Source organism: Bos mutus, unplaced genomic scaffold (genome assembly GCF_027580195.1).
Source record: "Bos mutus isolate GX-2022 unplaced genomic scaffold, NWIPB_WYAK_1.1 CTG574, whole genome shotgun sequence".
Lineage (NCBI taxonomy): Eukaryota > Metazoa > Chordata > Mammalia > Artiodactyla > Bovidae > Bos > Bos mutus.
The window spans coordinates 4,437-76,525 of NW_027220055.1; the positions used below are offsets into that span (position 1 = coordinate 4,437).

Here is a 72,089-nt window from a genome sequence, read left to right on the forward strand (position 1 = left end):
ATTTCATGGCTGCAAGTCACCATCTGCAGTGATTTTGGAGCCCAAAAAAGTAAAGTCTGACACTGTTTCCACTGTTTCCCCATCTATTTCCCATGAAGTGATGGGACCAGAAGCCATGATCTTCATTTTCTGAATGTTGAGCTTTAAGTCAACTTTTTCACTCTCATCTTTCACTCTCATCAAGAGGCTTTTTATTTCCTCTAGAAGCAGAATCAGGAGAGCCTTGAAAGGCAGACGAAATGGCTCGAGTGGTCCAGTATAGGACTTCCACATAGGAGTCACTAGTAACAGGGAGATCTAAAAACTGGGGTATGTTTCTTACATATTCATGAATTTTGCATCTTTTATTTTACACATGGACATTCCCACTCATTTCCTGTTCTCGTACAGTATAATAGCTGCAATCCTGTGTCTAATGCATTGGTTGAACTAAACTTGTCTGCATGGACAACTTATAGATCTGTTATTTATATTGCTACTACAAGATTTTTAGTCATCCCTTGATTTCGCTCATGCTTCATCAACTGCATAATATAATTTCTCTTCAATTGTTTACAGGCCTCAACCTTTTCCTGCATGTACAGTTACCATTACCTCTAATAATCTAAAGCCTGATAACCTGCATACTGTCTCATTTGATCTGGAAAAAAAACCCAGGTAAAAGACTCACGTGCATGTGTTGGATGTATTCTTTATCTTCAGGGGTATGGAGAGAATTGGTGTGGCACTAGTTGGAGGCATTGATATGGTAAAATTTGCCCTGGGCATACTGTTCATCCTGAAAGTGATCAGACAATTAGTTATGGTTGTTGAGCATTCAGCAGATGAGCCCATCACCAGAACATTAACATGTTGATAGGTGTATAATTTTTTTATTGGGGGAGGCATCACAATATTTGAAAGTATTTCCTTTCCTATTTTTTCTATACATTGTCTCTATCAAATTTATTTAACATCTAACTTTTCTAAGTTTAACCTTTTCCTTCTCTGTTATATATTTTTTTTTTTTTTTTTAGTACTTGACCCAAATATAGCACATATGTACCAATATTTGGTGCTTCCCAGGTGATGGTAGTGATAAAGAACATTCCTGCCAATGCAGGAGATATAAGAGGACTCAGGTTTGATCCCTAGCTGAGGAGCATCCCTTGCAAGGGGGTACGGCAGCATACTGAAGTATTCTTGCCTGGTGAATGCGATAGAGGAGTGAAGCCTGTTGGGCTACAGTCAATAGGGTTGCAAAGAGTTGGACACAACTGAAGTGACTTAGAATGCATGCATGCACCTATATTTAACCATTTAATCTCTTGTTTACTGTGGGTTAGAGCCAATTATTTCCTTATAAGGTGTTATACGGTTATGACGTTGACTTATCCCTGATCCGCACACAAAAAAGCTTAGTGTTCATCCCAGGTGCAGAATACAATGTTGTTTATGGTGACAAAATGGTACAGCAGAAAAACATGGCATAAAGTTATAGGAAATACTAAGCATGGACTGAGAATAATAAGAGTAGAGAAATCTAGCTAACACATTGATAGAGAAAAACCAATCTTTTGCAAAAGTTATGGACACTTAAAGAGATTACTTGGAAGATTTGGGAAAAATGGGTAGTCAAAAATGGAGGTTGAAACAAAAACTAGTGAGTAAAAAGAACAACGTGAATTTAATAGAAACTTTTAGCACCGCTTTTTATTAGCTGTCTGCTCTACTGTGTGCTCCTTCACTGACCTAAAAAAATTAACATACAACTTTCAAATACCTTCATCAGAAAGAGAATAATTGTTTCCAATTGTAAACTCCCATTCTACTGTAGCTCTATGGTCTATAGCCCACCAAAATCCTGTGTCCATGGGATTTCTCAGGCAAAAATAATGGAGTGGCTTGCCATTTTCTTCTCCAGGGAATCTTCCAGACCCAGGGATAGAACCCAGGTCTCTCACATTGCTGGCAGATTCTTTATCATCTTAGCCACCAGCAAAGCCCATTAAGGTTAAATGAGCTCCTAGGGTGGAACATCGATCCAATAGGTTTAGTGTCTTCATGAAGCAAAACACCAGAGAATTACCTCTGTGTCTCTGTGTCTTTACTTCTATCCCTCTTCCCAACCCCCCACGCTGTGTGAGGATAAATGGAGAATGCAGCCTGGGAGGAAAGAATTCTTAGCAGAACCTCACCCTGCTGGCACCCTGATCTGAGACTTCTAGCCCCCAGAACTGTGAGGAAATAAATTTCTGTTGTTTATTCCACTGAGTCTATTGTATTCTTTTATGGCATTCTTGGATGACAAATACAAAATCATTTATTTTGGAGATTTAAAAAGAAAATGAATGAAAAAAAATTGAAAAACTTATTGACCTTCTTAGGAATCTTAGGGATTTCACAACACTGATCCTTTCTTTGATTTCCACATCTTATGAGCTGATGGCATCTTTGACCTAGAGACTGTGTTATTTGAAGTTTGGCTGATGCAGCCTTCTGTTGAAAGGACAGTATAGCCCAGTCACTTACGCAAAGTTTCCATCCAGAAGCCTAGCCGGCTACAGTCCATGGGGTTGTAATAGCCAGATATGACTTACGAACTAAACCACCACAACCACAGTACTTACAAACTCGGTGAACATTATCCAGGAAAGGCCAAAAATGTCATGGGACAGCCTGGTGGCATTGAGAAACAGGCCTGTAAGGGATTCCAGGGGGGTGTCAAACACATCAGGACAGCAGGACAGGCATGAATTGCCTTGGCACAGGAGCAGATTTGACATGACCAGCAGCAGCAGCAGGCAGGACCCTGTTTAAATAAAAACATGAGCCATTCTGAGATGATCTAGTCACCTGAGGTTATCAAATCTATCCCTGTGGAGGGAAGCCTTTTCTTTCCCTGTTGCTCTGAGCAGTTGTTGCTGTAGTATCTGTGGTGAGGAAGAATGAGCACCTTCTGTGAAAATTTAAATGGATGATGATATTTGCACAAATAGATAGTTGGAGAAGTAGTTACTCCCTGCGTTTTTCTATTGCTCCCAGAAGAACTTCTGTGCTCTATAAACATTTGGAACTTAATTCTGAGCCAGAGTGCTTAGGCCATTTTTTTAAGACAGTTTAATGTTGGGACTGGAATGGATGAATTTAACTCAGATGACCATTATATCTACTTCTGCGGGCAGGAATCCCTTAGAAGAAATGGAGTAGCCATCATGGTCAACAAAAGAGTCCGAAATGCAGTACTTGGATGCAATCTCAAAAACAACAGAATGATCTCTTTTCATTTCCAAGGCAAACCATTAAATATCACAGTAATCCATGTCTATGCCCCAACCAGTAACACTGAAGAAGCTGAAGTTGAACGGTTCTATGAAGACCTACAAGACCTTTTAGAACTAACACCCAAAAGAGATGTCCTTTTCATTATAGGGGACTCGAATGCAAAAGTAGGAAGTCAAGAAACACCTGGAGTAACAGGCAAATTTGGCCTTGGAATACGGAATGAAGCAGGGCAAAGACTAATAGAGTTTTGCCAAGAAAATGCACTGGTCATAACAAACACCCTCTTTCAACAACACAAGAGAAGACTCTATACATGGACATCACCAGATGGGCAACACCAAAATCAGACTGATTATATTCTTTGCAGCCAAAGATGGAGAAGCTCTATACAGTCAGCAAAAACAAGACCAGGAGCTTACTGTGGCTCAGACCATGAACTCCTTATTGCCAAATTCAGACTTAAATGGAAGAAGGTAGGGAAAACCACTAGACCATTCAGGTATGACCTAAATCAAATCCCTTATGATTATACAGTGGAAGTGAGAAATAGATTTAAGGGCCTAGATCTGATAGACAGAGTGCCTGATGAACTATGGAATGAGGTTCATGACATTGTACAGGAGACAGGGATCAAGACCATTCCCTTAGAAAAGAAATGCAAAAAAGCAAAATGGCTGTCTGGGGAGGGCTTACAAATAGCTGTGAAAAGAAGAGAAGTGAAAAGCAAAGGAGAAAAGGAAAGATATAAACATCTGAATGCAGAGTTCCAAAGAATAGCAAAAAGAGATAAGAAAGCCTTCTTCAGCGATCAATGCAAAGAAATAGAGGAAAACAACAGAATGGGAAAGACTAGGGACTCTTCAAGAAAATCAGAGATACCAAAGGAACATTTCATGCAAAGATGAGCTCGATAAAGGACAGAAATGGTATGGACCTAACAGAAGCAGAAGATATTAAGAAGAGATGGCAAGAATACACAGAACTGTACAAAAAAGATCTTCACGACCCAGATAATCACAATGGTGTGATCACTGACCTAGAGCCAGACATCCTGGAATGTGAAGTCAAGTAGGCCTTAGAAAGCATCACTACAAACAAAGCTAGTGGAGGTGATGGAATTCCAGTTGAGCTATTCCAAATCCTGAAAGATGATGCTGTGAAAGTGCTGCACTCAATATGCCAGCAAATTTGGAAAGCTCAGCAGTGGCCACAGGACTGGAAAAGGTCAGTTTTCATTCCAATCCCAAAGAAAGGCAATGCCAAAGAATGTTCTAACTACCGCACAATTGCACTCATCTCACAGGCTAGTAAAGTAATGCTCAAAATTCTCCAAGCCAGGCTTCAGCAATATGTGAACCGTGAACTTCCAGATGTTCGAGCTGGTTTTAGAAAAGGCAAAGGAACCACAGATCAAATTGCCAACATCTGCTGGATGATGGAAAAAGCAACTCCGGGAGTGGTGATGGACAGGGAGGCCTGGCGTGCTGCGATTCATGGGGTCGCAAATAGTCAGACACCACTGAGCGACTGATCTGATGTGATCTGAATGTTGGGACTCTGCAGACTCGGACAGGGTGGCCCTCAAGGAGTTTGTAATTTTTTCACTCTACATTGACTAATGCTTGAATTTTAGACACTGAAATGACAAGCAAAGTCCAGTTGATCTGTGTGGTTTACCGTCACACTGGGGTAAGAGTAAACACATGACTGACTGATTGCTATTGTTGAGTATAGAGAGAATACTAAGAGAAAAAGATACTGTACCTTGGATCTGCTCACTCTCCTTAGTAACCCCATGCATGTCTCTGATACTTTCCCAGAAGCTTTAAAACATCTTAAAATTTGTGTTTCACAGGAACCCTGTGAGATAGCCTTAATTTTCACCAAGATCATCAAGTTATGGTAATAAAGACGCAATGACTTGGAGAGGGCAAGTAATTTTCCCCAGGTCCCATTATTAGCAAATACAGGTCACTGGGCACCAAAACAGTCATCTGTTCACTTCCTGATGTCACATCACACATGCCTGTGGCCCTCGGTCTGCATGTGTGTAACCAGGACCACATCAGGAGCTGTGATGACTCTGCTTAAAGAGAAAAATATTTTGTCTTTGACTGCAAAACAGCAGTGACCCTGGAACATTGTTTTTATATGCACTTGTTCTGCTCTGTCTATAAAACACTCACTGTTAAAGTCTTTGACAATTATCAGTGTGGGGGCCTGGTTCTCCTGGCAACTTTTCTTCTAGGCACCTTGACAACTCATCTACTTTTATGCATCTTTAATCCTCTGGTTACATTTTTTTTTGATAAAATAGCAAATAAATATCCAAATGGTAATACAAGAATATTACTTGGTCAGCTCCCAAGACAATGTCATCAGCTCTGCGAACAAGGCCTGCCTTTTCCTGAATTTGACTTTTTAGGGACCAAATTTACCTGTGTGGTTCGGAGTACCTCCTGACATCCCATCAGTTCAGTTCAGTCGCTCAGTCGTGTCCGACTCTTTGTGACCCCATGAATTGCAGCATGCCAGGCCTCCCTGTCCATCACCATCTCCTGGAGTCCACTCAAACTCAAGTCCATCGAGTCAGTGATGCCATCCAGCCATCTCATCCTCTGTCGTCCCCTTCTCCTCTTGCCCCCAATCCCTCCCAGCATCAGAGTCTTTTCCAATCAATCAACTCTTTGCATGAGGTGGCCAAAGTACTGGAGTTTCAGCTTTAGTATCATTCCTTCCAAAGAAATCCCAGGGCTGATCTCCTTCAGAATGGACTGGTTGGATCTCCTTGCAGTCCAAGGGACTCTCAAGAGTCTTCTCCAACAACACAGTTCAAAAGCATCAATTCCTCGGTGTTCAGCCTTCTTCACAGTCCAACTCTCACATCCATACATGACCACTGGAAAAACCATAGCCTTGACTAGACGGACCTTTGTTGGCAAAGTAATGTCTCTGCTTTTGAATATGCTATCTAGGTTGGTCATAAATTTTCTTCTGAGGAGTAAGTGTCTTTTAATTTCATGGCTGCAGTCACCATCCACAGTGATTTTGGAGCCCCAAAAATGAAATCTGACACTGTTTCCACTGTTTCCTCATCTTTTTCCCATGAAGTGATGGGACCAGATGCCATGATCTTTGTTTTCTGAATTTTGAGTTTTAAGCCCACTTTTTCACTCTCCTCTTTCACCTTCATCAAGAGGCTTTTTAGTTCCTCTTCACTTTCTGCCATAAGGGTGGTGTCATCTGCATATCTGAGGTTATTGATATTACTCCCAGCAATCTTGATTCCAGCTTGTGCTTCATCCAGCCCAGATTTTCTCATGATGTACTCTGCATATAAATTAAATAAGCAGGGTGACAATATACAGCCTTGACGTCCTCCTTTTCCTATTTGGAACCAGTCTGTTCCATGTCCAGTTCTAACTGTTGCTTCCTGACCTGGATACAAATTTCTCAAGAGGCAGGTCAGGTGGTCTGGTATTTCCAACTCTTTCAGAATTTTCCACAGTTTATTGTGATCCACACAGTCAAAGACTTTGGCATAATCAGTAAACTAGAAATAGATGTTTTTATGGAACTTTCTTGCTTTTTCAATGATCCAGCAGATGTTGGCAATTTGGTCTCTGGTTCCTCTGCCTTTTCTAAAACCAGCTAAAACATCTGGAAGTTCATGATCCAGGGAAGATGCCTTCTTGATCTGCTGGCTCTTCGAATAAAGTTAATATTAAGAATAAATATTCCTTGCCTCAACATCTTGTCTTGGATTCATTGGCCTGTCATGCAACGAGTACAGTGAGCTTGGAGGGTAAAAGAAGTGATGGCTACGCAGGTGCAGGAGGGCCTAGAGGAGCTATTCCATGTTCAAGGTCAGAGGGGGCAGCAGTGAGGAAATACCCCATGTCCAAGGTAAGGAGCAGCAACTGCAGTTTGCTGGAGCATTCGTGAAGAGATACCCCATGTCCAAGGTAAGAGAAACCCAAGTAAGATGGTAGGTGTTGCAAGAGGGCATCAGAGGGCAGATACACTGAAACCATACTCACAGAAAACTGGTCAATCTAATCACACTAGGACCACAGCCTTGTCTAACTCAATGAAACTAAGCCATGCCCGTGGGGCAACCCAAGACGGGTGGGTCATCTTGGAGAGGTCTGACAGAATGTGGTCCACTGGAGGAGGGAATGGCAAACCACTTCAGTATTCTTGCCTTGAGAACCCCATGAACAGTTTGAAAAGGCAAAATGATAGGATACTGAAAGAGGAACTCCCCATGTCAGTAGGGGCCCAATATGCTACTGGAGATCAGTGGAGAAATAACTCCAGAAAGAAGGAAGGGATGGAGCCAAAGCAAAAACAATACCCAGTTGTGGACGTGACTGGTGATAGAAGCAAGGTCCGATGCTGTAAAGAGCAATATTGCATAGGAACCTGGAATGTCAGGTCCGTGAATCAAAGCAAATTGGATATGGTTAAACAGGAGACGGCAAGAGTGAATGTTGATATTCTACGAATCAGCGAACTAAAATGGACTGGAATGGGTGAATTTAACTCAGATGACATCCCATGGAGCTTAGTTTTTGAACCATCTCCAAACATCTCCTCTTTGATACTAGAACTAGACCTTCATGCTTCCATGATGTATTGTAATATTTCAGAAATTATTCCTGGCCCTACCTTTGGCCAACAGAAGCATAATAGACCCTTGCAAGCGTGATTTTAATATTACTTTTCCTGTGCATTCTTTGTAAGTAAGCAGATTTTAAGACTGAAGTTAGCAAGACTTGAGTTTGGACAACAGAACTGATAAAATAGAGATTTTATCCTAGTGAATGAGATCTGAACATGATTCTTTTTCCAATTTACCAGAAGAGTGCTAATTTAATTAAGGATAAGATATAAGCCTTTACTAGGTTTTCTCTGCTCTTAGTTAGTTTAAAGGGGCATGGTATCTAAGAATAAAATGGTTAATTAAAATTAGGTGATGGAAATACACTTTTTAACACCATACAAAAAATAAATTCAAAATGGACTAACGATCTAAACGTAAGACCAGAAACTATAAAACTCCTAGAGGAGAACATAGGCAAAACATTCTCCGACATAAATCACAGCAGAATCCTCTATGACCCACCTCCCAGAATATTGGAAATAAAAGCAAAAATAAACAAATGGGACCTAATCAAAATTAAAAGCTTCTGCACAACAAATGAAATATAAGCAACATGAAAAGACAGTCTTCAAAATGGGAGAAAATAATAGCAAATGAAGCAACTGACAAAAAATTAATCTCAAAAATATACAAGCAATTTCTGCAGCTCGATTCCAGAAAAATAAATGACCCAATAAAAAAATGGACCAAAGAACTAAACAGACATTTCTCCAAAAAAGACATACGTATGGCTAACAAACACATGAAAAGATGTTCAACATTACTCATTATCAGAGAAATGCAAATCAAAACCACAATGAGGTACCATTTCACACCAGTCAGAATGGCTGCTATCCAAAAGTCTACAAGCAATAAATGCTGGAGAGTGTGTGGAGAAAAGGGAACCCTCTTACACTGTTGGTGAGAATGCAAACTATTACAGCCACTATGGAGAACAGTGTGGAGATTCCTTAAAAAACTGGAAATAGAACTGCCATATGACCCAGCAATCCCACTGTGGGTATACACACTGAGGAAACCAGAATTGAAAGAAACACATGTACCCCAATGTTCATCGCAGCACTGTTTATAATAGCCAGGACATGGAAGCAACCTAGATGTCCATCAGCAGATGAGTGGACAAGAAAGCAGTGGTACATATACACAATGGAGTATTACTCAGCAATTAAAAAGGATACATTTGAATCAGTTCTAATGAGGTGGATGAAACTGGATCCTATTATACAGAGTGAAGTAAGCCAGAAAGAAAAACACCAATACAGTATCCTAATGCATACATATGGAATTTAGAAAGATGGTAACGATAACCCTGTATGTGAGACAGCAAAAGACACAGATGTATAGAACAGTCTTTTGGACTCTATGGGAGAGGGTGAGGGTGGGATGATTTGGGAGAATGGCATTGAAACATGTATAATATCATATGTGAAATGAATCGCTGGTCCAGGTTCCATGCATGATGCAGGATGCTTGGGGCTGGTGCACTGGGATGACCTAGAGGGATGGGATGGTGAGGGAGGTGGGAGAGGGGTTCAGGATAGGAAACACATGTACACCTGTGGCAGATTCATGTTGATGTATGGCAAAACTAATACAATATTGTAAAGTAATTAGCCTCCAATTAAAATAAATAAATTTATATTAAAAAGTAAAAATAAATAAATTGATACAGCCAAAAAAACAACAACAACAACAACGATGCAGGAAGGAAATGGTGTCTCTATTAAGTGGTAAATATTAATAAATAGTTACATATAAACAACAAAAAAAAAGAAGATGTGGTACATGTATACAGCAGAATACTACTCATTCATTGAAAAGAATGAAATAATGCCATTTGCAGCAACATAGATTTCTGCATATGCTAGAACCATAGATGGACCTAGAGAGTCATGCTGAGTAGACTAAGTCAGACAGAGAAGGAGAAATATCATACAATATTCCTTACAGGTGGTAGTTCAGTTGAAAAGAAATGATACAAATGAACTTAGGCCTCCCTGTCCATCACCAAAGCAGAAGGTCAGTGATGACATCCAGCCATCTCAGAGTCCTCCTGCCCCCAATCCTCCCAGCTGCAGAGTCTTTTCCAATGAGCTGCTTGAGGGAAGGGATAGTTAGGTCAGTTTGGGATGGTCATTTAGAATGGACTGTTACATTTAAAATGGATAACAACAAAAGGACCAATTTTCGATGCTCATAGCACATCCAACTCTGTTACTGGAAACACCATTATTTGCACTGGAAACACCATAGCCTTGACTAGATGGAACTTTGTTGGCAAAGTAATGTCCTGGCTATCTAGGTTGGTCATAACTTTCCTTCCAAGGAGTAGCGTCTTTTAATTTCATGCCTGCAATCACCATTTGCAGTGATTTTGGAGCCCGAAAAAATAAAGTCTAACACTGTTTCCACTGGAATTTGTGGAAGAATGGATGAGACCAGATGCCATGATCTTAGTTTTCTGAATGTTGATCTTCCACCCTTTTCACCATTTACACTGACATTTAAAATGTATAACATCAAGGACCTATTGTATAATATTGTTAATCTGTTCAATTATGTGGCTGCCTGGATGGGAGGGAATTTGTGGGAGAATGGATACATAAATGTAATAAGTCCCTTCAACATTCACCTGAAAGTATGAAAATATTGTTAAAAGATACAAAATAATAAAAAATAAAATAAAATTTATATGAAAAAAAGAGAAAATAAAAGTCTTTTGGACTCTCTGGGAGAGGGGAAGGTGGGATGATTTGGGAGAATGGCATTGAAATTGTATAAAATCTTCCCTGGTGGCTCAGATGGTCGATGCGATACTGCTTGGGGCTGGTGCACTGGGGAGACCCAGGATGGCATGGGAGGGGTTCCTCGATCAGGAAGATCAGGATGGAGAACACAAATGCCAACCGGATCCAGTATTCTTGCCTGGAAAATACAATATTCATGGATGGAAAATAAAATAAAGAAATAAATAAAAAAAAATAAATGGTTCTCAAAGAGAAGGATACGAGTTGGAGAAATTCACTTCATTATTCTCATCAGCTAAAGAGCTTGTTGTGACAGGAAAGGAGAATAATACCTTGAATAACATAGACGTATTTGTGTGCATATATTTCTCTGCATGTATACATGTGTTTTGCATAAATATATGCTTAATTCCTTCATGGAACTTTGGACATTATAAAATTCAATTTTATAAGAGCCAGTAAATATAGCAGAATACCTAATTTCTAATGTAATTGATCATTTATTGGTAGATGACTAACTATATGATTTTTTTTCTGTTAAATTGTTATTCATGTGTTTTCTTTGGTAGCATATATATTAAAAAATTGGAATAATACTGAGAAGATTAGCATGGCCTCTGCCCAAGGATGACACACAAATTTGTGAAGCCTTCCATATTTTTCTGTAACTTCAAGAGGTGAGACTGGAGGGATGGTGGGGAGGAGGTTCAAGAGCGAGGGGATATAGTTATACCTATGGCTGATTCATGTTGATGTTTGGCCGAAAGCAGTACAGTATTGTAAAGCAATTACCCTTCAATTAAACATCAATAAATTCAATTATAAAAACTGTTATTGGGGATCATATAACAGGTTCAGATATCCACTGTATGATTAAAGAGGATCTGACTGGAAACTGATGGTGTCAATTATCATTGGTTAGTGATTCATTAACTTTATAGTTGAATGAGAAAAGCAAACTAACAAACACTACTGTCTGTGATTCAGTGTCATAGCAAGCTATAATCCTTGTCTGCGTTCACTAGACAGCAGCCAATCAGGCTCCACTTTGTCCCTGGGATTCTCCAGGCAAGAACACTGGAGCAGTTTTGCCATTTCCTTTTCCTGGAGGCTTCTGTGAAAGGTTGAGGCTGAAATTTTTCTGACTCTCTGGGCGACCCCATGGACACAAGTCTTTATATTTGATGGTTTTCTCCTTGATTCTCCATCCATGAGGGATTTTCCAGCCTTTTGTAGTTGAATCTTTCTGATGCTCATTAGCGCCATTTGCTTCCTGTCTCCGACTCAGTGTTTTCAGCAAGCTATAATCCTTGTCTACTGTCTGGATTTTAGGTGGTGTAGTATTCCAAACTTTGAAACTGAGGCTGTTTCCAGACACAGCTTAAGCTGGTTGTCATCTGCAGTCCTGCCCAGGGTTTTTGTTCCTGATGCTGGAGGCTTCTGTTTCTGGTCACTATCAGGCTAGTAAATTTTCTCTGCTGAGCATTCTCTGGGTCTATCACGTGCACAAGTCTTTATATTTTGACTTTTTTAATTTTCATTTTTCTCTTATTCTTTTTGACCAGACTGTTGAAAAGTCTCTTTCATTCTGAAAATCACCTTGGATTTTATTTATTTTCAGACCCTTTTGTGCTTTGTTTTTTTCTGATGCTCTTTAGTGTATTTGCTTCCATGTCTACCTCTCTGAGTAGTATTCAGCATCTACATAAACCCTACCCTTTTTTCTTACTGTCTGAATTTTGTCAATTTAGCATCAGCATCTTTTTTTATGAACTTCATTTTCCTTCAGTGCAGTTTCTGATTTTTCAACAGCTTAAGCTGGTTGGCTCACATCTAGCTTGTTTGTGTTGTCTCCAAAAAATTAGAGAACTCTGCTTTCTTTCTAGGATAAGGCCCCTTGTTTTGATACCATTGCTAATTTTCTGTGATTTCCCTTCCTGCCTCATAAGCTTTGTCTTTCTCAATCTACTTTAACTTGAGTACCATGTGCCTCTATGTTGGTATTACTATTTTAAATCAACATCAACCTAGTATAACATAGAATTAAAGGGAATAAAATTACAATAGTATTAGGAATAATACAGTCCCCCAAATTATAATCCAGTAATGCTCCCAGTTTTAAATGACACATACAGACTGAAAGTGGGAGGATAGAAAAAGATATTCCATGCAAATGCAAATCAAAAGAAAGCCAGATTGGCAATTCTCATATCAGAGAAAATAGACCTTAATTGAAAACTATTATAAGAGTTAAAGAAGGACACTAACAAATGATTAAGGGATTGATGCAAGAAAAGACATAGCAATTTTAAATATTATTTACCCACAATAGAGCACCTCAATACATAAGGTAAACACTTACTGACATAAAAGGGGAAATTGACAGTAACACAATAATAGTAGGCATGTTTTCACTGCACCTATACCAATGGACAGATAATCAAAACAGAAAATTAATAAGGAAACATAAGCCTAAAAGGAAATATTAGAGCCAACAGACCTAATTGATATCTCAGCACATTCCATCCAAATGCAGAAGAATACACTTTCTTTTCAAGTGCACATGGAACATTTTCCTCATCTTGGGTCACAAATCAAACCTCAGTAAATTTAAGGAAATTGAAATTATATTAACCATTTTCTCTGACCACAACACTATGAGACCAGATATCAATTATATGGGAAAAAAAACTGCAAAGAACACAAACACATGGACATTAAGCAAAACATTTCCAAATAATGAACAGGTTACTGAAGAAATAAGGGAAATCAAAACATACCTAGAAACAAGGAACAATGAAAACATGATGATCTAAAACCTAGAGGATGCAACAAAAGCAGTTCTAAGAGGGAGGTTTATAGAAATACAAATCCTACCTCAAGAAACACATTGAATTGACAATCTAACTTTACATATCTTTAACTCTTTTTAAAATTTCTCTTATCAATGTCTTAAAGGTTTTGCATAAAATCTTTCAACACCTTGCTTAAGTTTATTTCTAAGTGTTTTATCTTTTTTTGATGCAATAGTAAATGGGATTGTTTTCTTTATTCCACTTTCTGATAGTTCATTGTTGATATATAGGTCAACAACTGAGTTATGTATATTGGAATATAGTAAACATAATGTATGCTCCATCTTTAAAGAATAGACATTTTCCCACAAATAAGACATATAGATGATCAAGAGGTATATGACAAGATGCTCAGCATCACTAGTAATCAAAGGAAATGCAGATCAAAAGCACAACAGATATCACCTCATACCTGTTTGAAAGGCTAGTACCAAAATGTAAGAAATGACAAATGTTATTGAGGCTGAGGAGAAAAAGGAGTGCTTATGCACTGTTGGTAGGGATGTATACTGGTGCAACTCCCATGGAAACATAGTGTGGAGGTTCCTCAAGAAATTTAAGAGAACTGTTATGTGATGCATTATCCCACTTCTGGATATATAGTCAAAGGAAATGAAATAATTGTCTCAAAGAGAGATCTGTATTCCCATGTTCATTGCAGCATTATTCACAGTAGCCTTGTTATAGAAACAACAATCTTTCAACAGGTGAATGGATTAAAACACTGTGATATGACATATATAGATAAATATTATTTAGCCATTAGAAAAAGAAAGAAATCCTCACATTTGTGCAACATGGATGAAACTGGAGGGCATTATGCTAAGTGGACTAAGTCAGAGAAAGACAAATACCATATGATCTCAATTATAAGGAATCTCAAAAAAAAGAAAAAAAGATGGAACTCAGAGTAGAAAATGATTGCCAAAGTCTGGAGGGTAGGGCAAATAGGGAGAGAATTTTAAAGGTTACACACTTCCATATATAAAAAATTAATAATGTCTGAAGATCTAAATTTTAGCTTCATGATCTAATCATGAGATCTAATCATGAGTTTGAAATCTCTAGGATTTTTAGTGATTGAAACTGGCAATTCATGGGGTAAACTAAGTCAGAGAAAGAGCAACTGATCTGATCTGATCTCAGGGGTTTCCACAAAAAAAGGGGGGTCACAAGGGTAGACAAATGAATGAACAACTGAACTGAACTGAGGATCTGATGTATAGCATGGTTACTGTAACTAATAAGATTGTGTTGTATTTTTAAATTGTCTGAGAGAGTGGATATTATCAAGTGGTATCACGGACTGGATTGACATGAGTTTGAATAAGCTCTGGGAGTCGGGGATGGACAGGGAAGCCTGGCATGTTGCAGTCCATGGGGTCTCAAAGAGTCGGCCACGACTGGATGACTGACTCAACTGAAGAGAGTGGAACTTACCTGTGTTCTCTTCAAAAAAGCAAAGTTAAACATGTGTGGTGATGGCAATGTTATTTAATAGAAAGGGAAACTCGTTTCTAATCCATGCACAAATGGGGTGGACAAGATGACGGAGGGGTAGGTGGAAGTGGGGTACACCTCTCTCCACTGATGCATCAAGAACGTCTAAAGACACAGCAGTTCTCACAGAAGACCAGGAATATCTGGATCCATACAGAACTCAGTAGGACAAAGGAAAGAAGGGACAAGGAGGAAGGGGAAAGAAGGAGGAGAGCAAGTGGGACCAGCCTGCACCTGGGGGAGAGGGAGCTGAAGCGCAGGGGAGAGATCCCCACATCCATGGCCATCCACTGGGACGGGGGAGGCATTTGAAGCAGTTGGGGAGTGAGCTAACTAATCTGTGACAGTCTGAACGGAGTGAGAACCACATAGACAAGCCATGCTGCAGCCTTTCATACCTCAGACAGGGTTGTAAGTCCACTGGTGTCCACGGAAGCTGGGAGCTGGAGCCATGGGGATTGTGGAATGATCCCAGGGTGAGGACTCCTGTTGACCGTGGGGAGTCAGCCTGATGGGATGGGGTGGAGAAAATGTGCTGCATGGAATGCTTCTTAAGGAAAGCCATGAGGCCATAAAAGTAGGGTTCAACTGCCTGTGGAGTAGAGCTATCTCTTTCTTCATGCTGGTACCTGTAGGGTGAGCAACAGAGAAAGACTTCAGTGAGGGTGGTCTTTGAGTGCCTGATGCACTAAGCAATGGAGAATTTTGAATATCTACCCTATTCTCTGTCTAAATTTTGGGTTTTAGCATCATAATATTTTTATGAACTTAAATTTCTTCTGGTAGAGTTTCTGGTTTACAAATTAAGCTAGTTCCTCACATCTGACTCTTTGTTGGTGTTTCAAGAAACTTTCAGAATCTTCCTTCCTCTCAAGGCCATACTGACCTTTACTTTACTGCCAATGTTGACTTCCCATACTTTCACTTCTTGCCTAATATATTCATTCTTTCTCTACTCACTATAACTTTAGTAGTATGTTTCCTGTCCCTGTGTTGGTATTAATATTTATGCATGAAAATAAATTATTAATGGATGCAGTAGAGATCAAAAGGAATAGAGTTACAGCAATAGTAATAAATTACCCCCAAATTATAATCCATTAATGCTCCCATTTAAAACTGATTTTCTATCTATATATTATTGAGGTCTCTTAACTCATTTTCCTTACTAGGTGGCTCAACTTTGAAATGAAATATAGAAAACAATGAAGTGGTAAACTCTGGAAATTACTTTCCTTTTGATATGCCTCATTAGTAAGGATACAAATATTAGGGTTTTTTTTTTTCCCAGTGGGGCTGTTCTTAGTACATATTATAGCTCACTGTGTGGTGATTGCTATTGACTGAAGAATGTACACTGTGAACTGTAATTGTCAAACAAGTGAGTGGAGATGAGGAAAGTAATGCCAGGAATGCACAGGCTTTTGTTGATCTAGAAGGAAAACCTTGCTGTGTCTCTCATCTACAGTCTAATCTTCAGATTTATTGAAACTCTTACTTTTATTATGCTCCATTAAATTTTTGGATTATTTGGGGTTTTTTGCCCTTGAGTTGAATGTCTCATGTATTTTTGGATGTTAAGCCCTTATCAAATATATGATTTGGAATATCTTCTGTCAATCTGTAAGTTGCCATTTGATTTTGCTGATGTTCCTTTGTTTGGAGTTTGATGTGGTCCCACTAGTTTGTTTTTGCAGTTGTTGCCTTTGCTTTTGGTGTGAAACCCAAAAAACAGTTGCAAAGACTGATGGCAAGAAGATTTCCTCAATGTCTTCTTCTAAGAGTTTAATCACTTAAAGTCTTATGTTCAAATTTTTAATCCATTTTTATTTTATTTTTGTGCATGGTAAAAGACAGGGGTACAGTTCCATTTTTTCATAGGACTATCCAGTTTTCCCAGTGCCATTTTTGACAAGCTTGTCCTTTCCCCACTGGATAGTCTTAGCTCCTTTTTCATAAGCTAACCGACAATATACGGGTGTGCGTTTCTTTCCGGCTTTGCTGTTCTGCTCTGTTGATCTATGTGTCTGTGTTTGTGCCAGAAGCAAATCATTCTGTTTTGATTACTATAGCTTTCTAATACAATTTGAAATCAACAACCCTAGTCTTGAACTTTGTTCTTCTTTCTCAAGATCACTTTTATCTTTGGTGCTTTGTGACTTAATACAGCAGAATAGACCAAGAAGAGATGGAAAAAGTACACAGAAGAACTATACAAAAAAATATCTTAATGACCCAGATAATCACAATGGTGTAGTTTCTCACTCAGAGCCAGAAATTCTGGAATGTGAACTCCAGTGGGTCTTAAAAAGCACTGCTGCCAACAAAGCTAGTGGAGGTGATAGAATTCCAACAAAGCTATTTAAAATCCTGAAAGATGGTGCTATTAAAGTGGTCCACTTAATATCTCAGAAAATTTGGAAGAGCCAGCAGTGACCAGAGGACTGGAAAAGGTCAATCCTCATCCCAGTTCCCAAGAAGGACAGTGTTAAAGAATGTTCAAGCCACTGAACAGGTGCACTCATCTCCAGTGCTAGTAAGGTTATGATCAAAATCTTCCAGGCTAGGCTTCAGCATTATGTGAACCTAGAACTTCCAGATGTTCAAGCTGGGTTTAGAAAAGGGAGACGAACCAGAGATCAAATTGGCAACATTTGCTGGAACATAGAGAAGCAAAGGGAATTCCAGAAAATCATCTGCTTCATTGATCTCACCAAACTGTGTGGATCATAACACAGTGGAAAATTCTTAATGAGATGGGAATACCAGATGAACCTTACCTGTCTTCTGAGAAACTTGTATGCAGTTCAAAAAGCAACAGTTAGAAGCAGACAAGGAAAAATAAACTGGTTCAAAATTGGTGAAGGAGTCCGTCAAGGCTGAATATTGTCACCCTGCTGATTTAACTTATATGCAGAGCATGTCATGTGAAATGTTGGACTGGATGAGTCCTAAAGGCTGGAATCAAGATTGCTGGGAGAAATATCAACAACCTCAGATATGTGAATGATACCACGTTAATGGCAGAAAGCAAAGAGGAACTAAAGAGCCTCCAATGAGGGTGAAAGAGGAGAGTGAAAAAGCTGGCTTAAAACTCAATATCAAAAAAGCTAAGATCATGGCATCTGGTCCCATCATTTACATGCAAATAGAAGGGGAAAAGGTGGAAGCAGTGACAGATTTCTCTTCCTGGGCTCTAAAATCACTGTGGATGGTGACTGCAGCCACGAAATTAGAAGACGATTGCTTCTTGGCAGGAAAGCTGTGACAAACCTAGACAGTGTGTTAAAAGCAAAAACATCACTTTGCTGACAGAGGTCTGTATAGTCAAGGCTATGCTCTTTCCATTAGTCATGTACACATGTAAGAGCTGGACAGACAATAAAGAAGGCAGAGTGCTGAAGAACTGATGTTTTCGAACTGTGCTGGTGTAGAAGACTCTTGAGAGTCCCTGGGGCACCAAGGAGTTCAAAACCAGTCAACCTTAAAGGAAATCAACCCCATATACTCTTCGGAAGGACTGATGCTGAAGCTGAAGCTCCAATACATTGGCCACCTAATGTGAATAGCTGACTTATTGGAAAAGACCCTGATGCTGGGAAAGATTGAAGGCAGAAGAAAAAGAGGCTGACAGAGGATGAGATGGTTGAATGGCATCACCAATTCAATGGGCATGGACTTGGGCAAATTCTAGGAGATGGTAAGGGACAGGGAAGTCTGGCACTCTGCAGTCTATGGTGTCAGTAAGAGTCAGACATGACCTGGCAACTGAACAACAACAGTTTTATACAAGTTGTAGAATTTTTTTGTTTGTTTTGTGAAAAGTTTTGAAATTTTGAAAGAGACTGCAGTGAATATGTAGATAGCTGTGGGTAGAATGGATGTATTAACAATATTAATTCTTCCAGTCAATAAATATGAAATATGTTCCTTTTGTCTGTTTTAAACATTTCCTTCATGAGTTTCTTGAATGTTTTCATACATAGATCTTTCAACACCTTGCTTTAATTTATTTAAGTATTTTATTTTTTGATGCAATTGTAAATGTGATTATTTGTATTTCTGTAATGTGTTTGATGTGTGGATAGGTAACTGAGTTTTATATATTCAAATACAGTATACAAAATGCATGCTATTTTTTCCAGAATAGACAATTTTTCCCCTAAATAAAACAATTTTTAATCTGGGCAGTTTTTTATCTGTATCTTTCAAAACTCTGCAATCCCCTGGGTATATACTAGGAGAAATCTATAATTCCTTAGTCCTTGGCTTCATATCAGCACCACAGAGCATTCAGTATGGATGAGGCTTTGGGTTACCTTAGACAAGTCAGTCTCCTGGTTGGGTGCCATGGTCTAATGCTTGTGTTCTCCCAAAATTCATATGTTGAAAACCTAATCCCCAAAGTGACGATTTTAGATGGTGGGACCATTTGAAAATAATTAGGTCATGAGTTCAGAACCCACATGAAGGCAGAGCCCACATGAATGGGATTAGGGCTCTTGTGAAAGAGGCCTGAAATACTTGCTCATCCCTTCTATTTAGGGATATGTCCTGGAAGAGGCCCTCACTCACTCAACCATGCTGGCTTCCTGATCTTGGACTTCTAGCCTCCAGAACTGTGATAAATAATGGGTTTATAAACCACCCAGCCTCTGGCATTTTGTAATAGCATCCTGCATGCACTAAAACACTGGACATGATTAAGTGGGAAAAAAAATAAAATGTTGTCAATCTTGTTTTCCCTTCCTAGGTCATAAATGTGGAACAGGTAGCATAGATATTCAATTCCAGTGTCACGTGTAACATACTCCATAGAATTGTACATTTTTTCAAATTGTAGTTCTTTGACATGCTCATCTGGGAAGATATTTTCTTAGATGTAATTAACATTTAAACCAATAGATTTTTGGATTTTATGGGATCAGTTGAGGGTGTTAAGAGCAAAGATAGAGGTTTCCCAAAGTAAAAGCAATTAAGCCTGAAGACTGCACCATTACTGGTACCCCAATCACCAGCCAGTCTGCCTAAAGATGAAGCAACTGCACCCTAAGGCCTGTCACTGAACTGTCATCAGAATCCTAATTTAATTGCTCTTTGACTTGGAAAACTTATCTTCAATTCTCTAGGCCTTGGTTTTCTCAACTAAACAAGGAAATTAGAGTAGAAATTTTCTTACATTTCAAAAGAGTATGCATATCTCTGTATAAAACATGATCCCAAACTGAGGTTTTATCCTTTTTCGTGAAAAGAAAATTATCGATTGGTCATGAAGCTTCCATGTTTGGATCTCTTCTACTTCACATTATCTGCTCCATCTCACGGTGTATTTCTCTAGCTAGCCTTAAGGAAAATTCCTTGATAGAAATAATTACTTGATTGTTATGATATATTACTTTTATCTTTGGTTTTTCATTGAAAAGCTGGACTTGTAGTTAAGCACACTAGTGAGAGAAATTGTTTCTAAATGTCAGTATGTCACCTTGAGGAATTTTTCTATGTGGAGTTGCTCAGTCAAGTCCAGCACTTTACGACTCCATGGTCTGATGACCCACCAGGCTCCTCAGTCCATAGGGATTCTCTAGGCAAGAATACTAGAGTGGTTTGACGTGCCTTCTTCCAGGAATCTTCCTGACTAGGGATGAAATCCAGGTCTCCTGTACTGCAGGGGGACTCTACTGTGTGAGCCAACAGCTCCCAATAAAATGAGTCTGGACATATACAGAAGATGCGTGATTTGTCTACTTTTGTTTATTGCAACAGGGTTTTTTTTTTCCAGTTAACATATCAGTCCCGTTTCTATTCACCTGAAAGCAATCTAGAATCCAAGTTCTTTCTGAAACAAACAAACAAAAAATAACACAAAAGGAGCTTTTATCTGAAAGAGCAGTTAAGATTCTGTCCTTTTCAACCTTTTTGTCAGTGGTAGATTATCACATTATCTTAGGACATGAAACAGTGAGGGCTAGTGTATGTGGAATAAAAGACCGAACAGGTTTTAGTTCACTGTATGCTGTGAGACTAGCATCAAAAATTCATTGAAATTTTATTCTGCATGAATAAAAGTGTTTCATTGAGCAAACACATAACAAAGGCCTGATGGATCCAAAGAATGGACAGCAGTGAAGAGCACACATGTGGACTTTATGAATTAGGATTTAAATTTTAACAGAAAAACAGAAATGAGGTGAATTTCAAAGTTAAATGTTGCACCACAACTGGGACACGTGTCCAGAGGGAAAAGCACAGAATGCCCTATGTCCACATAACAAGGAGACCTGAGCTGTGTCAGAGTCAGGAAACGCTGTTTGGAGGAACTGGTTTTTACTGAGATCTGAAAGATGTCGAGGAGGTAATCATGTAAAAGAGAGAGGGTGTTCCAGGGAGAAGAAGGCATTTATAAAGAGCTTTAGCCATATGTGAGAATATAGAGTGAGAAGAACCGACATGCCAGGACTGAACCTTCAAGGAATTTAATTTGCTTGGTAAAACTTATGCTAACTGGACAATGAATACAAGGTGGAATATGATCAGTTCTGTGAAAGAGATAAGAATCAAGTTTTGCAGAGCATAGGAGATATTTCCATGTGGGGTAATTCCGTAAAGATTCACTTAAACCTAGGAAACCTGGTTTCTATTGCTACTTTTGCATCGAGTTTCATAAGTTTAGATAAGTGACATAATCATTCTTGGATTTACTTATATATTCTTAATATGGGAGGATTGCCTAGATAATTTCCAAGGTTTCTTACTTTTCTGAATATCCAATAAATCCCACTGGTTATTATCTGGGAAAAAAAAAAAAAAAACCCTTTACATACCAAGTGTAATATTTGAAATAAATTATATAAAAAGCATTGAAAATCTTGCTATTTTTCTTTTATTTTTTTTGTTTTTTTTTTATTAAATTTAAATTTATTTATTTTAATTGGAGGCTAATTACTTTAAAAATATATTTTCCAGATAAAATGGCAAGTATTTAAAGAATACATGACAATTTAAATAGGTATACATTATTAATGGATTCCCTCATTGATTTAATTAACATATCTATTAATATCACCTCACATATTTACCTTTCAAGATCTTTTTGGTGAGGACTTTTAAGTTTTACTCTCTTACATGTGTGCTAAGTGACTTCAGTCATGTCCAACTCTTTGTGACCCCATGGACTATATAGCCTGCCAGGCTCCTCTGTCCATGGGGATTCTCCAGGGAAGAATGTTAAGGTGGGTTGCCATGCCCTCCTCCAGGAGATCTTCCTGACCCAGGGGTTCAACTCTGTATTCTTTATGTAATGTCCTTATATTCCTTTGTCTTTGGAAATTTTCTTTGCTCTCAACTCTACTTTATCTAATATTAACATATGCTTTTATCCTTTTATTTTCCAAATATCCATGCCATTATTGAGTTTCTTGGGCTTTCCTGGTGGCTCAGACAGTAAGGAATCCACTTGCCTTGTGAAGACCTGGATTCAACCCCTGGGTTGGGAAGATCCCCTGGAGGAGGACATGGGAATCTGTATTCTTGCCTGGAGAATTCAGTGGACAGTCCAACCTGATGGGCTACTGTCCATGGGGTCACACAGAGTCAGGCACAGCTTAGCAACTAAACCACCACCTGGTGTTCCTTCACATTTATTCCTTGGGAAGAACAGCCCTACTCAGGCTGCCTTCTGACACTAGGCTGGAGGTAGGAATGCTGGGCCTGGCTTGTCCTCTCTTAGGTGCTGCTGTGTTGCTCTTCCATTCTTCAGGCCCTAATCTAGTTCACCTTCTTCTTGCCAAATACACAAGGTCTCCTTTGGTGGTCTCTTTTTCCAGAACTGACAGAGGAGTGGGCACAAAGGGATCAATGTCATCTTGTCTGAACCAGAAGCCCAAGGTGTGTTTTATAACCTAGGGAAGAGATTTCATGGAGGGAAGTGGAGGAGGAAAATGGAAAGGAGTCCACAGTAGGCTGGAGATGAAAGTCATGGGGTCCCTTTCTTTAGAAGTCATCAAAGCTGAGAAAGTATTTTTTCTAGGTGATATGTATATTCAGCTCTGAGTGAGTACACTTTCTGTTTCAGCAAACTGTAAGTCTGTATTTTTTCATTAATTGTCTTTACAAATGCATATATATGATGATATCCATAAGACATTTTATTCATTCTAGGCCATTGTTCTGCTTTTATTATGACTTGAGATTTAAACCCTGAAAATGAGATATCTATTGTAGAGTTTGGATTATTTACCAGTAGATGAATTGATGGAATAACAAAAGAACTAAAGATGATTACTTAATTGAGCTCACACAATTTTATATATGCATATGAAGAGAGTTATTCACATACAATTGTATTCCTGGCCCCTTGTGGTATTCTGAGAACTTTGATTGAAACTATATGTAAAAGAAATTACTTTATCATGATAGTTAAATAACTGATATAATTATGTGTGTACATTCATAATCCATTAGTCCAGTGGCCATAAAAATGAGTGTCCTCATCCCCTGGGGAAGAAAATGTTACTATTTCCATTTTTATTTCTATTTATCTCAGTGTCATTTAGTTTATATTTTGTGTATATTTTTTAAATGTCATAATATATTAGAATACCAATGCATATATAATACTTTTACATAATATAATTAGGTCACTGACAGTGTGTTGAAAAATGGAAATACTTTGGAGATTAGTTCTTCAGGAATCAGAAAATTATCAAAATTTGCTGCATAAAATGTTACTTAATTTGGGGGAGTTTACCAACAATTTTTTATGAAACCAGTTCAACTGAAGAGAGGCAGAATGTTCAGAACATGCATATTTGCATGAGTTTGCAAAAAGCCTCAAAGACGGAAACATTTTTGAAGTTGGGTAGTCTATGGGGTCGCTAAGAGTTGGACACAACTGAGTGACTTCAGTTTCACTTTTCACTGTCAAGCATTGGAGAAGGAAATGGCAACCAACTCCAGTGTTCTTGCCTGGAGAATCCCAGGGATGGGGGAGCCTGGTGAGCTGCCATCTATTGGGTCACACAGAGTCAGACATGACTGAAGCGACTTAGCAGCAGCAGCAGCAGAGGAAGACCAAGAGACCTGACTGGACAGGGGAAAACCTGAATCTTGAATGCAAGAGAGCATGTTTGCTCCCCTCAGTGTGGTCTAAGTTGTTTTTCTTTAAATCACCTCCCTTTCTTCACCTTTATTCCCTAAACCCCATCCTCTGCTTTACTAGTTCTTTTCCAATAGTACAGATCACCTGTTAACATACCATAAAATGTACTTGGATTCATGTTTATTGCAGATTATCTGTCTTCCCCCAGCTAGAATATCAGTTCCATGAGGATAAGTGTCTGCCTGCTTTGTGTATTGATGTAAACAAAGCACCTATAAGAGTTTCTGAGTCAAGGAGGAATTAAGTCAATAATAAATTGGTTAAATGACCAATAGCAGAGTACTGGGCAGGCGTATAGGTTTCAAAATTTTGTGACTTTAATTAGCTATTGTAAATAAGCTGTTCTACAGTTAATGTTACAAGGTTAAGACATGTTTCTGTATCTATTATCAGCATAAACATAAACTACATTTAAAGAGAAGGTTTTAAACCAAACATGATAGCCAAAATGCACATTTGAAAAAAAAAAATTTAGACTAGTTTATTTGTTTTCTTTATCCAAAATATAATTATATTCCTTTTCAAAACCTTTTCCTTACATAGGTGTGTGTACCTATATGTTTATATATATAAATACAATTCCATCTAGTCAAAGCTATGGTTTTCCCAGTAGTCAGTATGGATGTGAGAGCTGGACCATAAGGAAACTGAGCACCAAGGAATTGATGCTTTTGAACTGCAGTGTTGGAGAAGACTCTTGAGAGTCCCTAGGACTGCAGGGAGATCAAACCGGTCCATACTAAAGGAAATCAGCCTTGAATATTCATTGAAAGGACTGATACTGAAGCTGAAGCTCCAATACTTTGGCCACCTGATGCAAAGAATTGACTCATTGGAAAAGACCCTGTACTGGGAAAGATTGATGGCAGAAAGAGAAGGTGATGGCAGAGGATGAGATGGTTGGATGGCATCACTGACTCGATGGGCATGAGTTTGAGCAAGCTCCAGGAGATGGTGGAGGACAGGGGAGCCTGATGTGCTACAGTCCGTGGGGTCTCAAACAGTTGGATATGACTGAGTGACTGAAGTAAATTGAAGGTATGATATGTGCTATGTCCATATTATAATGATTATATGATCATTATATTATAGAAATCATTATATAAGTCACATTGACAAATATGCTATTTCAGTTTCAGGTATCATTATACATAGATAATATTGACATATAATGTTATTTTGGTTTCAGGTGTACAACCTAATAATTTGATATATATTGCAAAATGATCACCACAATAAATCTGGTGAACATCCCTCATTAGAAATAGTTACAATTTTCTCCTTGTGATGAAAACTTTATGATCTCTTAGCAGTGTTCAAATAGGCAATAAGTATATTCACTTTTTGACTTAGTGCAGTTAAATGAGACAAGTGGAGCTAAGTCTTAGAATCAAAGAATCATGTAGAAACAGTTGAGTAGTGCCAACTCAGTGCCAACTCATATAGAGCTGTCTTGAAAAATCCATCCCTGATTAGGCCCACCTGGCTCCCATCACACATGGTATGGTGTGCAGGCACAGATCAGTGTTTAAGGCTTATGGTGTCTTTTCCACTTGCCCATGCATTTCTTTCTCGACATCTTTCGGTGCTTCATCTGTCTCCTGTCTTCATTATCCAAAGAGGTTATAATTATGGCAGTAGACGTCCAAGTAGTTAGACTCGCAATTGCTGCCCACTGGGCATTTTGGAAAGAGGCTGGGAAGGAGTCCTTCCAGGATTAGCGTTTTACTTTCAAGGGATTAAAAGAGTCCATCAATACAAATATGTCTCAGGAGTAAACACTGTTTAATTATTTATTTGATTAGGGATTAGCTGACCGTCAGCTGAGAGTAAGGCAATGAAGGGTTAATAAACAAGGGAGGATTCAGGCAAAAGGAATGAGAAACTCTTGGAGAGAGTGGGCACATGATTAAGGAGACCATTACTTCCATTAGGTTTAGGTTTCAGGTTCTGTTTAGGCTGGCTCTCTGAGAAGGCAATGGCACCCACTCCAGTACTCTTGCCTGGAAAATCCCATGGACGGAGGACCCTGGAAGGCTGCAATACATGGGGTCACTGAGGGTCGGACACGACTGCGTGATTTCACTTTCACTTTTCACTTTTATGCATTGGAGAAGGAAATGGCACCCCACTCCAGTGTTCTTGCCTGGAGAATCCCAGGGATGGAGAGCCTGGTGAGCTGCCGTCTATGGGATCACACAGAGTTGGACACGACTGAAGTGACTTAGCAGGAGCAGCAGCAGGCTGGGTCTGTAAAGGTATGTGTTGTTTCCATTTGATTTCCATTCATCCTCTATGCTTTACAATGTATGTCTTATTTAAGTGTTGAACATGATTAGTGACTTACTGCTTGTTATCACTGGGTAGTCCTGCTTTGGTTCTGGTATTCCATAGGGTCTAGCAGAGGCACCTTAGAGTACTTATTTCTATCATTTGCTGCAGAACCTTAACATTTTTTGGTGATTTCTGGTACTAAGTTGATGAAATACAGGAAAATAGAGCTCAGGTGCTTTTGGATAAAACCTTAATTTATCTCCCCCCTTTTCTCTGACTTTTCAGTCATTTATTGACTCAGCTAGTCCCATGTTGCTGGATGCCTTTTTTGGCTCTTCTGTCTGCCTCATTCCTTGCATGTGGTCAAGGTCTATTTCATTTCCTGTATCTCTCACATGCTTTGTCTTTTTACTTGGCAGAGCCCTCTTTGATTTTTAGTGTCATAATATTCCCAGCTCTTTCTGGTCTTTTTTTTTCTCTACCAGCCCCAACAGCCACAACTCCTCAATCCACATTAAAGTTTCTCTTATCTAATTCTGGACATAGTGCTCTCTTGGACTGAATGTTCTTGGTTTCCTGTTGCATTGTAGAATAAAACAAACTCTCCATTTTGCAATATATGATTCTCCCTAATGCATAAAAATCCATACAAGTATTTCCCCATTCTAACCCTACAAAATATATGCAATATATCATGGGAGCATAACCATGAAAGATACAACATGAATGGTAAAAAATGAACATTTCTTGTGTTTTTGTCAGACTTGATTATTCAATGATACCTTATAATGCTATGTGTATTAATATCTCAGTTGCCTTGATCTAGGATGTCAGAGATCCTTACTTCATAAGATGATCCTAAATGAATTGACAGATATACTGTTTTCCTATTTTTGCACATCAATATCCCATCAACTTTTCAAAACTCCATCATAAAGCCATCCCATTTGAGTCACTCCTATGACACACTCAGATGGCTCCTAGCTTTACTTCAATCCACTGTAGCCCCGTGGTGGCTCCACATCTTATTCTTCTTCACGCTAGCCATGCAATATAGCAGTTTGTGTGTTTATATCACCCTCTCCTTCTCCACAACTTGTGGACCTGCTTTGGGAAAAGAGAGATTTTTTTAAACCTCAGTTTAAGTCCTCATTGTATCCATGACATGTGACTTACTAATCTATAAGGTCAGTGAACTTCAAAGGTTCTTCATTTGTTTCCTTTCGGGAACCACTGCTACTATTCTTGATATAATAGGGCCATTTCTTCAAATGTAATCTTACATGGAAATCTGTAAAAGTTGGGAAAATCAACGCTTTCTGGATGGCAAGGGAGTGGTTGTTAAATCCTGTCCAAATATCCCTGCTTTGGCTATTCCTGACTGACTCTATAGTATATCTATGGCTCTGTTCAATATTGTCTGAAACCTACAGTATTCACTTTATATGTCACAGTCAAGCAAGGAGAGCGCTCTGAATGTCACCACTTCTGTTGTTGATCTAAAGTCCTAAATTTATGCTTGAAATAAATTTTATAAGAGACAAATACATGAGGATGTGTGTGGTCTATTGGTGTGTGTATATTTCCTCCAATTGCATTGTCCCCCTTATTGCCAAATTTTCCCTCTAATAAATACCATCCTCTCTGCTGGAAATATCGAGACATTGAATGAAAGAAAGTTAAGCAAGTAACAAAATAGAATTAGATGTTTAGGGCAGTAAATGACTTAGAAAGTGCTTACAAGGTTTTTTCATGGAAAGGGAATATGAGATATTTGCTCTTAGGATATTAAAAAAAATAGCATATACATTTGGGTCCTTCAAAATAAAGTGTTCTAACAGCATTTCATCCTTCACTACCCAAGTCTTAGACTCACTTTCCCTTTGCTGCTTTTCCTTCCTTCTGTCTTTCTCTGCTTCTCTCTTATTCATCCCCCTTTCCCTTCTACTTTTTTATTTCCCATTTTCTTTACCACAAATTACTGCTAAAGCCCTAAAGATGCTGCAAAACCAGCCTCTTCTTAGGAAGAGCCACTATCTTCCTAGTGACTGACTTCTAGGTCACTGACTTCTTAGGAGAGACAGTCAAGTGATTGGCCCTCATCCCAGGTTGTTTGGAGGCTGTTGAACAAGCTGAGCATCCCTAATCCAGTCACATTGCTCCAGTCTCAGTAGAGACTCAGTCTATTTGGAGAATTTTATAATTCAGGGACCTACTAGGGCATGTTTGTAAGGCAAATAATTAATGGCAAGGATAGTTACTCTAAAAGGAAGACAGAATGGTATCTCACTTTTCAGATAAATGTGTTTTTGAATCCAGCTTTCTGATCTACTCAGTGTCTACGTGACCAGTTGGACAATTGTCCAGAGGCCTCAGGTGGGGCACAGATGCACACCAGTATTTCTGCCATTCAATTGATCAGAGTGTTTATTATACATGGGGTTCCTGTGGGTCAGTTAGTAGGCAGCTGACTGTGGGCTGCTTAATTTTCTCCAGATGGTGCTTGCAGAGTGAGGGAAACAGAGAGGCTGTGGAGAATACTGCAGGTGGGGAGCTGTGGTTCCAGAACATTTCCCCTGATTAAAAAGGAAACTATGAATTTGGGGATCCCCAACTTGTGAATATCCTGGAAAATCACCAGGATACCCCTCAAGAGAAACACTTGTTAGTCAGGGGGAATTTCAGATCAGTCCGTCTGGACCAAGAGAAGGCTACAAGGGCACCATGGAAGTCAGTGATGTCAGAACTTTCCCATCTCATTACCATCTTCCCTGTTCCAACATGGCCCAAGGAATGAAGATCCAGAGAGGGAGAGAGAAGGAACCTTGCAGAAATGGACACATCTGCACTTTCTGGTAGGTCCCCTGGGCCTCAGCAGGGGAGAGGGAGACATTGAATAGGCTGAATATGAGATGGAGCTGACACTTGACTGACCTGGACTTGTGAAACCCAGAGTGATAGAATGTATGGAATGGCTGCAAGGTGATGCTGGAAATGAGGATGCAGTGGAGTGTGGGTGACGACAGCCACTGCAGGAGGATGAGCCAGTTCACCTTTGTATCTGCTATGGTCTCAGCCTTTGTGTCCCCCAGAAATTTCATATGATGAAATCCTGATTCCCATGGTTATGTAACCCTAGGTGGGGCCTTTGTGAGGTGATGGAGTTGTAAGGATGGACCCTCTTCAATGAGATGAGTGCTTTTATATATAAGAGACACTCAGAGCTCCCGAACCCTCCCCCGTGTGAGGATACAGTAGGAATTGTGTGACCAGAAAGGACCCTGCATGACCCCGCTGTGGAAATCCATTTCCATTGTTTTTAAGCCTGTGATATTTTGTTATAACATCCCAGAAGGACTAAGACAGCATCCTAACAATCTTTAGACAGTTCAGTAAACCTCATGCTATTTACACAAAAGTGCAAAGCACTTATCTTGTCTGGTGTAACACTGTGATAGTTGGCTGAAAGTTGTGGCTGGCTTTCATAAAGAATCCTGAGAATTCAGCCTTCTTGGTAGCATGACCAGAACCATGAACAATTGTCTAATTCTTTGATTCTAATAACTTGACCCAGAATAATTGGCTGTGATTCTTACATAATCTCTTAATGGTCTTCTTTGTAATGCCAGCTTCTGCTATTTGTGACTAATTTTAATAGGAGCTTCATTCTCTCAATTGTAGGGGTGGATTTTCTTTTGATTTACTCTTAAATGAAGATAAGAAATGTTAACAAATTGCCCTCTTAGATTTTGACATCTCTAAAGCATCTGTGTTTTTTTTTTAAGAGGAGACCCATTACAGAGCATGCATTAAAAAGCTCTAAATTTCAAGTAGCCCGCTATGGGATAGATGATTATGACCATCTCAGAGCTGGATGGGATGGATGTGGATTTAGCATGTTTTGTGTGTTCGGCACGTCAGGATCTTGATGTACATGTCAACTTTACGTGAATCCCTGCACAGGCAGTGGAACAGGTTATAAAATTCAGAAAGACGCCTATCTTCATCGCTGAACGTCATGGATGAGAATCTTGACCAGGTAATGTGAGCCTCGTGTATCGTCTTCAAGACTGGAAAAATAATCTGAATACCCAAATGATAATGACTTCTTATGTGTTTTATTAGTATTTGCTTATCTTTTTTCTTCTAATTATCAAATAAAGATTTGGGGAAGACATATGAATATAAAACTCTCTAGATATGGATTTTGGAGCCAGCCTATGAGAAAACTATTAGAAATCTAAAAACTAGAAATGGAACTCAAGTTTAGTTTTAACTTTCTCTTTTCTTCCTTCCCACTCTCATCCTTTGATTTGAGGAGAACAAAGAAAGAAGACAAGTGGAACTTCAATAGCAGATGTCGGGGTTACTTTAGAAAAATGCTGATCTTGGAAATTCTGTTCTCTAGTACTGTTACTCTTGAAAACATTACAACCACCAGTGCCCAAGAAGAGGCAAGCTTTTGGTGGAAGTGTGTGCAATGCAGGGAAGGCTGCACATGTCAAAAATTGCGGTGAAATTCTGACTCCTTTACAGTAGAATCTATCACTCTGAATGTCTAGGCTCCTGGTTTATGTAGTAGCCGTCTAGCATATAGAAGTCATGAACCTTTTTCTTACAAAATGAGATATTTCCAAACTCCTTACGCATTACAGTGGTCACCTCTTTCATTCATGAACAAAGCAAGAAAGCCCTCTGCAGGATGCTCACCTTCCCGAAATGAGTCTCTATTAATGATTCAAGTTTCTCTGACATGTTCTCAATCTCTTCGGCACTTGATACGACAGCCTCTGACAGATTTTTCATACTCTGAATCTCCGGAACTAGATAATACAGAGGATTATTCCAGCAGTACAGTAACACGAGTGTCCACTTAATAAGGTCTTCATTCTAAGCAACCAGAAGAAACGGTCTCATTAAAAAAATCATAATTCAGTGGTTTTGGTAACGTGGTCTTTGCTCAGAGCAGCTGACCTAAAAATCTTGGTTATTCCTATGTGTATGCAGAGATTTTTGAAGGTAGTAAAAGTTGCAAAAGTATAAAATGCAAGCTATTAGTTCACACTTTGCTGAATTTTTAAACATCTAGGTTATCTTAGGAACTAATTCTTCTGATGCATTCTAATGTATAACATGAAGAATTTTCTTTTTACGTTCTGAAATTCTACCACCACTCAGTGAGTTCTTTTGTGTTTGTATATTTCTGTGAGAGAATCTAAGTATTTACGCAAGTCAGTATGTGCTGCAGTGCCTGACCCAGGAAAGAGGGATTCCACCTGTGCCCACATCATTGTCACCCAGTGATTCATTCGTATTAATGAATCAGATGAGTCCTTCCTATTGATTTTTGATTGGTAATTGTTTTATGATATTACAACAAAGAGACAAGGAAGAAGACATGACATTCCTAAACAGGCTTCTCTCCTCAGCTGATCCCACACCAGCCCCCTGCTGATATCAGAACAGTCTGTTTTGTTGACATGTGTCTCTGGGCAGAAAATGGCACAGTGTTGTTTTTAGTAACAGCATCAGTGGGATTCACAATGGAGGGTCCCCCCTAGTTCACTACTACTAGCAGAATTGAGCCTGAAAATCCCAGGGCTGAAGATCTCTAGTTAATATGCTTGATTTCTTTACAGCCATGAACTGTTTTACTGGTAAAGAACAGAGAACTGAATAGGATTAAATATAGTAATGCACATAAAGTGAAGTCGCTCAGTCATGCACGACTCTTTGTAACCCCATGGACAGTAGCCTGCACCAAGCTCCTCTGTCCAGTAATTTTCTCAATAAACTTTAAATTTGTCACAGGCACTTTACCTCTGAGCCACCAGGGAAGTCTTGTAAAATGTAAGTAAAATGTAGTAACCTAAACCCTTATTGAAATCTCTCCTCTTATTCCTCTTTGTCCTTTTTCCTTTACTTGTTCACCCTCATTATTAATGAGCTTAACAGGGGAAAAGAATGCTAGTATCATTAAGAAGGTTGTAGAGAGAGAAGATAGAATTTTAAGGGGGGATGCATGTGAAAATATTTTAAATAATGTTAGGAGGAAGGATAATGCAGGAAATCAGAAAGGAGAGATTATAACAGTGAAAATTTGGAGTTGCCATAAATGATTGAGGCTTGATATGTAAACTGTGTTGTCCTCAGAACAGAGGCAATTGTTGCCGCCATGAGAAGCAAAGCAATGTTTTATAGGCCATTGTGGGGGAGACTTACAAATTAAGAATAAAAGGTGACAGAGGAGTCGTTGAGAATGACGAATGAAGGAGGTGTCAGAGAAGTAGAAGCAGAATCAGGAGAGCTTTGAAAGGCAGATGCGAGGGCTCAGGTGGTGCAGTATAGGATTCCCAAGTAGGAGTCACTAGTAACAGGGAGTACTCAAAACTGGGGTGTGTTTCTTACATATTCATGAATTTTGCAATCTTATATTTTACACATGGAAGTTCCCATTCATTTCCTGTTTTCATACAGAATAATAGCTGCAATCCTGTGTCTAATGCATTGGTTGAACTAAAGTTGTCTGCATGGACAATTTATAGATCTGTTATTTATCTTGCTACTACAGATCTTTAGTCATCCCTTGATTTCGCTCATGCTTCATCAGCTGCATAATATAGTTTCTCTTCAATTGCTTACGGTTCCTCCACCTTTTTCTGCATATACAGTTAACATAACCTCTAATAATCTGAAGTCTGGTAACCTACATACTGTCTCATTTGATCCGGTGAAAAACCCAGGTGAAAGACTCACGTTCATCTGCTGGGCTTTATCTCTTTCTTCGGGAGTATGGAAGGAATTGGTGTGGCAGCTCTTGGTGGCATTGATATAGTACAGTTTGCCCTGGGCATATTTTTCATCCTGAAAGTAATCAGGCAATTAGTTAGGGTTGTTGGGCATTCAGTAGATGAACCCATTACCAGAACACTAACATGTTTGATAGACGTGTATTTTTTTAACAGGGGGGGGGATCACAAAATTTGAAAGTCATTCTTTTCCTACTTTTCTATATATTGTCTCTATAAAAATGATTTTACATATAACTTTTCTAAATTTAACCTTTTCCCTTCTTGTTTTATTATTTTTTTTTTTTTTACTATTTGAACCAAATATAGTACATATGTACCAATATTTGGTGCTTCCCAGGGGACGGTAGTGGTAAAGAATATTCCTGCCAATGCAGGAGATATAACAAGACTGAGGTTTGATTCCTAGGTGAGGAGCATCCCTTGCAAGAGGGGACAGCAGCCTACTCCAGTATTCTTGCCTGGCCAATCCTATGGACAGAGGAGCCTGTTGGGCTACAGTCAGTAGGGTTGCCAAAAGTTGGACACAACTGAAGTGACTTAGAATGCATGCATGCACCTATATTTAACCATTTAATCTTTTGTTTACTTGGAAGAGTTGGAAAAAAATGGACAGTCAAAATGGAGGATGAAAGAAAATCTAGTGAGTAAAAAGAACTACGTGAATTTAATAGAAAACTTTAGCTCCACCTTTTATTAGCTGTCTGCTCTACTGTGTGCTCCTTGATTGACCTAAAAGAATTAACATACAACTTTCAAATACCTTCCTCAGAAAGAGAATAATTGTTTCCAATTGTAAACACCCCTTCTATTGTAGCTGGAAACCTATTCACTGCAAATCTTAAAACAATAATTTGTACCTTTAAAAAACTACAAAGTATTCATTTCTGTGACCGGGATTCAGCTTTGTTTAACATGTTCCATCCACCCAGTTCACTGCAGAGCAGTTCTCATTTATTGGCTATTTACTCTGAGCCTGGAGAAAAAAGCCCAGAGAGACACTGAAGGACCAAAAAAATCAACATGCTTCCTTTTCCCCAGTCCCACCTAAAAGTGCTTTGTGTCAGGTAGTATTATGGGCTGAATCTGTGTTCTTCAAATTCATGTGTTAGAGCCCTAACTGCCAAAGTGCTGTGTTTTGAAAAGGGTTCTGACTTTTTGGGATCCCATGGTCTATAGCCCACCAGATTCCTCTGTCCATGGGATTTCTCAGGCAAGAATACTGGAGTGCAGGGATAGAACCCAAGTCTCTCACACTGCAGACAGATTCTTTACCATCTGAGCCACCAGCGAAGCCCATTAAGGTCAAATGAGCTCTTAAGGTGGAACACTGGTTTAGTGTCTTCATGAAGCAAAACACCAGAGAATTCTCTTTGTGTCTCTGTGTCTCTGTGTCTTTTTTTCTATCTCTCTTCCCCACGCCCCACCCTTTGGGAGGAGTCACAGAGAAGCCAGCCTGGGAAGAAAGAGTTCTTACCAGAACCTCACCTTGCTGGCACCCTGCAGACTCTGAGCAGACTCTGAGAAAGAAAGGCCCTCTTGAGTTTGCAATTTATTTTATGCACATCGACTAATGCAAATTTTATTTTAGACATTAAAAAGAAAAAATGAAAGGAAATTGAAAAAAAATTCCAGTTGAGGAATGTTTGGTTTACCATCAAACTGGGGTAAGATTTCAAACATGTGACTGACTGATCACCCCTCTTTGAGTACAGAGAGAATACAAAAAGAATAAGGATACTGTCACCTTGGATTTTCTGCTCACTCACCTTAGCTACAGTCCCCATGCATATCTTTGATATGATTTCCCAAAAGTTAAAAATGTCTTAGTAAATTTGTGTTTCACAGGAACATTATTGTGAAATAGTTTAATCTTCACTATGATCATCAAGTTGTGTTAATGAAGATGCAATGACTTGGAGAGGGCAAGTAATTTTCCCCAGGTCCCATTATTAGCAGATGCAGGTCACTGGGCACCAGTACATCTGTTCACTTCCTGATGTCACATCACACATGCCTGTGGGCTCTCGGTCTTCATCTGTGTAACTGGGACCACATGAGGAGCTGTGATGACTCTGCTTAAAGAGAAAAATATTTTATCTTTGACTACAAAACAGCAGTGACTCTAGAACATTGGTTTTTTATCCACTTCTTCTGCTCTGTCTATAAAACACTCACTGCTACAAACATTTTGACAATTATCAGCCAGAGGGGCCTGGTTCTCCTAAGACAGTTTAATCTGGGACTAGGCACCTTGACAGCTCTTCTACTTTTATGCATCTTTACTCTAATTGACTAATGCATTTGTTTCTTCAAGAAAACAAGCAAATAAATCTCCAAATGGTAATATAAGAATATTACCTGGTCAGCACCAAGACAACGTCATCGGCTCTGTGAAAAAGGCCTGTCCTTTCCTGACTTTGACTCTTTAGGGACAAAATTTATCTGTCTGGTCAGGAGTACATCCTGACAACCCATGGGGCTTAGTTTCTGAACCCTCTCCAAACATCTCCTCTTTGACAGTAGAACTAGACCTTCATGCTTTCATGATGTATTGTAATATTTCAGAAATTATTCCTGGCCCTACCTTTGGCAAACAGAAGCATAAAATAATAGACACTTGCTCTGTGATTTTAATATTACTTTTCCTGTCTGACCTTTGTAAGCTGCAGAATTTAAGACTGAAGGAAGCAAGAATTGAGTTTGGACAAGAGAACTGATAAAATAGAGATTTTATCCTCCTGAATGAGATCTGAACATGATTCTTTTTCCAATTTACCAGAAGAGTGATAATTTAATTAAGGATAAGATATCAGCATTTACTGGGTTTTCTCTGCTCTTAGTTAGTTTAAAGGGGCATGGTATCTAAGAATAAAATGGTTATTTAAAATTAGGGGATGAAAATAAAAGAAGTGGTTCTCAAAAAGGAGACATATAAATTGGAGAAATTTGGGACTGTCTCTCTCATCAACTAAAGAGCTTATTGTGACAGGCAAGGAGGATAATAGCTTATATACCATAGACATATTTGTGTGCATATATTTCTGTGCATGTATCATGTCTTTGACATAAATATACCTTAATTCCTTCTTGGATGTTTGTAACCTTATAAAATTATTTTTATAACCTTTGGTAAATATAGCAGAAATCCTAATTCCTAATGTAATTGATTTTTATTGGTAGATGACTATCTGGTTTTTTTTTCTGTTAAATTGTTATTCATGTGAATTTGCTTTGGACAAGAGAACTGAAAAAAAAAATTAGAATAATACTGAAGAAGATTAGCATGGTCCCTGCCCAAGGATGATAAACACAAATTTGTAAAGCCTTCCATATTTTTTCTGTCAACATTTTTCGAGGGGTTTCTCTGGGAAGGATAGTGGCAAGGAGGTTCAAGAGAGGGGAAAATAGGTATTTAAAATTGGCTGACTGATGTTGATGTTTGGCTGAAAGCAGTACAGTATTGTAAATCAACACCCTTCAATTAACATCTATAAATTTAATGATTGGGTTTTTACTGGGGATCATATAACAGGTTCAGATATCCACTGTATGAAAATAAAAGAGGATCCTCAAAAACAAGACATATCAGTTTATCATTGGGGAGTGATTCATTAACTAAAGAGTTGAATGAGAAATGTAAAGGAACAAACACTATATAACAGAAACATATTTGTGTGCATATATTTCTTGTGCATGTATACATACATGTTTTAGGCATAAATATATGCCCAAACTTTGAAACTTTGGCTGTTTATAAAATTCAATTTTATAAGAGGTGGTAAATATAGCAGAATTCCTGATGCTAATTGATCATCTGTTGGTAGATGTCACTATATGATTTTTTTTTCTGTTAAATTGTTTTTTTAATATTTTATCTCAAATACTTATTTTTTATTTTTTTTTTTAAATTTTTTTAATTTTAATTTCTCTTATTCTTTTGGTTCAGACTACCAAGTCTCTTGATGATTTCTTTTTCAGACCCTTTTGTGCTTTGATCTTTCTGATGCTCCCATTAGTGTATTTGCATCCCATGTCTACCTTTCTGAGTAGTTTTCAGGATCTACATAAACCCTACCCTATTCTCTTACTGTCTGGATGTTTTGGCATTTAGCATCAATTGTTTTTATGAACTTTACTTTCCTTCTGGTGTGGTTTACTGAAGACACAGTTTGACCCCTGGTTGGATGACATCAAATTTGTTCGTGTTGTCTCCAAATTTTAGAGAACTCTGTTTTCTTTCTGGGCAATACTGTCCCTTGTTTTGATACCATTACTAATTTTCTATGATTTCATGCTGATCCTTCCCAAAACCAGCTTTGTCTTTCTCAATCTACTGTAAACATCAAGAAATTCAATTATAAAATCTGTTATGTTGATCATTACTATTTTATTTTATTTTGTTGACTTTAGGATTGAGGCTAAACTCCTTTACAATCAATTATCATTTGTTTTGATTCATTACATTTATAGTTGAACCCACCATGAAACTCACAAACACTGTTGTCTTGATTCCTGTCACACCCCTCTAACCTTCCTCCCATCTCATCCCTCTGGGTCATCCCAGTGCACCAAGCCCCAAGCATCCTGTATGTTGCATCGAACTTGGACTGGAAAGTCATGCCACATGTGATCCTGATGCTGGAGGCATGTTTCTGCTGGTCATTCCCCAAAGTTTCTCTGCTGAGACCCTCACCCTCTCCCACAGAGCCCAAAAGACTCTTTATATATTTGTTTCCAATTTTTCTTATTCTTTTGATCAGATACAGGGTTATGATGACCATCTTTCTATATTCCATATTTGATCTTTTAGTATATTGTATTTGGTATTTACCTCTCTTAGTTTTAACTCTGTATAAAGGCTACCCTATTTCTTCTGTCTGGATTTTAGAACTGATTCAAATGTATTTTTTAATGGCTGATTTTCCTTCTGGTGAACCACTGTTTTCTTATCCATTCTGCTGATGGGCATCTAGGTTGCTTTCCATGTCCTTGCTATTATAAACAGTTGCAATGAATATTGGGGTTTCTTTCTTTCAATACTGGTTCCCTCGTTTTGATGCCCAGCAATTTTCTGGGATTTGCTGGGACATATGGCAGTTCTATTTATAGTTTTTAAGGAATCTCCACCCTGTTCTCCCTAGTGGCTGTATTACTATTTTAAATAAATATCAACCTAGTATAGCAGAGAATTAAAGGGAATAAAATTACAATAGTATTAGGAATAATACATTCCCCCAAATTATAATCCAGTAATGCTCCCAGTTTTAAATGACTTTCTATCCATGTATTATTGAGGTCCCCTACTTTTCCTTACTAGGTGTTTCAATTTTGAAATAGAATGTAGAAACAATGGAGTGGAAATTCTGAAAATCACCTTGGATTTTAGATGTCTCAAGATTAAGTATGTAATTATTAGTTTTTTATAGTCAGTAAGGCTATTCTTAGCACATATAGCTCAGTGTAGGGTGATTGCTATTGAGTGAAGGGTGTATACTGTGAACTGCAATCACTAAACAGGATGCAATGCCAGAAAGACACGGGATTTTGTTGTGGAAGGAAAAACCTACAGTGTCTGTAATCTACAGTGTACTGGTCAGATTTTTCAAAACACTTTCTTTTCCTTTGATAATTTAATAATTTTGTGTGTTTTTTTTTATTTCTTTTCATCCTGAGTTGCATGAGTCTCTTATATATACTTGGATACAAAGCCCTTTCCAAATATGTGATTTGCAAATATTTCTTTTTCATTCCACAGGTTTCCACTTCATTTTACTGATGGCTTCTTTTACTATGCAGAAGGTTTTGAGTTTGATGTGGTCTCACTGGTTTATTTTTGCAGTTCTTGCCTTTGCTTTTGATGACTTTTGAGTTATCTGAGCTGCTTGTATTTTGGAAAGCAATCTTTTATCAGTTGTTTTATTTGCTATTATCTTCTCCCATTCTTAGCAAAAGACACAGACTGGCTGAATGGATACAAAAACAAGACCCATATATATGCTGTCTACAAGAGATGCACTTCAGTCCTAGAGACACATACAGACTGAAAGTGAGTGGATGGAAAAAGATATTCCATGCAAATGGAAATCAAAAGAAAACCATATTGGCAATTCTCATATCAGAAAAAATAGACCTTAAAATCAAAACAATTATAAGAGATAAAGAAGGACACTACCAAATGATCAAGGGATCAGTCCAAGAAAAAGACATAACAATTTTAACTTTTTATGTACCCAATATAAGAGCACCTCAATACATAAGATAAACACTAACTGACACAAAAGGGGAAATTGATTATAACACAAAAATAGTTGGCATGTTAACACCACACCTATACCAGTGGACAGATCAACAGAACAGAAAATTAGTATGGAAATATAAGCCTAAAAGGAACTATTGGATCAAACAGACCTAATTGATATCTTCAGCACATTCCATCCAAATGCAGAAGAATACATTTTTTTCTCAAGTGCACGTGGAACATTTTCCTCATCTTGGGCCACTAATCAAACTTCAGTAAATTAAGGAAATTGAAATTATATCAACCATTTTCTCTGACCACAACACTATAAGACTAGATATCATTTATAGAAAAAAAAAACTTTAAAGAACACAAACACATGGAGATTAAGCAACACATTTCTAAATAATAAACAGGTTACTGAAGAAATAAGGGAAATCAAAACATTCCTAGAAACAAAGAACAATGAAAACAGGATAATCTAAAACCTAGAGGATGCAACAAAAGCAGTTCTAAGAGGGAAGTTTATAGAAATACAAATCCTACCTCAAGAAACACATTGAATAGAAAACCTAACTTTACATATCTTTAACTCTTTTTAATTTGTCTTATCAAAGTCTTAAAGGTTTTCTATAAACCTTTCAACACCTTGCTTAAGTTTATTTCTAAGTGTTTTATCTTTTTTTGATGCAATAGTAAAGGTGATTTTTTTTCTTTATTCCACTTTCTGATAGTTTGTTGTTGATATATAGGTTGGCAACTGAGTTTCATATACTGAAATATAGTAAACATAATGGCTACATCTTTAAAGAATAGACATTTTCCCACAAATAAGACATATAGATGATCAAGAGGTGTATGACAAGATGCTCAGCATCACTAATAATCAAAGGAAATGCAGATCAAAAGCACAAGAGATATTACCTCATACTTATTTGAATGGCTAGTCCAAAAATGTAAAAAATGACAAGTGTTATTGAGGATGTGGAGAAAAATGAGTGCTTATGCACTGTCGGTAGGGATGTATACCGGAGCAACTCCCATGGAAACATACTGCGGAGGTTCCTCAAGAAATTTAGAAGAGAACTGTTATGTGATGCATTATCCCACTTCTGGATATATAGTCAAAGGAAATGAAATCATTGTCTCAAAGAGAGATCTGTACTCCCGTGTTCATTGCAGCATTATTCACAGTAGCCTTGGTATAGGAACAACCTGAGTATCTTTCAACATGTGAATGGATTAAAACAATATGATGTGACATATATAAGTAAATATTATTTAGCCATTAGAAAAAGAAAGAAATCCTTTCATTTGTGGCAACATGAATGAAACTGGAGGGCATTACCCTAAATAAGCTAAGTCAGAGAAAGACAAATACCATATGATCTCAATTATAAAGAATCTCAAAATAAATAATCTCTGAGAGAGTGGACATCATCGAGTGGCCTACCGACTCAACGGACATGAGTTTGAGTAAGCTCTGGGAGTCAGAGATGGACAGGTAAGCCTGGAGTTCAGTCCATGGTGTCCCAAAGAGTCGGACACCACTGAATGACTGACTCAACTGAAGAGAGTGGAACTTAGCTTTGTTCTCCTCAAAAAGCAAAAATTAAACAAGTGTGGTGATAGTATTGTTACTTAACAGAAAGGGAAACTCGTTTCAATACATGCATAAATGGGGGTGGACAAGATGACGGAGGGGTAGGTGGAAGTGGGGTACACCTCTCTCCACCAATGCATCAAGAACGTCTAAAGACGCAGCCATTCCCACAGAAGACCAGGTGAATCCTGGCAGGACTCCCTGACTACTGAGAAGGAACATCCGGATCCATACAGAACTTGGTAGGACAAAGGAAAGAAGGGACAAGGAGGAAGGGGAAAGAAGGAGGAGAGCAAAGGGGAACAGCTTGCACCTGGGGGAGAGGGAGCTGAAGCACGGGGGAGAGATACCCGCGTCCATGGCCATCCACTGGGACGGGGGAGGCATTTGAAGCTGTTGGGAAGTGAACTCACTAATCTGTGACAGTCTGAACAGAGAGAGAACCACATAGACAAGCCATGCTGCAGCCTCTCATACCTTGGACAGGGTTGTAAGTCCACTGGTGTCCACGGAAGCTGGGAGCTGGAGCCATGGGGATTGTGGAATGATCCCAGGGTGAGGACTCCTGTTGACCGTGGGGAGTCAGCCTGATGGGATGGGATGGAGGAAATCTGATGCATGGAATGCTTCTTATGGAAACCCAGGAGGCCATAAAAGTAGGGTTCCACTGCCTGTGGAGTAGAGCTATCTCTTTCTGTATGCTGGTACCTATAGGGTGAGCAATAGAGAAAGAATTCAGTGAGGGTGGTCCTTGAGTGCCTGATGCACTAAGCACTGGAGAATTTTGAATGTGTATATACCCTACCTTACCCTATTCTCTGTCTAAAATTTGGGTTTTAACGTCATATTTTTATGAACTTAAATTTCTTCTGGTAGAGTTTCTGGTTTACAAATTAAGCTAATTCCTCACAACTGGCTTATTCTGGTGTTTCAAGAAACTTTGAGAACCTTCGTTCCTCTCAAGGCAATACTGCCCTTTACTTTACTACCATTGCTGACTTCCCATACTTTGACTTGTTGCCTAATATATTCTATGTCTTTCTCTATTCACTATAACTTTAGTAGTATGTGTCCCTGTGTTGGTATTAATATTTATAGTAAATTATTAATGGATGCAGTAGAGATCCAAAAGGACTACAGTTACAACAGTAGTAATAAATTACCTCCAAATTATAATCCATTAATGCTCCCATTTAAAACTGATTTTCTATCTATATATTATTGAGATCTTTACTCATTTTCCTTACTAAGTGGCTCAATTTTGAAATGAAAATGTAGAAAACATTTTCATGAGTGGTAAACTCTGGAAATTACCTTCCTTTTGATATGCCTCATTGGTAAGTATGCAAATATTATTTTGTTGGTTTTTTTTCACCCCTCACTCCCCAACTGGGGCTGTTCTTAATACACATTATAGCTCACTGTGAGGTGATTGCTATTCATTGGAGAATGTACACTGTGAACTGTAATTGTCAAACAAGTGAGTGGAGATGAAGAAAGAAATGCCAGGAAGGCATAGGCTTTTGTTGATCTAGAAGGAAAACCTTGCTGAGTCTCATGTACAGTCTAATCTTCAGATTTATGAAACTGTTACTTTGCTTATGCTCCATTAAAAATTTGGATTATTTGTGGTTTTTTGCCCTTGAGTTGTATGTCTCATGTATTTTTGGATGTTAAGCCCTTATCAAATATATGATTTGGAAATATCTTCTGTCAATCTCTAAATTGCTATTTGATTTTGCTGATGTTCCTTTGTTTGGAGTTTGATGTGGTCCCACTGGTTTATTTTTGCAGTTGTTGCCTTTGCTTTTCTTGTGAAACCAAAAAACTCATTGCAAAGCCTGATGGCAAGAAGATTAACACAATGTTTTCTTCTAGGGGTTTAATCACTTAAAGTCTTATGTTCAACTTTTTAATTCTCTTTAGTTGATTTTTGTGCATAGTAAAAGACGGGTACAGTTTCATTTTTTCATAGGACTATCCAGTTTTCCCAGTGCCATTTTTGACAAGCTTATCCTTTCCCCACTGGATATTCTTGGCTCCTTTTTCATAAGCTAACCGACAATATATGGGTGTACATTTCTTTCCAGCTTTGTTGTTCTGTTCTGTTAATCTATGTGTCTATTTTCATGCCAGAAGCAAATCATTCTGTTTTGATTACTATAGCTTTCTAATACAATTTGAAATCAGCAACCCTAGTCTCAAACTTTGTTCTTCTTTCCCAAGATCACTTTCACTCTTTGGTATTTTGTGATTTAATACAGCAGAATATGTTGGAGATGTCTCCGGGACTTGGAAACGGCGAACCTGAAAGAACAACACTTGTAGAGTCGCTGCAAGGACTGACAAGTTTATTTCTGCAGTCAAGCCTTTTTATAGGAGCAAGGAACAAAGAGCTTAGAGCATACAGCCAGCAGAACACGTACAAGGCCAGGATATGATCAGTAAAAGATACTTCAAGGACCAGCGCATTCTTAACGACCCATGTATTTATCCATGACCCATTTTCTCAAGCAATGTCTTTAATGTTTAATTGTTAAATCTAGGTGCCAAGCATAACCAAAGGCAGGAAGTGTTCTTCAGCAATCAGTACACAATGCCTGGGTACTTCCGGCCCTTCGGAAGGGCCCATGGACCTTCTCCTTCAAGGCTATTTTGCACTGTGCCTCCCAACATATCCTCCTTTTGTTTTTAGTTTAAGCACAGCAGCTGTTAGTTGGACTTCGTCATAGGAGGCACGGAGTCTTGAGTAGAGACATCTGTATAGAATTGTGTAGTGCCATACCAGATAGGGTTCCTACTGTAACAGTAGATATTAGACTAAGAATACCAGCAATAATCCATCCTATTATGCACCTTGACCTCCTTAAGCCATATTTGAGCAAAACTGAGAGAAATACAGAGTCGGTCCATGGTTCTGTTAGTTTAACAGGAAGCCACAAATCAGATCTTTGCTTGACTATTGCAATGTTGACATAATGATATGAAATAGTATGGTTTAAACATGTATACAAGGCACATGCTATACAGTTAACAATCTTAGCAGAAAGATCTATATCGAAGTTACCTACAATAAACATGTACGGGAGGTGCACACAAGATTGGATATAACCTGTACTATCATATAAAAGGTATAGTTTTGAGGTTTTTAAGGCTTTTGCAGTCCAATACACAATGGCAAAGTGCTCCAATGCAGCAGGAATCTTCCACACATGCCATTGCTCAGGTCCTATGGTAGGGGTTCAGACATTGACGTTTTCTCTTCGGCTTCTCTATGGTCATTGATGTGACCCTTCACGTCTGCTGCGTCACCTGTCAGGGGAGTCTGGTCTTGAGGTCCTTCTCGGTAATGGACATGGCAAAGTGGAACCCAGATTTCTTCTCCATCTGCAATGACAAGACCATAACCTCTGCCTAGGAGTCATAAGATTCCTGGCAACCTTGATTAAACTGCTTCTACCATATTGGTGTGTTGGCTTCTAACAGTTTCTTACTGTTTTCCTCTGCAAAATGTCTGTCTACACGAGTATCAGAACTATCTTTTAGTAAATTTAAAAAATTTAAGGAATAAAGAGTTAAAGATAATAACAATTGAGGGTTCATAGGATAAGAAGTGTATCTCCTCTTCCATATTCCCCCTTTCTGTTTTAACAAATGAATTTTAAGAGTACGATGGGTTCTTTCAATAACTGCTTGACCCTGGGATTGTAGGGTATCCCTTTGATGTGTGTTATATTGCATTCCATTAGAAATGAACGAAACGAGTGAAAGGTAAATGCAGGCCCATTATCTGTTTTTAAGACCGAAGGTATTCCCATAACAGGGATGGTGAGTAAAAGTGCGGAATGGCGTGTTTGCTGGATTCTGAAGAGACAGGCGTTGCCTATATAAAACCTGAAAATGTATCAACTGAGACAAAAAGCAAAGAAAACTTTCCCAAGGAGCAATGAGTGAAGTCAGATTGCCAAAGGGAGTTAGGCTGTTGCCCACGAAGATTAACTCCTGAAACTGTGGTATGTAAGTGCAGAGGAGCTCAGACGTCACAGGATTTAATGATATGTCTCGCTTCAGTGAGGGAAATATGGTATTTAGAGTGCAATCTTTTAGCATTGGTATGAAGATTAGTGTGTTTGTCCATAGCAGATGTAAAGATAGGAGCTATGAACTTATCAACAGCATCACTCCCTGCTGCCAGGGGGCCAGGTAAACCTGAATGAGCACATATATGTGCAATGAAGAAAGGTTCTGTATGTGATCGAATTAAGGCTTGAGTCTTTGAAAAGAGAATATATAATTCTTCATCTAGGTTGTATAAAAAGGCAATAACAAAATCGGGGGAAAAAGGAAGCAAGGTATTTGTAATCAGTATAGACATTGAAGGATGATGGTTGAAGAGACAAAAGAGCATATAAAGCATACAATTCAACTCTTTGTACTGAAGAATAGGTACTGGGTAATTTCTCTTTGATATCAGGGCCAACATTCCCAGTTATGCCTTTCTTGTTGCCATCAGTGAAATAGGTAGGTGCATTTGAAATAGGCTGGGAGGCAATGATATTAGTTACTATAAATTTAGTAAATTGTAGGAAGTCCCATAATTTTCCTTTCGGCAAATGGAATGAGATAACGTTCTGAAAGTCACTTAATGCTATTTGCATGGTCATGTTATACTGTAAGGCAATTTGTAATTCCTTTTTTGTCAAAGGGACATGTATTGCATATGGATCAAATCCAGTTAAGGTTTGTACCCGGCTCCTTCCTGATACAATTAGCTGTCCTATTTTCTCAATGTATGATATGATTTTCTTCGACTTCTTAGTATGTAGATATACCCATTCTATCGGGCTGTTTTGAGCTATGATTGCAGTAGGTGAATGTTTGGTGGGGAATATATATAAATAGATCGGTTGGGTATGGTCCAGCCGAGTTGAGAAAGATTGTTGAATGTGTTTTTCAACAAATTTTAATTCTTCTTTCGCTTTTTTTGTTAGCTGTCTAGGACTATCAGGGTCAGGAGGTCCCTCTAAAATTTTAAATAAATTTTGTAATGCATAGGTGGGAATGCCAATAGATGACCAAAGCCAATTAATATCTCCTATCAATTTTTGAAAATCATTTAATGTGCATAGAGAATGCACAGAGATTTAAGTTTTTTGAGGTTTTACCTTAGACTCTTCCATAACATGTCCTAGGTAATTAAAGGGTGCTTTCAATTGAATTTTATCTGGTGCAACAAGTAGGCCATGATTTTGAAGAGTGGTGGTGACTTCATCATATAACTGTTGTAAACAAAGTTCAGATTCCATGGAAAGGAGTATGTCATCCATATAATGAATTATGAAGGCAATAGGATATTTATCTCTACTGGGTTGTAATAAAACAGATATGAGATATTGGCAAATGGTAGGAGAGTTCATCATCCCCTGAGATAAAACCTTCCATTGAAATCTTTTAACAGGAGCCATGTGATTTATAGAGAGAACTGAAAAAGCAAAACATTTTCTATCTTTAGGATGCAAAGGTATAGTAAAAAAAGCAGTCTTGTAAATCAATAATAATTACAGCCCATCCTTTTGGCACCATGGAAGGGGAGGGCAATCCAGGTTGTAAGGGCCCCATAGAAATCATAGTATTATTTTTTTTTTATCAAAAAGTTGTGTTTTATTTATACAGCTTCTTATAAATCATAGTATTATTAACATTTCTTAAATCTATCAACATTTGCCATTTTCCTGATTTCTTTTTTATTACGCAAGTGGGAGAATTCCATGGGGAAAATGAAGGCTCTCTATGATTTTTCTGTAATTGCTCGTTTACTAATTGTGTGAGAGCTGCCAACTTTTCGTTAGCCAGGGGCCATTGAGGTGTCCATACTGGGGCATCAGATTCCCAATCGAGAGGCAGCGGTGTTAACTCAATGGCCCCCATCAAAAAGGCTCTTTTAGAGAGATTGTGGCTTTCGTTTGTTCAAGAAAATCCCTTCCCCACAAATTAATAGGGATACTGGTAATATATGGTTTGACGTAAGCTACAATTTGATCAGGACCATAAGCTTGTAAATAGGATGCACTGACGAAAGTTCGTGTAAGCATCAGCCTTGCCTACTCCTAACAGTCTGGAAGGAGCCACAGTGTTACCCCATTCAAGGGGCCATTCTTCAGTTCTAATAATGGAAATGTTGGCTCCTGTATCCAACATACCTGTGAAATTTTTTCCCCATATCTTTAGAGTAAGCATAGGCTTTTGATGTTCCTTTAATAAGGTAGATAGTGGGGCGGTAAGATTGGTGCTACCAAAACCTCCCTGCCTAATTTTATCAGATGCCCTCATTGGTTTGACATATGGCAAAGTAATAATTGTGCAAAGCGTTCCCGTTTTTGTAGATATACATTTCTTAATTTTACTACATTCACCATGACTTGTATCTCTCCTTCATAATCTTCATCCACAATTCCAGTCAATAAACTTTTAATTGTACAGCTGCTACATCCCCAAATTAGTCCAACTGTTCTGGGTGGGATTGGACCATAATATCCAGTGGGGATTTTATGAGGATTGTATAATACTATTAATTCCATATCATAAGGACTAGCTATATCAATGCAAGCACTCTTAGATGTAGCTGCTTGCAGTGTCATAATGTTGGGTCCTCCTTTTGTAGTGGGGCTAGAGGATAGCCCCTTTATTAGTTTCCCTGTTGTTTTTGTTGTGCCTCTGGTGTCAATGCATTCCTATCCTTATCGAATTTGGAACGACACTTATTCAACCAGTGGAATCCCCTTTTACATTTTGGGCAAACTCCCAGGGGCCTTTTTTTATTAGAAGTAAGATTATTTTTAGCTGTTTGCACTGGCATGCGGCATTGTTTTTTCATATGGCCGGCCTTCCCACAGTTAAAACATTTAGCATTGGCAGCCTTTTGCACATTGAAAGTTTCTAGTGCCACTAATTTTGCTCTATGGGACATAGATCTGATATCTCTACAAGCTTTCAAATATTCCATAAGAGAACCGGTTTCTCGAATTGGTCTAAGCATGGATCGACATTCCTCATTAGCATTTTCAAAGGCAAGTTGTTTTAAAATAATATTTTGTAAGGTTTTATCTCTGATAGATTTTTTGATGGCATCCTTTAATTTTCCTACAAATTGGGCATATTCCTCCTCATGTCCCTGGGCAATCTTGACAAATGAACCATCAGAGTTAACATTATCAACCTTTGTCCATGCTCTGCAAGAAATTTCTCTAATGAAATGCAACATCTGAGGGGTAATATTAGCTAATTGCACAGTCATATCGGCCATGGCTCCCATTCCAGTGAGTATATCATAGGTTAAATTGGCAGGGTTACCATGAGATTGCTGGTCAATCATCATTTGTTGGGCCTCATCACCAACCCACATTTGCCACTGAAGTAATTGTTGCGGATATAGAACCATCTTTGCTACTTGAAAAAAAATCATATGGCATCCAATGATCAGCCCATCCTCTGAGGAATTCTACACAGTAAGGAGAAGTAGGTCCATACAGAGTGCATGCTTTCTTAAAGCTGGACAACATACTAAAATCTAGACCAGCCCTAGCATTCTGGCCTTGGGCAGGCTGATCAAACTGTATTGGGAAAGCGAAAGTGCAAGCAGGCATCTCCCGAGGAGTGAAAAGATTAGTACGAGCAAAGTTAGCAACTGCTGTTACAGGCGGAGCAGAAGGAAAAACCTCAGGTTTGGGCTGTCCATTAAATGAACTGACCTCTGCTCTAAGTGGCTTCAGTTTTGACACATCCTGTATACATACGTCTCCAAGCTGTTTTTCCAGGGATTGTGTCTGAGTAAGCATAACATTCTTATATTTCAAAGCACCTTGCATATCTTGTTCCTTAAGCTCATATTCATGTAAAGACCAAACAGTTTCTACTTCCAAATCAACATTATGCCCTTCAATTTGTTCTATGACAGCCCGTATGAGTGACCATGTAACCCACCATTGAGGGGGAATACGGACTCCTCGCCGATATGCTCGCAAAACATTATTCTTAACCTTTTTCCATATGTCTAGATCGAGTGTCCCCTCCTCTGGGAACCAAGGATTATGTTCCAGTAAAATATGATAGTAGTCATTCAACTGATCTCTTGAAACATTAACACCATTTTGTTTCAGAAAGTGATGCATTATAGAAATGAAAGGAATCTTACTGCTATGTTGTCCCATCCTGCTTACCTCTTTCTGCAGGGCTAGCCACTTTGTTCAGTCTTCCTTCAAGTCCCTGTTTGTGGCGCGACTTGTTGGAGATATGTCTCCGGGACTTGGAAATGGCGAACCTGAAAGAACAACACTTGGAGAGTCGCTGCAAGGACTGACAAGTTTATTTCTGCAGCCAAGCCTTTTTATAGGAGCAAAGAACAAAGAGCTTAGAGCATACGGCCAGCAGAACACATACAAGGCCAGGATATGATCAGTAAAAGAGACTTCAAGGACCAGCGCATTCTTAACGACCCATGTATTTATCCATGACCCATTTTCTCAAGCAATGTCTTTAATGTTTAATTGTTAAATCTAGGGGCCAAGCATAGCCAAAGGCAGGAAATGTTCTTCAGCAATCAGTACACAAGGCTGGGTACTTCCGGCCCTTCGCCATTTTCCCACGGACCGTCTCCTTCAAGGTTATTTTGCACTGTGCCTCCCAACAGAATAGACCAAGAAGAGATGGAAAAAGTACATAGAAGAACTATACAAAAAATATCTTAATGACCCAGATGATCACAATGGTGTAGTTTCTCACTCAGAGCCAGACATTCTGGAATGTGAAGTCATGTGGGTCTTAAGAAGCACTGCTGCCCATAAAGCTATTGGAGGTGATAGAATTCCAGCAAAGCTATTTAAAATCCTAAAAGATGATGTTATTAAAGTGCTCCACTCAATATGTTAGAAAATTTGGAAAAGCCAGCAGGGGCCAGATGACAGGAAGAGCTCAATCCTCATCCCAATTCCCAAGAAGGGCAGTACTAAAGAATGTTGAAGCCACTAAACAGTTGTACTCATCTCCCATGCTAGCAAGGTTATGCTCAATTCCTCCAGGTTAGGCTTCAGCATTAAGTGAACCTAGAACTTCCAGATGTTCAAGCTGGGTTTAGCAAAGGCAGAAGAACCAGATTTCAAATTGCCAACATTTGCTGGAATATAGAGAAAGTAAGGGAATTCCAGAAAATCATCTGCTTCATCAATCTCACCAAACTGTGTGGATCACAACAAGTGGAAAATTCTTAAGGAGATGGGAATACCAGACGAACCTTACCCGTCTTCTGAGAAACTTGTATGCAGTTCAAAAAGCAACAGTTAGAAGCAGACAAGGAATAATAAACTGGTTCAAAATTAGTGAAGGAGTCTGTCAAGGCTGAATATTGTTACCCTTCTGATTTAACTTATATGCAGAGAATGTCATGCGAAATGCTGAACTGGATGAGTCCTAAGAGCTGGAATCAACATTGCTGGGAGAAATATCAACAACCTCAGATATGGGAATGATACCACTCTAATGGCAGAAAGCGAAGAGGAATTAAAGAGCCTCTGATGAGGGTGAAAGAGGAGAGTGAAAAAGCTGGCTTAAAACTCAGTATCAAAAAAGCTAAGATCATGGCATCTGGTCCCATCACTTGCATGCAAATAGAAGGGGAAAAGGAAGAAGCAGTGACAGATTTCCTCTTCCTGGGCTCTAAAATCACTGTGGATACTGACTGCAGCCATGAAATTCGAAGACGATTGCTTCTTGGCAGGAAAGCTCTGACAAACCTAGACAGTGTGTTAAAAGCAAAAATACATCACTTGGCCGACAGAGGTCTGTATAGTCAAGGCTCTGCTCTTTCCATTAGTCATGTACACATGTAAGAGCTGGACAGACAATAAAGAAGGCAGACTGCTGAAGAAATGATATTTTCCAACTCTGGTGCTGTAGAAGACTCGAGAGTCCCTTGGACAGCAAGGAAATCAACCAATCAACCTTAAAGGAAATCAACCACAAATACTCTTCAGAAGGACTGATGCTGAAGCTGAAGCTCCAATACCTTGGCCACCTAATGTGAATAGGTGACTCACTGTAAAAGACCCTGATGCTGGGAAAGATTGAATACAGAAGAAAAAGAGGCTGACAGAGGATGAGATGGTTGGATGGCATCACCAATTCAATGGGCATGAACTTGGGCAAATTCTAGGAGATTCTAAGGGACAGGGAAGTCTGGCATGTTGCAGGCTGTGGAGTCACAAAGAATCAGATATGACCTGGCAACTGAAAAACAACAGTTTTATAAATGTGGAAGAATTTTTTTTTTCTGTTTTTTAAAAAATGCCTTGGAACAGGCTTATGGACTCTGTGGGAGAGGGAGAGGGTGGCAAGATTTGGGAGAATGGCATTGAAACATGTGAAATGTCATGTATGAAACGAGATGCCAGTCCAGGTTCAATGCACGATGCTGGATGCTTGGGACTGGTGCACTGGGACGACCCAGAGGGATGGTATGGGGAGGGAGGAGGGGGGAGGGTTCAGGATGGATTTTCTTTTAAAAATAAAAAAATAAAATAAAATAAAATAAATAAAATAAAAAAATGCCTTGGAATTTTGAAAGAGACTGAAGTGAATATGTAGATATTTTTTGGGTAGTATGGATGTATTAACAATATTAATACTTCCAGTCAATAAATATGAAATATGTTTCCTTTTGTATCTCTTAAACATTTCTTTCGTGAGTGTCTTGAAGGTTTTCATACACTGATCTTTCAAAACCTTGCTTAAATTTATTTCTAACTATTTTATTTTTTTGGTGCAATTGCAAACAGAATTATTTGTATTTCTGCAATTTGTTTTGGTATATAGATAGGTAACTGAGTTTTATATATTCAAATACAGTATACAAAATGCATGCTACTTTTTACAGAATAGACAGTTCAGGCAGTTCAGTCACTCAGTCGTGTCCGACTCTTTGCCACCCCATGAATCGCAGCACGCCAGGCCTCCCTGTCCATCACCAACTCCCGGAGTTCACTCAGACCCATGTCCATCAAGTCAGTGATGCCATCCAGCCATCTCATCCTCTGTCGTCCCCTTCTCCTCCTGCCCCCAATCCCTCCCAGCATCAGAGTCTTTTCCAATGAGTCAACTCTTCACATGAAGTGGCCAAAGTACTGGAGTTTCAGCTTTAGCATCATTCCTTCCAAAGAAATCCCAGGGCTGATCTCCTTCAGAATGGACTGGTTGGATCTCCTTGCAGTCCAAGGGACTCTCAAGAGTCTTCTCCAACACCACAGTTCAAAAGCATCAATTCTTCGGTGCTCAGCCTTCTTCACAGTCCAACTCTCACATCCATACATGACCACAGGAAAAACCATAGCCTTCACTAGACGGACCTTTATTGGCAAAGTAATGTCTCTGCTTTTGAATATGCTATCTAGGTTGGTCATAACTGTCCTTCCAAGGAGTAAGCGTCTTTTAATTTCATGGCTGCAGTCACCATCTGCAGTGATTTTGGAGCCCCGAAAAATAAAATCTGACACTGTTTCCTCTGTTTCCCCATCTATTTCCCATGAAGTGGTGGGACCGGATGCCATGATCTTCGTTTTCTGAATGTTGAGCTTTAAGCCAACTTTTTCACTGTCCACTTTCACTTTCATCAAGGGGCTTTTGAGTTCCTCTTCACTTTCTGCCATAAAATCTGCATATCTGAGGCTATTGATATTTCTCCCAGCAATCTTGATTCCAGCTTGTGTTTCTTCCAGTCCAGCATTTTCATGATGTACTCTGCATATAAGTTAAATAAGCAGGGTGACAATATACAGCCTTGATGTACTCCTTTTCCTATTTGGAACCAGTCTGTTGTTCCATGTCCAGTTCTAACTGTTGCTTCCTGACCTGCATATAGGTTTCTCAAGAGGCAAGTCAGGTGCTCTGGTATTCCCATCTCTTGAAGAATTTTCCACAGTTTATTGTGATCCACACAGTCAAAGGCTTTGGCATAGTCAATAAAGCAGAAATACATGTTTTTCTGGAACTCTCTTGCTCTTTCCATGATCCAGTGGATGTTGGCAATTTGATCTCTGGTTCTCTGTCTTTTCTACAACCAGCCTGAACATCAGGAAGTTCACGGTTCACATATTGCTGAAGCCTGGCTTGGAGAATTTTGAGCATTGCTTTACTAGCGTGTGAGATGAGTGCAATTGTGTGGTAGTTTGAGCATTCTTTGGCATTGCCTTTCTTTGGGATTGGAATGAAGACTGACCTTTTCCAGTCCTGTGGCCATGGCTGAGTTTTCCAAATTTGCTGGCATATTGAGTGCAGCACTTTAACAGCATCATCTTTCAGGATTTGAAATAGCTCAACTGGTATCCCATCACCTCCACTAGCTCTGTTCATAGTGATACTTTCTAAGGCCCACTTGACTTCACATTCCAGGATGTCTGGCTCTAGGTCAGTGATCACACCATCATGATTATCTGGGTCATGAAGATCTTTTTTTGTACAGTTCTTCTGTTTATTCTTGCCACCTCTTCTTAATATCTTCTGCTTCGGTTAGGTCCATACTATTTCTGTCCTTTATCGAGCCCACATTTGCATGAAATGTTCCCTTGGTATCTCTAATTTTCTTGAAGAGATTTCTAGTGTTTCCCATTCTGTTGTTTTCCTCTATTTCTTTGCATTGATCGCTGAGGAAGGCTTTCTTATCTCTTCTTGCTATTCTTTGGAACTCTGCATTCAGATGCTTATATCTTTCCTTTTCTCCTTTGCTTTTCACTTCTCTTCTTTTCACAGCTATTTTTAAGGCCTCCCCAGATAGCCATTTTGCTTTTTTGCATTTCTTTTCCATGGGGATGGTATTGATCCCTGTCTCCTGTACAATGTCACGAACCTCATTCCATAGTCCATCAGGCACTCTTATCCAGTAATCCAAGTCTATGCTCTACCCAATAACGCTGAAGAAGCTGAAGTTGAATGGTTCTGTGAAGACCTACAAGACCTTTTAGAACTAACACCCCAAAAAATGTCCTTTTCATTATAGGGGACTGGAATGCAAAAGTAGGAAGTCAAGAAACACCTGGAGTAACAGGCAAATTTGGCCTTGGAATACAGAATGATGCAGGGCAAAGGCTAATAGAGTTTTGCCAAGAAAATGCACTGGTCATAACAAACACCCTCTTCCAAAAACACAAGAAAAGACTCTACACATGGACGTCACCAGATGGTCAACATCGAAATCAGCTTGATTGTATTCTTTGCAGCCAAAGATGGAGAAGCTCTATACAGTCAACAAAAACAAGACCAGGAGCTGACTGTGGCTCAGATCATGAACTCCTTATTACCAAATTCAGACTTAAATTGAAGAAAGCAGGGAAAACTTCTAGACCATTCAGGTATGACCTAAATAAAATCCCTTATGATTATACAGTGGAAGTGAGAAATAGATTTAAGGGCCTAGATCTCATAGATAGAGTGCCTGATGAACTATGGAATGAGGTTCGTGACAGAATAGACAACCCCCCACCCCACTAAGACATGCAGAATGCCCAAGAAGTATATGACAAGATGCTCAACATCACTATCAAGGAAGTACAAATCAAAAGTGCAACATATACCACCTCATTCCTGTTTAAATGACTTTTATCAAAATGTAAGAAATAAGTGTGATTGAGGATGTGTAGAAAATTGAGGTATTAATGATTTATTGGTAGAAATGTATATTGGTGCAACTCCCATGGAATAGCTTCTGGAAGTTCCACAAAGAACTGTTATGTAGCCATTAATCCCACTTCTAGATATATATTTATTTCTGAATATATATTCAAAGGAAATGAAATAATTATCTTAAAGAGAAATCTGTACTCCCATATTCATTATATCAATATTGATAGTAGCCTGTTGCTGCTGCTAAGTCGCTTCAGTCGTATTTGACACTGTGCGACCCCATAGACGGCAGCCCACCAGGCTCCCCTGTCCCTGGGATTCTCCAAGCAAGAACACTGGAGTGGGTTGTCATTTCCTTCTCCAATGCATGAAAGTGAAAAGTGAAAATGAAGTCACTTAGTCGTGTCTGATTCTAGTGACCCTGTGGACTGCAGCCTAGCAGGCTCCTCTGTCCATGGGATTTTCCAGGCAAGAGTACTGGAGTGGGTTGCCATTTCCTTCTCCATCACAGAAGCCTAGAAACAACCTATTATAGGACAATCTAAGTATCTGTCAGCAGGTGAAGAGATTAAAATAATGCGATGTGATATATATTTATGAATTTTATTTGGCCATTAATAAAGAAGCAAATTATTCCATTTGTGGCAGCATGGATGAAATTGGAGGGGCTTATGCTAAGTTAAATAAGTTAGAGAAACAGATACTGTATGATCTCAATTGTAAGGAATCAAAAAAAAAAAAAAAAAAAAGTGGAACTCAGAAACAGTGTAGGAAAGTGATTCCCAAGGCTTGGAGAGTGGAGGAAATAGGAGTGTGTTTGTAAAAGTTTATACATTTTAACATATGAAAATTATAAGGTCTGAGGATCTAATGAGTAGCATGATGACTATAACTGATAAAATTGTGTTGTATAATTGATGCTGTCTAAGAGAGTGGACAGCTGAGCTCCAAAGAATTGATGCTTTTGAACTGTGGTGTTGGAGAAGACTCTTGAGAGTCCCTTGGACTGCAAGGAGATCCAAGCAGTCCATTCTGAAGGAGATCAACCCTGGGATTTCTTTGGAAGGAATGATGCTAAAGCTGAAACTCCAGTACTTTTGCCACCTCATGCGAAGAGCTGACTCATTGGAAAAGACTCTGATGCTGGGAGGGACTGGGGGCAGGAGGAGAAGGGGACGACAGAGGATGAGATGGCTGGATGACATCACTGACTCGATGGACGTGGGTCTGAGTGAACTCTGGGAGTTGGTGATGGACAGGGAGGCCTAGTGTGCTGCGATTCATGGGGTCGCAAAGAGTCGGACACGGCTGAGCGAATGAAATGAACTGAACTGAAGAGAGTGGAACTTACCTGTGTTCTCTTCAAAAAATAAAAGGTAAACATGTCAGATGACAGCTAAGATATTTAAGTTAATAGAAAGGGAAAATCTTTTCTAATACATACGTAAATGAGGGTCAGCACTATGGCAGAGGGGTAGGTGGAAATGGCAAGTATACTGGAGTCAGTTGCCATTTCCTCCTCCAGATAAGATTCTTGACCAAGGAATTGAACCATCTCCTGTGTCTCCTGCATTGCAGGCAGATTCTTTAGCTGCTGAGCCATCAGGGAAGTCCTAACAAAATTACCATATGTCCTAGAAATTCTATTATTGGGCATATACCCTGAGAAAACCATAATTCAAAAAGACACATGTACCCCAAAATTCATTGCAACAGTGTTTACAATAGCCAGGACATGGAAGCAATCTAGATGTGCATTGAGAGAGGAATGGATAAAGAAGGTGTGGTACATCTATACAAGGGAATTTTAATTAACCTTAAAAGAAGTTAATTTGGGTCACTTGAGCTGAGGTGGATGACCCTACAGCCTGTTATGTAGAGTGAAGTAAGTCAGAAAGAGAAAACCAAATATTGTATATTAATGTGTGCATATGGAATCTAGAAAAATGGCACTGGTTAACCTATTTTCAGGGCAGGAAGAGAGACACAGACAGAGAACATGTTTGTGGACACAATGGGGGAGGAAGAGGGCAAGTTGAATTGAGAGAGTAGAGTTGACACATAGTACATTACCATATGTAAAATGTTAATAGATGCCAGTGGGAAGTGGCTGTGACACAGGAAGCTTACCCAGTGCTCTGTGACAACCTGGAGAAGTGGGATGGGGTGCAGGTGGGAGGATTCAAGAGGGAGGGGATACATGTATAATTATGGCTGATTCACATTGTTGTACAGCAGAAACCAACACATTGCTAAAGAAATTATACTCCAATTAAAAGTAAATTTAAAAAATAATATATACATATATCAAATTATCATGTTATATACTTTAAATATCTTACAGTTTTATTTGCCAATTCTGTCTCAAAAAATACTCTGCTTGCTAGTCACTATTCATGACATTTGATTTATAGATGTTGGTGTCTACATAGGAAAAAGAAAAACTTTGCAGTATCTACTGAGAAAGGCAAAATGGAGACTTTTTTGATGCTTAAATATCACTTAAGCAAAAGGATTAATAATTAAGTAGTTCTCAGTGGATGAATAGCCCCTCAGCCTCTGGCCTCACTTTTATTAAGTGAGGACCCTCTTTCTCCTCTTTCTAGTGTTTTGGTGGGTTCCTTATCTCTGAGGGCAAATTTAACAAGTCAGCTTCCATACAAATGTTATAACTGGGTGCTTAGTCCCCAGAGGTGACAAAGTCCCTTATCACTTGAACCTGCCTGTGTGAAATAAAGCCTCCCCCATATCATTTGTGTTTTGAAGGAGATCCAAGAGGCTGAGGGTAGCATTGAGGGGGAGGTTCTGTTTCCCAAGCTGGATCCTCTTGTCAGGACTAGATTGGGGTGTATAAATTTTTCAGGCTGCTTGAGCAGCAGTGGCTGTCTTATGCTTGCATACATATGCCCATCACACACACACACACACACACACACACCCACATAATAAATGACTGGCATGAAAGGAAAGTCAGGTTCCCATTTTCCAGTGACTGAAGATAAAAATTTAGACTTATCTTGTTGCCCTAATTCTCTTCTTTTCAGAGTAAAATGTGAATGAAAAAAAGTGAAAATCCCACACAAAACCTTCAAATCAGAAGAGAATTTTAACTTTCCTCCTTCATTTTCTTAAAATAAAAATATTCAACAAATATAAATACATAGACATCAATATATTCATACAGATACACATAAAGGGTAGCTGAAGGATCTTCTAACAAGGATGTCATTAACTTTGGTGTGGAAGGTCTGTGACAGTGTTATGATGACCAGTCACTGAAAGGTTTGACATTTTTCATGGGGCTGAAATATATTTTTTCTTCTGGACACTTCAGATCATAAAGCCTTTGTGGGGCTACACGAAAAAACCAAGAAACTTGCTCTTGTTTTGCTATCACCACCTCTGATTTTTGAACCTCTGGGGTGTCTTATAAACAGAAGTCTCATCTGAAATGGCTGCTGTTAAAATGTCCATGTGTTGTATACTGCATGTTTTATTTGAAAAGATATTTTTATTATTTGTTACCATAATAGCTGGAATTTTCAACTACTTTTCCATTCTGTAGGAAGTTTTACATTTTAAAATGTGGGTGTTTGTATTAAAGTTATAGGGACTTTGCATAAGAGTTTTAAAAAATTAATGCTTTGATCAAATTTTGGAACTAGAAAATAGGATTGGGGTGACCTGATTTCTCTCAGTCCTTTTGCTTGGTTCCAGAGTGGGAACCACATCAGATGGTGACCATTCTGCTCCTTATACAATTCCTGGGAAGTCAGTCCACAGTCTCCTTTAATGATCCACCCCAGGACTCAACAACCCAGATTGTTGAAATTTCTTGTTATATATACCTTGAAGCTTGAAGTCATTCCATGTTTTGTTTTCCATTTTCCATGGAATTTGAAACCTCTCTAGTCTAATAATTCCTAATAAACTTTGATGTGATTATTAAATGATCTTGAACATAATTTTCTAAGGGTAAGCCATCTTCAGCATTTAGCATTTCTCATGTCTTCTTTTACACTCTATCTTTTGTATATTTTGGCATATGAATAAATAATCATGATTGAAATTGTTTCAAAGCTTCATAATTTACAAAGCAATTTTTATATCCATGCTGGTCTTAGTCTCATTGTGATAAACAAGGAGACAAGGGTTTCATGCACTTAAGGAAGAAAGAAATCTGGGAAGGAAGGAAGGAAGGAAGTTAAGGTGATGTGTAATGAAGGGTTGAATAGAGCAGGAAATGGATGTAAGAACATGAAATAATGGGATGCTTACGTATTTCAGTGGCCAAACTATGTAAGATAGATGGGTCTGCCAAGAACAGTTGCCCTTTTCTGATTCACTAATTTTTGTAGCAAAATCAAAGCCTCATATTTTTTGCAGACTCTTGCCTGATTGAATCCCATCCTGACAAAGTTGGCACACAGATGCTCCACACACAGGTGTGTACACAGACCTTGACAAGTGAAATGAGCCAATTTGCATTGTGCCTACCAATCGCTCTTTGGTCTGCCCCTCTTTCCCTCCAATTTTCTGTACTCTTCCTGCATGTTCTACCGGGTAGGATGTGGGAAATGGGTAGTTCAAACACACACATTAAAAGTTGTAGGGATAAAGTTGACTCCATTACAAATTAAAGTTACACTGCTGGTTCAGCAGTAAAGAACCCACCTGCCAATGCAGGAGACCCGGGTTCGAGTTCCTGAGTGGTGAAGATCCCCTGGACAAGGAAATGGCAACCCACTCCAGTATTCATGCCAGGGAAATCCCATGGACAGAGGAGCCTGGTTGGTTACGGTCCAAGGGGTTGCAAAAGAATCAGACACATAAAAAAAAAAAAAAAAAAAGAATCAGACACAAATTAGTGACTAAATAACAAAATCAGGGAAGTCTTTCCCCATCATTTCCCTCTTTCTGGCCACTGCTGAATATGATTTAAAAACTGGAGATTTGGAGTTGTAATTGAAAATCAGAAATATATATTACTTTTCCAATTGAAGGAGGAATCTGTGAACTCAGTCCATGAATGTTTAAAATCTTAGAACTTCATTAAGTTGTGATGACTACAGTGAGACAGTCAAGGTTGAGAAACAGAAGCTCAGCCTTCTCTCCCCAGCAAGACAGCTGCCAGATGACGCTGTGCTCTGAGCTTGCTCTCTTGGCCTCTGTTCTGCTTGTCTCCTGCATGTAGAGCAAGAAAACTTAAAAAGCTATTAGGGTTTGTGGGGCTCAGATACCCAATGGCAAAAATTTTCCCCAATCCCACAAAGAAAACAACTCTTTTTTTTTTTTTTTTTTGGAAACTTTAAGGAAAGATTTATGGACCTTCAGGTTTATAAAACCATCTGGTGCTTTGTAGTTTGCAGGCTGGTTGCTTTGAGAGTTCAAAGTTTGGGACTGACCACACCACTATTGTTACCAGTCCCTCCTTCTTGAATAGTTCAATTTAGTTTCTACATTGATACCTAAGAAGCTAGTCTTTTAAACTTATTGGACAACTTGTAAAAATCAGTAGGATTTAGGAGAATGTACCTGTTGCTTTTTAAGGGCATTTTTACTGTTTGACCCTTGCTGCATTAAGGAGTCCAGTTGGTGACCTCTGAGTTTCCACTTAGCTTAGCTTCATTGTGGAAGCACTGCATAATTTGGGTTTTGTTTTAGCAGTTGGTGACCTTTGACCCCTCTCAGTAAAGTGTTTAGGCTGAGGAGGACTGAAAAGAGCTTTCTGATGGGATATTTCCAACCTCTTCCAAGCTAGAGTAGTCTTCCCCTCAGCATAGCAAACCCTTATATAGAAATGGTTTTCAGCCTCTATAGAGTGTTCTGGTGGAGCAACTCAGATCAAAGTCTTGATATTTGAAAAATGCACATTCACATTGCAGAGCAAAAAAAAAAAATGTTATGCAAGTCAATAATATCACTTCAAAGTGACTCAAGTATGTTCTCAATTTCAAAAAAAAAAATGGAGAAAATGAGAACAGGGTGTATAAATTTTCTCTGCCTAATTCTATTTGTAACTGAGCTGAAATCTCAACTATCCCTTTACTGCTAGTTTCGGGTCCCCAAGGACTCTGGGTGTAGGGCAATCTACTTATTAATTGTCTGTACCTGTGATAATCTTGTACACTTAGATTAAGGTGACAAACTTTTATCCACCTCACACTTTTGGAATGCAAATTTTTTACACTTTATTAAAGGAATAGCATTTTAGGGAAGAATATAAAATGAGAAACAGAGATAATGTGGATTTGCCCTTTAAATACCTTTAGTCCCAGAAAAACTTCACCCAGTTGATGGGTCCATGGGGCTCTGGGTGTAGGGCACGACTGAGCGACTTCACTTTTTTTCACTTAATTGCATTGAGAAGGAAATGGCAACCCACTCCAGTGTTCTTGCCTGGAGAATCCCAGGGATCCAGCCTGGTGGGCTGCTGTCTTTTGGAATGCAAATTAGTAACATTTTATTAAAGCTGATTTAGCTTTTATGCAAAGAATATAAATTTGGATGAGTCCTAAAGGCTTTAGATACCTTTAGTCCCAGAAAATTAGTTGTATTCATTGGATTTTTTTCTGTTGTTGTTATAGTATTTGTTGAATACCCATTTTATGGGTGTCTGTCATTCTCTAGGTACAGTATAATTGTATCTTTAGATTACACAACATTTTAGGGATAGGGCTCTTTTTTTTTTCTTTGCATGTTCAACATGCTTTATGATAACATTAGAAAAGTCTTCTGTGTGCATCTATGCATGCAAATGTTTTAATGTATTATATTGGTACTTACTTGACATATGTATCTTACATACATTATCTGATTTGCTAGAAACTACAAATATTAACCATATTGTGATGAAAATTAACTCTCCTGACAACTCTTTCTTTCCCCATATTCTTTCCTGAAATGATGATGGTGAACTATAATATTGTGGAAGTCTATGTTCAGAATGTAAAGCTCAAAACATGAGACTCAGAGATTGAATGTTGAGGTCTGATCTGTTCCTTAACTTTGCCTTAACCCGTTAGACATTATGTCAGCAGTTAGGCAAGGCAATAGTTTTCCTTCCACAACAGTAGCTCTTATTTTGCTTCTCAACCTCTGATAAATCTACTTGTTTGCATCCTCTTTCCAACACAGTGCTAACATGTCAAAGTTCATATGTAGACTGAGATGAAACTGAATTGTGGATCTTAAATGATACTACACAGTCATTTGTTTGGAAAATGGGGAGACTCCAGATTGAGCAGATACGATACACAGATATTTGTCTAAACTGGTTCTGGATCTGACTCATCTGTGACTGAATCTTGGTTACCAGACCTGCATTTCATTTCTACTTAAACTCCAAAAGTGCTTAGGAGATTTTGATCAGGTTCTTTTGAATTTACTTTTAGTTAATCCCCTTAGACACAGTTTATAGACTAAGGGGAACCTCCCAACACTTTGCAGAATGAAATTGCATCCCCTAAAATGCTTACTTCTTGTATTGCTCAGTGACTGATTGGTGCAAGAAAGCAGCTGACTTCGGCTGTTTTCTTTCCTACTGTTTTGTAGTCAGTAGAAAAGCAAAGGGCTCTGTAAGCATAGTTGAGTGAATACACAGCTAGAGGCTCAAGATTTTACAGTCACCTTTTGCTTACTGACTTCTCCCTTCCTGTCCTCATATCACATCTGTCACCAGTTTTCTGAGACAGTTCCTCCAGAGAGTGGGTGTTTCCACCTGCCTCTGATGTGAAATGCACTGAAAATAGTTTTGAGCTTTGACAGACATATCAACTTCAGTTTTTCTAACTAGTAGCACCAAATAAACTCTGACATGGGGATTACTGACCTCATGTCTGCCAACTGGGGTTGATCCATGGTTGCCATCACCATTTAGAAAAGTACATTTGAAAATATCACATGATGTGAGTTTCAGTTGCAAATTTTGGGAATCTTCAATCCATCTGTTGTCATAACTGAGAAATTTAGAAAATGTCTGAAACTGTATATATGCAATTTATATACTGTTTTATATATAGATATAATTTATGTATATAAACTTACATATGCCTCTCTCTATATATATATATATATATATATATTGCAAAGGTTATTTGTATTAAGTACTTTTTACCTTTATCAAGAAAGGGCAAAACAAATTCATTCTTTCATGTTATTGTGTTTGGTCTTTCCTCTTAATCTTCTGAATCAAGTTCTAGTTTTCATTTCAATTGAGTGGAATCCACACCAAGTTTGTTTTCTCCCTAAGCTTATTAAATACTTCATCATGGGGTCAACTTCATGTATTTTCTGACCTCTAAATTTCACCAGAGCAAACCCACAGTTTGCCTCAAAACCATCATGAGAGTCTGCCAGCCTTGGCCTCTTGATCATTTGTTTGACATTTTTATACTAACCATGCATTTCTGGGTAAGTAGGCACACATATCCATGGTTTTCTGCAATATTATGGCAAAAGCCTTGGTCTGTGGTTTTCACAGGGAGTGGGGAAGCTATATTTTTAGTATTAGAGTTACCCCTGGGGCCTGGGCAAAATGCAGATTGCAGAAAAGAAGACATGACCATTCCAAGAACTTTGGCCTTTGACCCAGAAATATATCCTAATGGGTCTCTGGCTGAATTTCCACACTGATTCTTAGCACAATAAAACTGACAAGCATGAGTTCTTCTGAAATGTTTACACTGTAGTTTCTTAACCACATGTGAACACCATTGAAGCATTTATAAATAATCTTTGGATTCTCAAAGTTCACAAACATTTGTCTGGCCTTGAAAAAGGCCACAGGCAAAGTATATGGAATTCAAATCTGGAATAACTGAATTAAATGAGATAATGTATGTGACAAATCTCTGTGACTTGTAACTACAAGACTAATGTTGATCATTGGTATGTACAGTTTGATTATTTTTTTTAGGTTCCATGGAATAAGATTTAGGACCCAGAGATTATACCAATTGATTGCATGTTGAAAAGCACAGTGATTCTTTGCCAACAAAGGTCTGACTAGTCAACTATGGTTTTTCTGTGGTCATTTATGGATGTGAGAGTTTCTGTGAAGAAGGCACATGTGAAGCCCATTTTTGAATTTATAAATAATCTTTGGGATTCTCAAGAGTTCCACAAACATTTGGTCTGGCCTTGCCATTTCTTTCTCCAATGCATGAAAAAGTGGAAAACTGAATTAAAAGTTAATAAAAGACTCTGATCTTTGGGATTGGGGCAGGACTACGACAGACTGAGATTGATCATTGGCATCCAGTTTGAGTTATTTTCCAGGCATGATGGACAGGAGGCCAGATTATTTGGTTGCTGTATGTGTCATAGTGAAACATAAATTGAAAATAAATTAGGTTCAGATAACTGATTCTGTTCTTGCTTTGGTATACCAGTTGTCTGTTGGTTCTACACTCCTTCTATTTCTATTTCTAAGAAATGTTTCTTTCTTCTGTTTTCTGTCTGTCTCTTTCTCTTAGAAATCATCTATTCCCCACCTGAGTCTATGTTTTTGGGGTGGGGCTGACCCTATTTCCTCACTCCAGGGATGGCCAGCTGTCTTGATCTGAGCACTCAGGATTCACCTAATTTGTTCATGGTGGGCTTGTGAGTAGTGCTAACTTAACTATACTTGCCTCTGGGACTTTGCTAGAACTTTTGGGATGAGTAAAGATACAGCTTCTAGTAGTTGCATTTTCTGTTCTGTGGGGACAGCCTGCTTGTCATCCTGGAGCTAAGGAGAGGGATGGAGAAAAGAGACACATTCCTGATAATAAAGGTTGGACTCTGCCTCCTCCCATTCTCCAAGTCAGTCCCACTGAACTTCCCTGCTCTGTGGTCCAAAGAACGTCTCCATCTTTTTGTCTGTTTAATTTGCTTCAGAGAAGCTTCTGTTCCTGACAATGGAATGTTCTGGTTTCTTCCCACCATCATTCACTGGCTGGCTAGTGGTTGTCTTACCTTGAACTTGACAGCCATATTTTCTCAGGTTCAGTGTTTTCATGTGTAAAATTAAATTGTAGCATTTAGAAATCAAACAAACAGTATACAGAAATGAAAATATTTCAGGAGTGTTATCAAGTTATGGGAGTTGGGTGCTATTAAATGAGTTGTTATCAGCCTAGATCCAAAGAAATGGGAGAAGGGGGCATCTGTGGAACTTAAGCAGAGTCTTGCAGAGGAGGACACCTTGAAGAAACTGTGATTGTATCTGGGAAAATTTAAGAGGAGGGAGCCAGGGGAATAAGTTCATGGATCTCATTCTGTTTCCTTCCATCCATCTCCTGCCAGGGCTTCCCATTTGTTGACCCCAACAGGAAGACAGAAAGTAAGGGGGCCTGTTGATGTGGTCCCTAGGCCATCCCACAGAGGCCATAAACATGGTGGAGAAGGAAGAAAGTATATCCAGAAGGGCAAAGAGAAGATATCTGGCATGGCAGATAATCTTGGACTTGTCTTTCAGTTCTAAAATTAAATGAGAATGAATAAAAGTCTAGAATGATATGACATTGGGATTCATTTGGATTAATGTACACATATGAGTGAGAAAAGAGGAGGGAAATCTTACATTACTCCCCCTCTTTTCTGCACATTTAATATTCCAGTTCATTAAAAGCATGACTAATTAGGCCAATGATGTTTTACTGTTTCAAATGACATGGCAAAAGAGTTAGGTAATTTTTAGTTAAATTAGACAATAAATTGATTCAAATTATTCTTGAAAGTTGATTTTAAAAATTAGAATAGTATTTTGCTTGTTGATTTTGAAAATAGATTTAGAAAAGTACTTTTCTTTTGTATGCAGTACAGTTGAATAGCTTTAACTTACTCAACTAACATGTGCTTGAAAAAAATCAGAAAAAGTAGACTCACAGATGTGGAGAACAGACTAGTGGTTAGTAGTGGGTGGGTGGGTTTAGGGATGGGGGTTACAAACTATTGGATATAAGAAAGGCTGAAGGATGTTTTGTACAACATGGGTAATGTAGCCAACGTTTTGTAGTAAATATAAGTAGAAAGCAACCTTTAAACATTGTATATATTGTTTTTAAAAAGCAGAAGACAGACAAACATTTATTTTTTAAAAACTAACCACTAAATGGAGGCCTAGTGTTTCATCTGGTTTCTCCACTAAAGAGGTAGGAATTTGTCTAAATGCTTGAGAAAGCCTGACCATGTTAGGTTTATTGCAAGACCACAAAGTACATATAAAACCACATATACCATTCTTTGTGGGTGATTTAAAGAATGTTCAAGAGTAAGTTTTTCTCCATACAAATTTTCCCCACTTATTTAATTCCTGAGTAACATAGAGCTCCATTGTAATGGCACAATAGAATATTTAGAGTTGTTGTTCAGTCCTAAATCTTGTCCAACTATTTGCGACTCTACAGACTGTAGCAGGCAGACTCCCCTGTCTTTCAGAATATTCAGAGAGAATAATTCTGTATAAAGATATGGAGGTCTTACAAATTTAGAAAAAAAGCCCATTCAACTCCCATTCTTTTGTTAGAACTGCATCCTTGTAGATATGAAGTCTAAATGTATGTGTGTTAACCTATAATACAGAAACACCACCCTCCTCCTTGGTGATAGTGATGGTCTGTGTCTATAGCTAGGGAAGTAAAACAGGCTTCTTCTGTTGTGGGATGGTTCTCCTGTGCCCTGCCCACCAGAGAGTTCTCTGTGTGGCCATCTCCATCTATGTGTACCTTGTGTGTGGGTAAACCGCAGTTCTATAGGCACTTTGCCAAGAACTTTGTCTTGGCCACTGGAGGTGCAAATGCAGAGTCTCAAGATTTTATTCCATCCCAAAAGGTTTCATCAGAAAGGTATAACCCATAGGAGTAAAAACAGACTGCCTGGAAAAGAACACAAACCATGATCAAGATCATGGTCTTGATCATCTTCATAAATTTAAGAGAAAAATCTCACCAAACGGATTGATATATATTTTCAAATAACATTTTTTATTGGCTGCCAGCATGTAAAGGTGGAGCATTCATAATCTGGAGGTCACAGTGTAGACTCTTTCCACATACACAGTGTCCTGCCACATTCCTTTCCATTTGCATTGGTGAACTGCAGTCTTTGCACCCAATGGTAGAGTGCAAAGATAAGGGATTTGACCCAGAAATAAATTCAACTTCACATCACTTGTAAGAAGTGTGAATTGTTACTTCATTCTAAAGATAACCATTTTCAGTCTTTTGAGTTTCTGCTATGCACTAGGCAGTATAAGAGATACTAAATGTAGTCCACATTGTCACATTTATATTTTTATTCACACGATCATACATGGCAGGGATGATTCTCTAGTTATTTTACAGCTAGAGAACTTCTTTCTCTCTTGCTTTGTTTATCCCTCCTACGTATTAGACTATGAGGTAAGTTTTAAACATTCTTTTACTTAAATCTTCTAAAGATTTCTTTTCTTTCCAGAACTTCTACCAGAAACTGCTCCATCAATCTCCTGGGTGATCTCCAGTCCCTGAATTAATATCCCTGGAATCCCCTTCTGCTCCCTTTAATACTGGCTCCATTCTTCAGTGGGACTTTGTTTTAAACATGAAAGTATAATCGTGTCTCTGCTCCCTAAATCCTTGGATGGCTACCCTTTTCCCTAGAGAGAGCCTCCTTTTCTTCCTGCTGTTCCTGGGTCTCTCCTAGATCTGGCCCTTGCCTGGGCTTCAGCTCCACTCCTGCCCCGTCCTCTCCTCTCTCCAGTCCAGCTACACCAGACCTGACCAGTCCCCTGAACATACCATGGTCCTGCACTATCTTCCTTGCCTTGTTTTGCTCTGTCGAGAACTTTTTTTCCTGTAGTTTGTTCAACTTCCTTCTATGTATCATTTAGACTTTTAGCTTCTGCGTCAGTTCCTTGGACAGTGACTCCTAACCCTTTAGACTAGGAGCCGAGTTCCCTTGCTCTCTGCTCCCACAGTGTGATCCTTCCTGTTTCCCCATCTCTTCATGTTTGGATTACTTGTTCAAATACCTGTCTTTTCCACTAGAATATAATCTTAATGAAATCAGTGACCTCACCTGCCCCATTTATCAAAGTATTTTCTTTCTGTAATGTAGAATCTGGTGCTGGGGAGGCATTCAGTAAACAGTTGTCAAATACATTAAGATTTTTAAGAAAAAAGAAAACTGGAGAGGTTGAATCTCCTGCCCTGAGTCATACAAGTTATACCTCTGGCCACACCTGGATTAGAACCCACATGTGTTTATCAAGAGAGTCCAGCTTTCCATCCATTTGATTGACCTTGGGAAGGGCTGGTGTGACTGGAAAGGTTCATTTATACTTTTTCCTGTTTTCTGCCCTTGGAACAGTATTTTGATCCAGTTTTATATAATGGATGGTTCTAAGATCTTTGTGATAATAGAACATATACTTTAAAAGAGTATTTTAAAATTATAGATGCCTGCTTAGTGATATTTCTACATGTTTCAGAAAGTTATATGATCTAGAACGTTCTTGTGAAATCTATCATTAACTACTTTTAATTTTCATCTTGAATTTTATGTTAAAATTTAAAGTAATATTTTTTGTCTTGTTTTGTTTTATCATCTTCTAAGGGCTTCCCCATTGGCTCAGATGTTAAAGAATCCAGATTACATTGAAGTGAAGAGACCTGAATTGACGATCAACATTCAGAAAACTAAGATCTTGGCATCAGTCCCATCACTTCATGGCAAATAGATGGGGAAATTGTAAACAGTGGCTGATTTTATTTTTTTTTTGAGAAGATCTCATGCAGGAGAGCATAGGCAAAACCCATTTGCCAAAAAAAGGTCCATCTTCTTGCCTGGAGAATTCCATGGATGGAGGAGCCTGATGGGCTGGAGAAGACAGGCCATAGAGTCCATTCAAGGAGTCACACATGACTGAAACTCCAGTACTTTGGCTAATAAGATACACATACCACTATCAACTATTTTTCACTATAAGGGTGTGTAGTGTGTGGAGGTGGACAGGGAGGCCTGGCAAGTTTATACATCAGGATTATGCAGATACTTTTAATGTATTGGAATTATGGACTAAGCATAAAGAAATCTTGCTATTTTTGGAGAATTCCATGGATGGAGGAGCCTGATAACATGAATGAATCTTGGGCACATTATGCTATATGAAATAAGTCCGAGAAAGATACTTTTAAAACGCCATAAAGAAATGATAACATTTTGATTGTAGAATCAAACAACATGTAGAATCAAACAACAACCACTAGGAACAAAACATAAATACAGAGAACAGATTGGTGGTTTCCAGACGTGGGGTTTGGGTGGACAGCCAACGTGGGTGAAGTGGGTTAAAAGGGACAATTTACAGGTATATGTAAGTCATAGGGATATAACACAGAGCGTGGTGACTCTAGTTAATGATAGGGTATTGCACACTTGAAAGTTGCAGAGTAGGTCTTAAAAGTTTTCAACACAAGAAAGAAATCATAACAATGTGTGATGATGGATGTTAACTAGATTTACTGCGGTGATTACTTTCCATCTGAGCCACCAGGGAAGCTCCTATTTGCAGTATATACAAATATGAAATCATTGTGTTGTACATCTAAAACTTGTGTGATGCTATATGTCATTATATTAATATCTCAATCTAAAAAATACACCATGAAAAAAAAGGAGAGAGAGACTTTGATCATATGCATTTCTATGTTCCTTATGGTCTTATTTCACTTATATTATTTGACCTAAGAATCTATGCCCACGTAGCCCTGAATAACATGATGACTTAAGAAATTTTACTGACAAGAAAAGAGAAAAGAAAGAGAGTCAAAGTTTTAATATTCATGCAACAGGCATTTGACCTGAGAAAGCAGAAAATAAGACTCCCCAGCTTTTACTGATAAACCCTCTGCCTTTTGTCCCAGTGGTGAAAAATGAAAGTGAAAGCTACTGAGTCATCTGTGACTCTTTTTGACTCCATGGGCTGTATTCTCCAGGCCGGAATACTAGAGTGGGTAGCTGTTCCCTTCTCCAGGGAATCTTCCCCACCCAGGGATCGAACCCAGGTTCCCCGTATTGCTGGTGGATTCTTTACAAGCTGAGCCACAAGGGAATATGCCAAGAAATGAGGAAATGCTCAGTTTTCTGCTCTTCTTTAGTCAGGGTAAAGCAACCCAGGAATATGCTTGTGTATTCTGTGATGTGTTTCATTATTTATGTTATTTTTAATTTTTTTGCATTTTAATATATGTGGTATAATATAAAAGATGTGGTTACCTTATAGATGTGTACAATTCCTTGTAGTAATATGGTAATATATTGCATTTTTACCAAAGAAGATAATTATGGTCTAATTCTGTCTTTTATACAAAGTAAAATTCCTATGTCTCACTGTAAGAAATAATTTCTGAAGGATTTTGAAGACATATATATCTATATAGTTGGTTGTGAGTGATGTTAAAAATGCAATTCATAAATATCCATTTTCTCATCTACCACATATTTGACATTCATTCTAAATTGGACAATATTATTATACATTATTAGTGAAATAAAATGAAACATGTGAAATGAATGAGTTATATTTAAAGATGCAACTCTCTGTACAAGTGATGCATTTGTAACCCTATTTCATTATGTGTTTTCTGATATGAGCAAAATATAAATAGAGATATAGTGTTCTGAGGTGATTTAAATTTAGGAAGGATAAAGGAAATGGAATTTTTGATGGAGAGGAATAATTAAACACATTGATTTTACTTTTGAATTTTCTTTATGTATAGACTTCATAATAGGGCTTCAACTACATAAAAGGGAACCATTCAATAAGCTAGAGTTAGAAATTCATTTTAAATGAATTTTTTTTTTCCATTTTGGGTAGTGTCATGGATAGACTTGCACTGTATTTTTATAAACAGAGAAATGTTCATTTCTTAAAATAATTTTTTTCAAATAAACTGAAATAGCCAAGGAAAGAAATAGTAAGCAATAGTGAAGCATTAAAATCCACAAAATTTAGTCATTGCATTGCTTTTTTGATTTAAAAACCAATATACAGTTTCTCTAGTAAAAATCATATTTGCTTCATATTTGTGGTCATATGATGTAAAATCACACTTAAAATGTGGAATCAAACAACAACCACGAGGAACAAAACATAAATAAAAAGAACAGATTGGTGGTTTCCAGATCCGGGTTTGGGGTGGGTTTTTTAATATAATCATAATGGTTTTGAGGGATTGGGGGCAGGAGGAGAAGGGGACGACAGAGGATGAGATGACTGGATGGCATCCCTGACTCGAGGGCCGTGAGTATGAGTGAACTCCGGGAGTTGGTGATGGACAGGGAGGCCTGGCATGCTGCGATTCATGGGGTCACAAACAGTCAGACCCGACTGAGCGACTGAACTGAAATGAACTGAATGGTTTTAATGTAATCGTGATGGTTTTTGCCAAAGTATAGCAACTGTTCCATGTCTCACCTCTCAGGCCAGGTGCAAATGATGCTTGCTATTGCACTGGACACTGGGACTCAAGTCCAGCAGAGCAGGTAGCAAAATGGTGTCAGGCAAACAGACAGGGAACAATGAAAGAGTAAATTACACGAATTATACCACTATTAACAATTTGTTCACCATGAGGGGTGAATAGGGTGTGAAGCTAACCACAGGATTATCCTCAGGATTATGCAAGTATTCTTAATTTATTAGTTATGAACTTACCATGAAGAAATCTTGCTCTCTGTGATAACATGAATGAACCTTGAGGGCATTATGCTATGCAAAATAAGTCAGATAAAGACAAATGCTATATGAGCTCACTTAAATGAGGAATCAAAAACCAATAACCACAAAGAACAAAATATAAATACAGAGACCAGTTAGGTGGTTTGCAGAGGCAGGGTTTGGGTGGGGGAGCCAGAATGGGTGAAGTGGATACAGATTTCCCATTATAAACAAGTCACGAGGATATAATACAGAGAGTTAATAATAGTGTATTGTATACCTGAAAGTTGATAAAAGAGTAGATCTTGAAGTACTCACCACAAGAAAAATGGGAAGCAGTGTGTGATGATGGATCACACTAGTACATTAACACCAGAATAACTGTGGTCATAATTTTGCAATATATACAAATATCAAACCATTGTGTTGCCTATCTAAAATGTGTATCATGTTCTCTATCAATTAAAAGACAACCTACACCTTGGAGAAAAGTAGAGGTAGACTTTGTCCATGTTTTTGTACTGTCCTTCATATTCCTATTTCACCTTTATTAACTGACATAAGAATCTAGGAGGATATAGCCCTGAATAACTTGATGACTTGTGAAATTTTCCTAACATAGGA

General features: G+C 38.5%; 1 protein-coding gene and 2 non-coding genes across 3 annotated transcripts; 2 read left to right on the forward strand and 1 right to left on the reverse strand.

The window, feature by feature from the left end:
• Positions 1-11,228: 11,228 nt before the first annotated feature.
• On the forward strand, positions 11,229-11,339 carry LOC138987073 (U6 spliceosomal RNA). Its single transcript, XR_011463532.1, has one exon. It is a non-coding gene; the product is annotated as a U6 spliceosomal RNA (small nuclear RNA).
• A 19,015-nt stretch (positions 11,340-30,354) lies between these two features.
• On the reverse strand, positions 30,355-47,336 carry LOC102272572 (chorionic somatomammotropin hormone 2). Its single transcript, XM_070367010.1, has 6 exons — positions 47,317-47,336; positions 41,594-41,824; positions 35,290-35,350; positions 33,220-33,327; positions 31,174-31,353; positions 30,355-30,546 (listed from the first exon to the last, which is right to left on the reverse strand). Exons 1-6 carry the CDS (start codon positions 47,334-47,336, stop codon positions 30,355-30,357), a joined length of 792 nt encoding a protein of 263 aa, XP_070223111.1.
• Positions 36,504-36,612, forward strand: LOC138987075 (U6 spliceosomal RNA). The gene has a single exon (XR_011463534.1). It is a non-coding gene; the product is annotated as a U6 spliceosomal RNA (small nuclear RNA).
• Positions 47,337-72,089: the final 24,753 nt, after the last annotated feature.

What these genes read in the sequence shown, in the direction of transcription:
- LOC102272572 (XM_070367010.1), bottom strand. Translation starts at nt 47,336, where the DNA reads ATGGGGAAAAAATTTCACAG. An exon ending in ATGGGGAAAAAATTTCACAG is followed by an intron (nt 41,825 to 47,316) that starts GTATGTTGGATA and finishes CTCACCCTATAG; the next exon opens with GTACCAGCATACAGAAAGAG. An exon ending in TGAAGACCGAGAGCCCACAG is followed by an intron (nt 33,328 to 35,289) that starts GCATGTGTGATG and finishes GATTACTTTCAG; the next exon opens with GATGAAAAATATGCCCAGGG.